Source organism: Mytilus edulis, chromosome 1, assembly GCF_963676685.1.
Source record: "Mytilus edulis chromosome 1, xbMytEdul2.2, whole genome shotgun sequence".
NCBI lineage: Eukaryota > Metazoa > Mollusca > Bivalvia > Mytilida > Mytilidae > Mytilus > Mytilus edulis.
The window spans coordinates 106543991-106604938 of NC_092344.1; the positions used below are offsets into that span (position 1 = coordinate 106543991).

Consider the following 60948-nt stretch of genomic DNA (forward strand, 5'->3'; position numbering starts at 1 on the left):
GGAGAAAATCACATGTTAATACACAAGAACATATTGAAACGTTACATAGCGAAGCAAATAATATGTTATTACACAAGAACATATGACAACACCACATATTTGAGCAAATGATATGTTACTACTCAAAAATATACTGGAGTTAATTAGATATTACTACTGAAGAAGATGACATGTTACTACACAAGTGCATATGAAAACACTACACACCTAGGGAAATCTAACGTTACCCCTCAAGAACATAATAAAAATGATATATACTAGAGCAAAATATATTTTAAATCAAAGAACACATACAAAAACTACATTCTGGAGCAAATGATATGTTTCTAATGAAAAACAAAATATACTGAAGTTCTTTGTATGAACATATGAAAACGAAAAGAACACAAGAAAATATGAAAACGCTACAAACGGGGGCAAATCATATGTAACTACTCTAGAACATATGAAAACGCTAAACACTTGAGCAAATCAGGAACATAATAAAAATGCTTTATACTAGCGCAAAAGATATTTTACAACTTAAGAACACATTAAAAAGATACACACTGGTGCAAATTAAATGATACTACTCATTGATATGATTATATGAAAGCGTTTCGTTCCAGAGCAAATCATTTATACCTACTCATACAAGAACATTTTAAAACGCTAAATATTGGAACAAATGATAATCATATACATTTCTTTGTTCTGCTGTCGTATTATAACTTTAAGTTTACTAAGTATATGAGATGTAGTGCTACTGAATTAAGAATTATTACACGAAATGACACTTTCTTGATTTCTCAATCGAAATAAATGTTGAGTATCTTTCCTGTAAAGGTATTTGCCATCGTCATCAAGCAAAAAGTTTAATTTCCTTTTACAAGAAATATGTTTATCACTCAAACTTGCACATTTTTTACAGTAATTTGATATAACAGCAGGTGAATACATGGAATCAAAACCAATTACAAACTACTTTGAAATTGACAACTACAATCTGTAGACACATTGATGTTATAAATTACGGGATCAGCTGGACAACTACGAGTACGAATATTATTATTAAATGGGAATCGATTTCAAACGAGAATCTATTTCTATCTAGATAAACCAAATGTAGTACGCTGTACTGAGTTCGGTTCACAAACATAGAATTTAAAAGATTTTGTGATGGTTGCTTTCTATTTTATAGTGATTTTATAATTTCCATCATGAATATATGAGAAATGTAATAAATGGGTTGTTTCTGGCTTTGAAATACTCCATATATAGCGATATAAAATTATAATACTATCCATACGTTTAAAATATCTTGACAATAGATTTTTCGGTAGAATCATAGTATAAATTTCATTGTTTCGGTGGCGTAAGCCATTAGGGTCAGTCTGTGGTTTAATTTATTTTTACACATCAGAAACTTTGTCAAACCTTCATGGAGTTTTATTTAATTTAGACACAATAAAGGCAACAGTAGTATACCGCTGTTCAAACTCATAAATCAATGGACAAAAACAAAATCGGGGTAACAAACTAAAACTGAGGGAAGCGCATTAAATATAACAACGACACAACACTACAATGTAACACACACAGAAACGGCCCAAGCATCAGACAAAATCCCACGAGAATAACAAATATAACATCAAAACCAAACACAAGCTTTTTTTCATAAATAACATATAATGTTGTGTTTACACAAGTCTGATATTACATATTTTGTTATCTTTGTTGAATCATCATGGAACGTTTTGAAACTTGAAAATAAACTTCTTCGAGATCAAGATTCATAGATGATCATAGATGTTATTGATAGTTGGTTTAGTTTTGGGGCAATCAGCATTACATGTTTACACGAACAGAATTAATTGTATGGTGACAGCATAGAATCTCTTTACTTTTTTGGATTCGAGTGTCACTGATGAGTCGTTTGTAGACGAAACGCGCGTCTGGCGTATATACAAAATTAGGTCCTTGTATCTATGATGAGTTTATTCAACATTTTTTTTTATTTTCAAATTTTTTTTTTTTTAGGGAAGCCTATAATTAAGATTAATTAAACATTATCGCTTAAGTTGTTTGTCATGTGAGATGTTAAATATTTCAACTTATTCATTATATACCTTGCAAAAAAAAATCATAAAAAATCTGTAATTTATATAAAGTTTGACAAATTATCCGGTTTCATGTTTTCCGAGATTTTATGATTAAAATCTTTTTAAAGTGTTTTACTCAAAATAGAATTTCTGTTGACGAAATTTTGTCAGTTTCCGTGTACAATCGTGTTCGTTCGGTTTTAGAATAGATTTACAGGAAAGTTAAACATTTGATTTTGTCAGGTTTTAAGGACTTCCAATTTACCCTAGAGTTGGGTATTAGTGTTAAACTATTTTTAAGCTGTAAAGTGTAAACTTTGCAACACAAGTCAAATGCAATGAAGGCATGTTGGCTAATGATGCAGGGTCAAATGATCTAAATGGAAATAAATTATCCAAAACCATACAACTCCATACTAAATGTTATACAGGATAACTAAAAGTTAATTGACAAAAAATCACTTAAAGAAATTTTATGATTTGTTACTGATATTTTTAAGATATCTTTTCAGTTCTGATACATCTTTGTTACTTGTGTATTTGTAAAGAAGATATTTCGTCATATTGTTGAATGTTTTGTTGACATGTTTTGGTGTATAATGTTATCACTCAGAAACCAAAAAAATCATGCATTTTGTTGACAACTTACAAAATGAATATCAGTCATCTTTATGTTGATGTGAATGCCCAACCTTCTATCATTTATGGGTAGACTTTACATAGATAAATTCAGCCGTATGTGACGTGAAACTGTACTTATGTGTCCCGTCATACTTTGAACCACACCATTATTTTATTTATTATTTTTACTGTAAGTCGGTTTTTTGTTATATCTACTTTACGTGAGTCTGCATTTATGTATGCCGTCATACGACAAAATTATTTTTATGTCTACCTGTGCGAATTTCAAACGCGCAATTTTACACCAGTAATGAAAACCTTCTTTCATTTATGGGTAGACTTTACATAGATAAATTCAGCCGTATAAGAAAAGCAAAATGAGAATGTTAAATTTGATGTATGCCTTTTTGTGCTACTTTGTTACATTTGTTGTTTATGTAGTGATATTAAGATGATAACACAATATTGACTGTTGTACCCCTATTTTTGACATTTTTACTCTTTGAGTATGTTTGTTTTGTTCATGCATCGTTGACAATGTAATGGAATTTGATGCGACTGTCATACAAGTGAGAGGTTTAGCTAGCTATAAAACCAGGTTCAATCCACCATTTTCTACATTAGAAAATGCCTGTACCAAGTCAGGAATATGACAGTTGTTATCCATTCGTTTGATGTGTTTGGACTTTTGATTTTGCCTTTTGATTTTTGATTTTCCTTTTTGAATTTTCCTCGGAGTTCAGTATTTTTGTGTTTTTACTTTTCACAGTACATTTTGAGGGGATTGCACAAAACAGAAAATGTAGATCAAATGCTTTTGAATTATACATAATTTTATATATGCTTATATTTGTGTTATTCAACTGCATGAAAATAAAGAATTACCCGTCCCTCGCCTACGGCTTTATTTTCAAAAGATTTTCGGGAGATTCGTAGTGCCCTAAAAGAGGGATTAAAGATACCAGAAGACAGTCAAACTCATAAATCGAAAATAAACTGACAACGCCTGGCTAAAAATGAAAGAAGACACACAGACAAACAATAGAACACATGAAACAACATAGAAAACTAAAGAATAACTTTAGTTTTTGCGTTGTCTTTTGTGGACTGTTGTTTGTCTACCTGTCTTTTTTTTCATTTTGGTAGATGGGTACCATATTTCCTTTCAATTTTTTTTTTGTTTGAACATGTTTATATTGTTGATTTATCTAGAGTACTGGTCATGATGCAGGATGAGTTGTCACGTTTTAACATATCTCTTAAATTGTATCTAATAAAATTGAGAATGGAAATGGGGAAAGTGTCAAAGAGACAACAACCCGACCAAATAAAAAACAACAGCAGAGGGTCACCAACAGGTCTTCAATGTAGCGAGAAATTCCCGCACCCGGAGGCGTCCTTCAGCTGGCCCCTAAACAAATATATACTTAGAAGCTTATATTGTGTTATTTTTCTTTATTTGATTTAGTTATGAGTTTTAAAAGTTGTCTTTAAATTTTGTTCAAAGATGGACAGATAGATGTGCGTGTAAACTTCATATTAGGTTCTTTTTAATTGATTTTTACACAGGTATAGGTACATCATCAGAAGTCTGAGATAAGTTCATATAAAACAAAATTGTTGGATCTTCAGTATAAGATTTACAAAGAAAAATAGATCAAATATGGTGCACAATTTTAGATATCCCACTACGTGGTCTATTCAGTGTGCACCACATTTTGTAGTTATTTCTTCTTGTACAGAAAAAATTATTACATTCATTTCTTTGATACAATTTACTCGATAGAAGTGTGACAAAATGATGTTATATAATTAATGGACCAGGTGGAACAATCACGTTTGGAATATGAATATACGTATGATGTTATTTCTGAATGGAATCGTTTTCAAACGTAGTTCTATTATTACTCGACAAGGAAGCTACATATTTCAAATAAGTGTTGTTTTCACAAAAGTTATCAAATACGTAAATTCTAAGTATTTTGTCTTTGAAGTATGTAATACTTTTTTTCTGCCGTAATATATCATTAAATTTCCTCATTTCATCTTTTATCTCAACTTCTTACACTTACTTTTACAATAGCATTCGATGAATCAAGATACAACAATGCGAACTGATTTATGACACGACCATATCATTTTTGAATTTGCCCCCTTCTCTTCCTCTTGTTTTAAGATGCGTTGTTTTGTAAATCGCCAGAAAAATATCTCCAAATGGAGAGCAAAATGGATGATTTATATCTTACTTGTAGTCACGTGCTGGTAGTAGACAGTAACACATCTATGATGAATTATTCTAGTCTCTTTGAATCTGGTTCCGATATAGGCTTTATTCATCAAATATGTTCTTTCTGTAGAAAGGGTTTACTTTTGAAATTTGTAATGAATTGAGACAATATACCAACCAAAGCGATGACACAAAAAAAAAAAGAGAAAATATATCGCAGTGAAATCAAATGATATGTTTATTACCTGGTTTTATAACAATTCAAGCAAGACACGATCCTTTTATTTTATGTGTTTCTACAGAATTTCAAAAGTTGCTGTTTCCTGCAGAAGTATAGTTGTATTTGTGTTTTTGTGATGTCTTTGATTTTTAACTCTGTAAGACATTGTACTTCAATAAGCTGATGCTTAAGTAATTTGTTGAAAATTGAAGAAAAAAGTAAACTAACAAAAATACCCAACTCCAAGAAAAATTCAAATCTGAAAGTGCCTCATCAAGTTGCAAAATCAAAAACTCAAACGAATTGAAGACGACTGACATTAAGAAGTTTTTAAAAGAGACATTAGATTAAAACTCGACCTTAGATGAGTATTGCCAATATTTGTCGGTCCCTTATGGTCATCAGTATAGCCATTAACGATTCTACGTATGTATACATCCCTTCAACTACAGAGCTTTCAAACGTTTATGTGTGGGGGTTCCTAGTGAAGGTAACTGAATCCAGATAAGCACTGCTGATGCCCGAAATTTATAAATTGTTATTTTCATTGAATCACTTCTAAAAACTCTACGAAAACTCATTATCAACTTCACAAGCAAACCTTTCTCTAGTTCTTCGCCAATTTATACAATGCAAGACCAATTCAATATTCAAGTTTTTTCATCCTCACCAATCACTGTTTTTCTTATTTTGACATCCTTTTTATTTAGCCGTCTGGTTTCTGTCCTAATATACCATACAATTTATCAATATGTCCAATTAATGGCCGAAGCGAGAAATCTATTCAACTAAAATGCTAAGTTTCTTTTCAATGGCAATGATATTGAAGGTGTCATTAATAACATCATATAACAGGAATACAAATGACTGTACCTTAGAACTGAGACTACTATAATACGTTTTAGTCACCTCAGCGTAAAAACAGCGCTTAGTTTGTTTTTATAGATTAGATTGTTGGTTTTCCTTTTTGTGTGATTTTACACTAATAATTTTTGGTTCTTTATAGCTTGCTGATCAGTGTGAGCCAAGACTCCGTGTTGAATTCAAAGGCCGTACTTTGACCTATAATTGATCACTGTTTATACACGGTGACTTGGATGGAAGGTTGTCGCATTTAGCACTCGTACCACTATCTTCTTGTTTATATTGACAATGAAAACAAATATATATATATATATAACGCTTACTTTGAGCCCTGAAAATGAGGTCAAGGTCAGACAAATCGACCCAACACTCAAACATACATTACAGTTGACCTAATGCTAATAGTGACTAATGAATGACGAAAATGAGGTCGAGGTCAGATGAAGTCTACCAGACAAACTCTTACAACTTACGATCATTCCATACACCAAAGTAAGTTGATGTATTGATTATAGTACCCGAGAAGCGAACTCAAAACACAAAAAGTTTTTTGGCCAAAGAACCTTGAAAAAATATCAGCAGAACCCTACCAGAGAGACATGTACGCCTTACAATCATTTCATACCCCAAATATATAATCGATCTTCTGCATATAGCATCTAAGATATAGGCTTTAACATCAATAAAAGCTGAACATTGTTGACTGCGACATGAATATGAGGTTGAGGTCAACCTTGTCTGACAAACATGCAGACCTAGCAAGGATTTTATATACCACATATAGTTAGCCTTTTTCTAACAATAAGTGAGAAATTCACATGAGAAAATAAACTGTTGACACAGATACATGTCTTTCCTCTAGACAAAAAGTTCAGAAAGACAATCAGATTGACAACAACATTGCAAACATTGAAAAATCGTAATTAATTGAAAGTCACTGGACCATGAATAAGGAGATAGGCCTCAAAATAGTTGTCAAACTGGTATATACTGCAAGTAATGCATATAGAAAATATCATTCATCTATCCCAAGTAGTCCATACCAACATAACTTAAGATAAACTTGAAAATTGCTTATTAATTCAAAGTCACTTGACCATGACCTAGGGGCAGGGCGTCAAAACAACTTTAAATTGATATATACTCATAGAAATGCAATTTCATAAAAAAAAAAAATATATCACTTGCATTCGGCGACTTTCTATGAAGGCGATACAAAAATGCTGATTTTTTCAGGCAGTAGCTGAACTATGAAAATGAGGTCATGAATAATGGACATATAATAATCTGAAATTAAGTAATCTTAATACATCTATATGCAAACCTACTACTGTATGCATGAAGGAAATAAATATATAGTTTTTTTTTTGTTTGCCAATCATACCACATCTCCTTATTTTCATATAAAAGATAATAACTTATGGTTTGATTTATTCATTATTTTTTATCAAATAAAAAATTATAATTTCACTTGAAAGCCATTTTGATTATGGGTCTGGAAATCTAAATTATATTTACGACAGGTTCTTGTAATTAACATATTACACAAAGAGGATAGTGGGGTATCCTTATAGAGATGAATTGTAATCAGTAACACCAATGGTCAGGAAAAGGTCACATTTGTCATTTTTTACTGATTTCAAATCCTTATGACTGATTGAAATTCTAAACTTTTGTCAAATTGAATTTTAAAATTTATCATCATTTGAAATTTTCTTGACCTTTTTGTCAGAAATTGATTTTTTTTTGTAATCAGTAGCTAATATTAGCTTTAAGATCATTTTTTATCGATTTTTAAACTGTCAGTGGCGGATCTAGGGGTAGGGTTCCGGGGGTTTGAACTTGGTCACCCCTGTTTTGGGGACGATTATTGCTTTTGAATGGGGAATAATTTGGAACCCCCCTTTTGAAAATGACAGGATCCACCCCTGAACTGTTGCATTACTAAATTCACAATGAAACTTTTTATTTAAAGAGAGGTAAAAATTCATGTATTATTTCCTGCTGGAAAACCAAGGATACATACAAGTTCTTATATTTCCAGATCCTGGCCTTGATAGTAATCTCTTCATTTCTTTGACAATTACATCTGGTCTGATCAGGTGAAATCAACTGAGTAATATTTCAGGAAATGAATTATCATAAAAGTCAGTGAAGGGTCAAATATAAGATTAGAATAGAAACCTAAATTTGCTAGATTACTGACCTACTAACATTCCTATATTAGTTTTACTGATCAGTGAGCAATACAGATAGGTTATATGATATGGTGCATAAATAGTTTGTAAATATCAAAATGTCAAAGGTAATTGGTTTTTGTTATCAATCCCTAAAATTATTGAAACATAAACTTAGGTCTCCATTATCAGGCCCATGTCTTATTAAATTATAATCTTTATGAAAGTATCATTATGAATATATTAACTTTGTTCTTTTAAGACAAATTACTGAGAAAAATACTTTAAGGCCACATTCCAAAGAATCATCATGGATATTATTTCATTCCCTGTATTTTGAAAAATCAATCAAATAATGAACTTGAAGAAATAAATGAGTGGAGAGAAATGGAAAGGGGAAAAGTAATAAAAAATACTCGCAATTCAATCTTGAGACGAAGATTTCACAAGACAACAAACACAAAATTAATCATTTATTCATTATTTAAAAATCTAAATCGACGTTAATAACAATAACAATTATTCTGTTCTGTCAGAAAAAAATCACATACCTGACTAAAATTTTAACAATACACCATCTTAATAGTGCTTAAGTCATGATTAAATGTAAAACCACATATATAATACCCAACTAACCCAAGACTAGACAAAAGCATGTTATAAAAATCTTTTTTTTTGGCACTCAACTTTAATATAATATGCGGGATAACCATGTAAACGTTTTCAAGAGTGGAGCTAATCAAATTACTATTATTACTGTTGAAAAAATTATGTACATTAAACCTTTTGCAAAATCTTAAATACACACATATATTAAAAAGCTTAATACCTTTTGCTAAACAATCTGTATATCATTGATTTAACATTATTGGTCCAATCCTAATCCCAAACTTTAACAAATTGTCGATAGCCAAGCTGCCACAGAAAACAGCATGCTTAAGTCTTGCCTCTGAGATTTGTTTGAGGCAGGACAAAACAAAAATTGAACAAAAGCGGTTGTCATCAAAATATAATCTGTAAAACTGCTGAACACCACTACCCTTTAAACAACCTATCATTCTAAGTAACTTCTTTCCAAAAGCATAATTAATCCCTTAAGTAGAAAAAAAAGAAGATGATCCTATTTGGTAAATCTAATAAGCTTCCAACTATAAAGTTAGTTTTTCTTTAAATGCTCCAATATTGATTTACTAGTTGATTTTTTAATATTGCACAAATAAATATATATTAAAGAGCAACTATAAAATTACTGCAGTGAATGGAAATAACGATGGAAAGCTGCATAAATTCTGCATTTTTCATTGTTTTCATGAAAATAATTACCAACTAGATATTCATCAAAAAGTGTAACTTTTTTAATAAATGTTTTGACTACCGGGTTAACATGAATTATTTTGAGCAAAAGCAGACGACTTTATTGGTCATTGCAAGTAGCAAATTTCTGAAATTCTTGATTTCTAGCTAACAATTATGGCACAAAAATTGATAAACAAGAAGTAACTATAGAAAAAAAAACATATATACAGGATTAAGCAATACCCATTTGTGAAAGTTTATCTAAAATGCTGCCTTTTTGTTTAAGTGCATTTGTACTTGTTCAACAAATACAATAACAAACTCCTCCAAAACCAGGATAAGAGATTTATTTGCTTTTCATCTGCTCAATCATAAATAAATAGTATGTGATTGACTTCACTAGAAATACTTTTCAATGGATAAAGCAATTAAAATGCTTTCTTGGAAACACAGTTTTGTTTCCAGGGCAGGAAAATTAATATTATATGGAATGTTTTCATCTACTCAATTCTGTGACTAGCATCTATATATAAATTTTCAAAATATATAAAATATAAATATATAAAATATTACATCTACATGAATAGATTAATTTGTAAAAATAAAATATATACTGCACAAATATCTTAAATCACCATAAATAACAATTTTCAATATGATTATCAAAACATTTTTCGATTACAAAAATAAGATATGTTTGATTGTAAACAGATTTCCTACTGCATAGATTTAGTTAAAACTCTAGTCCAACTATTAAACATCACAATACTGAGGTTTTCCTGAGTGTTCCCACTGGAATTTCCATAATCCATGGAACTCATGCTCTGTTACATATACCGTGCTGGTTCCTGGTTGGAAATGAACATTACTTGGCTTAGAGAAAGGACATTTGATTCTTGTATGAGGGCTTCCACCATCTGGACCAAATACTTCTAGATGACTTGAACCCCAGTGGGCTACAATTAAGTTACCTGCTGCATCAAAGTCCATGCCATCAGGGCCACCTTCTAAATCTCCTTCAAAAAGACAGAACATTTATACTATATTTAAATTTTGATCAAATTACACATTTTTTAGTAATACAGTAATTAATTTTTGTCATTACAATTAACAATAAACTATATATTCAAAATCAGCCTCAGGAATGGAAAGAGCGAAAATAATGAAAAAAGTAAATTTGATTATATCTCTGCGTTGACAATGGTTGAAGACCCATTGGTGGCCTGCTTTTTTTTTTTTTGCTTCTTTGGTCAGGTTGTTCTCTTTAACACATTCTCTATATCAAATGTATTGCTTTTGAAAAGATGCTACCTTAAACAGTAACATATGTTAATTGTCTTCTTTGGGTTTTTTTTCTTGAAATAATCATACCTAATGTTAGCTACCATGTAAATAAGCCTTTTGTCAGCTGAGTAATAAAATAAATTTGTACCAATTTACCCCGAATAACAAATAACCAATATCACAGAAAACCTTATAAATCTTTATGTTTCACTACCTGGTAGCTTTCCCCATAATGTCTTCTGTCCTACTTGACCAGGACCCAGGATATCATATGCCCACAGTGATTTGGTAAATGTCTCCGCTACTATCACCTTCCATGGTTTTCCATCAGGTTTGTGTTGTACAGCTATACCATTAGAGAACTTGTACCCTGTATCTACCTTTATCACTTCTTTCTTGTTAGTCACACAATAGACTGATCCAAACCGCTCCTATAGATAACGATAAAGATACATACAGCTATACCATAAGAGAACTTGTACCCTGTATCTACCTTTATCACTTCTTTCTTGTTAGTCACACAATAGAGTGATCCAAACCGCTCCTATAGATAACAATATCACAAATACATTTAACAATTTGTGAACTATAAATTAATAATACTGATCTATATACCATTGCATCAAGTGTCATACAATATTTCTTCTCTAGAGAAAGATAAATTTCAATTTTTGAAACACAATGCTTACTTAGCAGTTTCACTATTTAAAACTGCTGATACTATTTATAGATAAGTCAAATACAGATAAGAAGCTTTTCAGCAAATATAAGTCCAGCCTTTGTGTAAAATGATCATATGAAATGATTAGATGAGTTGTTTATGTTTATAAATCAGTGCCCTTCTGTTGTTTTCTGGTCTTTGTTGGGTTAATGTCTCTATGAAACATTCCCTGTTACCATTGTCAATTCTATTTCTCTATCTATTTTTTAAAATAAATAAGACTATCTAGCTCTATACTTTATCATTGTGCTCTCTGCATGGATTTGTAATAAAATATATTATAATGTTGTGCTCTAGTTTTGGGAAATAGTGATATTTCAAATCCAAAATTGTGTTATTTGAAATTTTTTTAGTTGTTGCCTTTGGATAGATACTAAATGTGTAATGTGGGTGACAATGGAACTAATGTTGATAAATCAGAAATTAATGTTAGGATTATGAGGTGATTCTGTTATTAATATGGTACTTAAGTGATGTCTTACAACTGTATTAAAGGTTTTTTCCTTTGTCCCCTTTTTTATATGATAAACATGATAAAAATGCAAGTAAATGTAGATAATTTGTATTGTTAAAAAAAAATCTGATGATGATATTGTACTTTTAATCTACTGAATTCAAGTGTATTCAAACTGTAAATCTTGTTTATTTGAAAAATGCAAGTAAATCATTATCTTACCTCAGTGGACCTTTTAAAAGGGTGCGGAGATATCTCCCCTGCTGGTGCTGTGACCCATAAATTACCATCATAATCAAAACTACAGTCATTACAACCCTGCATAATGTTTCCATCTTTGTCTGTTGTACAAAACTAAAAGACAGAAAATATCAGCTCTTTTATTTAATCATGTATTGTAATGCCTTTAAGTTTTAGGAAAATATTGGGGCAAACATATTTTACATTCAATTTGTCACAAAGTTCATGACAATTTAAGATTCAATATCCCAAAAGATGAATATGCATTGTATAATCTCATGTGGAAGATTCAAAATGAAAATGGACTGTGTACCTGTTTAAACTGACCAGATTGGTCCATGGTTAGAATCCCCAACCTCATGTCAGCAATCCATATAACATTATCTTTGTCACACTGACAACCAGCTGGTATTCCACCATTACCATCAATTACGGGTTCACAGATAACTGTTGCCTGAAAAAAATTATTTTGATTTAAAAATACATTGGGCTAATAATGACAGGTATGTTTACATGGTACGATTTTCCATCAGATTTCATGACGTCACCCAGGTCAATTGTACTATGTTCAGTCAAGGGTAGTTCTTGTACAAGTTATTTTTATTTACTTGAAGAAGTTAAAAAAAAATATATGCTTATATAAGTAAATTATAATGTTTAAATAATCTCTCCTTAATTTTCTCAAAAATTTACTTATACAAGTAAATTTATTTTACAATCACATCAAAATTCTCAAGTTTTGAGATGAAAATTCCTGCCTTTAGTGATCTTTCCAAGGTGACATGTAGCTCATAACTTTTGATTAGAGACTCATTAATTAATTCAACAAAGAACTTGATTGGGCAAAGATCTTTTATAAGTATTTGCGCAAAGCCTTCAAAACTTGCTCCTTTCCGTCTTGTACATGTTGTAAATGACCAGTGTACTGAAGATAACAGACAAATGGGATTTTCATTGTCCATGAAATTACACTTAAATGATTAGTAAAGACATCTGCAATGGACAGACAAATTAAAATTCTAGTAGAAAAAGAAATCCTAAAAATTTAAGATGGCATCATTAATGGGTTTTTTTTGTGTTTACTTTTCTATTTTAAGGCTTAAAGAAGTACATGTAGAAACATGGCAGGTGTCACTAGTGGAGCAGGAAAGCACTCCCAGTGGACCTTTGTTCAACTTTAGTTTTATTGTAAATGGGTTGGTGATGTATGCTTTAATTAGCTTTAGTTTTCTGCATTGTATTTTAACTCATTTTCTTGTATTTTATTTTTCATAGTCAGCTTTGATCCTACTGGTACAGTTGATTCCAGTTATTTACACAGCCTATTTGTCAGACAAAATTATGCAATAAAGCGGAGTATGCTTATATCTGAAATGCCAAATAAGGGAGTCAAACAGAACTGTTCAGTAAAGGAAATCTCTGAAGAAATATGAAGGTCTTTAATCAATTTACAACAAATTGAATGTTGATTTATTCTAATAAAAGTTAAATGACTAGTGTCATACATGTTTTTTTTTATTTTGTATTCTGTCAATAAACATGATAAAGATTATAAACACATTTTGTTTTAGTTTATTTGTGTAATTTTTTTATACTGAGGTTTCCTTTACCTGGGATATGAAAAAACTCAAATTGTTTTGAAAATAGATTTGTTTCCATGACGTCACCTGTATGTACAATGTACATCTACATTGTTACGCTTTGATTAAAATAAACTGTTTAACAATACTACACAGTTTATAATCATTTTAACAATAGATGTGTAATGAACTGCCTTTGATATGCAGTATTTATAGCTTGCTCAGTGAAGTAACACCATTTATTAAACCTCGTTAGTTTTGTATATGAAAAGCAGTAATGGGGCCATGTACAGGTAATTTGCTAGACATGAGTGTTGAAAGTGAGAAAATATAATAATAAGAAGTGAATGCTCTTTTCATAAAATATTATATACAAATGATTAGTTCATTTCCATTTTCCAACGGTTATAGGAATAGATTTAATGTACCTTCATTTGTCACACTATCAGAGTATCAGACTAGTCCAAATAATTTTGACGTCTTGGAAGGCTATTTTAAATTTTTGCTTTGATGCTTCTAAGAAAAAAATGTAATGGAAGTACACCACTAATTAATGGCCCCATTGCTTTCTATGTTAAATTCCTCAATTTCGAGTGGTCACAGCTCTTTTATCTTAAGTTCAAATAAAGTGACAATCAGTGCATGTCAAAGCAACACCTTCTGGTGTCCTGTACTGAAAAAATCAACATACCTTACATGGCATATAAGAAAGAACTGGTTCCCGGAACTTCGGATGTACCAAAACAGGTACTTCCGATCTGACAAAAAGGCAAAATGTACCCTCCTTTTTAAATTTCATGCCATTTTTTTATTATTCAAATTTATCAGTCAAAAATTGTTCTACAATGAAGCTTTCATTTGATACCAAAATTAATAAAATATTCTAAATATTTTGAAAGTTATGTCCATGCGTAGGAACTATTTTGTGTTAAATATGTACTACTTTCTGGTATGTGCTTTCTGGCCGGGCCCGAATTAGTGGTGTTACACCTAATAGCCTTTCAAGATGTTATAATTATTTGGACTAGGTACATGAGACTAATGCACCTTATTGCTATTCCAGGCTGACCCAGAATCTTTCCCACTTGAACTTCTGACGTCATACAACAATCACTTTGGCGTCAGATATTTTGTATCATGATGTCAAAATTTTACTGGAACCTGTGTGATGTCCAGTAATGGCGGACAAATAGCGATCAGTGTATACTGCCTTCTCCTCATTCCGGTGTATCCCTGATTCCGGTGTAATGTTAAATTGCGGGTATTTGTTGAACTAAAAGCGCGTGCAAGGGTCAGGGGTTACAGGTTACAGACAACTGGTGCATCGCTGTCATCAAGAAATGTAAATACGTCAAACAGTCTTCATTACAGGTAAATATATATATATTAGCGCACGATAGTATGATTTCCATAATTCCCAAATTCATGCATATGCCATAAAATATCAAGCCATCTAAAAATATTGAATAATCATCCCAAATCGATTTATTGTTATTGATTTCTCGTCTGCCATTTGCAAGGCGTCCCAAACAACAGTCACGTGATGATACAGCCTCGATATGACTCTGAAAAATCTATGGAAAGCCTGATTAACAAAAATGAACACTTTTACAGTTTATTTTAGAAAAAAGTTATTAATCTCGTTTTTATGTTTATGAAACTATTTATGTTGATTGAATTTAATAAAAATTAATAAATATGAATATGAAGAACATATTACTGTGATTAAAGGACAAAATGCTTGCACAATAATTATTAAAAGAAATGTGCTTTATAATTAATTGAAGGTATAAAGGGGGGGGGGGGGGATGAAAATATTTTTTTCAAACTGAATTTAAGATTTTACTGATCTTTTGTAAATGTTTATGTCTATTCATTTTTATTACAGATATTTTTACAATGAAGAAAAAGCAGTATGATCCAAATGCGTTAAAATTTGCCTATGATGCTGTACAAAATGGAATGTCTGTTTACAAAGCTGCAAAAAACTATGGTATTCCAGAAAGCACGCTTAGAGATAGGACACTTGGTTTGGTTTCTGTGGATGGGAGATGCTCCAATTACCTTTTTGATGAGTCTACAGAGAAAAAAATGGTGGACCACATTGCACATATGGCCAGCATTGGTTATGGTTATTCAAGAATAGATGTCATTTATCTAGCAACTGATTTAGCTGTGTTTATGGGCAAGAGAAAACCTCAAGAGGATATATTGAGCAACAAATGGTATTACTCTTTTATGAAAAGATGGCCAAATCTAACTATTAGTAAACCACAGAAATTATCCATGCAGAGAGCTAGATGTGCATCAAAGGAGACACTATCTAACTATTACAAAGAGTTGGGCACTATTATGACCAAAAACAATCTGCATGAACAGCCACACAAAATATTTAATATGGATGAGAGTGCTCTACAAACTGAACATAGCCCAGGTAAAATTGTTCATGACATTGTTGTTAAGCCCCAGTCTGTCACATCGCCAAGATCTGCAAATGTCACTATAATTGGTGCTGGCAATGCAATTGGAAATGCTGTTCCACCTTATTATGTATTTCCGGGTGTTAAATTTGACAGGGCTCTACTTCTTGATGGGACTCCACCTGGTTCTGATGGCCAATGCAGTAAATCTGGATGGTCTAACAGTGAAATATTCAAAATGTACCTGGAAAAGCATTTTCTCAAGTATGTATCACATGATGTCTCTGGCACTCCTCTTCTTATATTGTTTGATGGCCACCGCTCACATGTGAGCTTAACTTTGCAAGATTGGGCTGAATCAAAGAACATCATTCTTTTCATACTTCCACCACACTGTAGCCACATTTTACAGCCATTAGATATAGGGTGTTTTGGACCATTAAAGGCTTGTTACAACCGGGAGGCACAGTTGTTTATGAGAAAAAATCCAGGATGTAAAATTACAAGGTATAACATAGGACAAATGTCTTGTTCTCCCTACCAGAAAGGTCTATCTGCACAGAACTTGATATCATCTTTTAGGAAAAGTGGGATATATCCTTTTAACCCAAAAGCTGTTGACACCAGCGAACTTGCTCCAGCTACAATTTACCCCACAGCTACATCAGATGAAGCAAGTACAATGAATAATACACAAATTTCACAAGAAGATGACAACACTTCCTCTCAGCAATTCAACAAAGCTGCCACTCTGACGATACAACAATTTGAAGCTTCATCATCAGCCCAAAAGGAACAAGATATCTCATCAGATCAAGATGAATCAAATAGTCAACCGTTGCTTACTCTAGTTCCTCCTGAAAGCAGGTACTCTGATGACATTCAAATATATACCGCAGAACCAATAATTGAATTGAACACATCAAACAACTCTTCGAATATAACCACATGTACAGTAAACAGTTCTCCATCCGGATTCCTGCTAAAAAGAAATGTTGTTTCAGTTGAAAAGACAGAAAAGAAAAGGAAACACTTCACAATCACAGGAAATTTAGGAAAAAAGAAAAATATGGATCATCTGAATCAGTCAAAAAAGAAAGGAACTTTTAAACCACCCTATAAAAAAGCAGAGCCTAAGACAGTTGAAAAGGAAACTAGAAATCAAAACAAAGCAGGAAAAGATACCAAAAAGAAGGCACCTGTAAAAAGAAAAAGTTCAACTGTGATGGAAAAAATTGAAAAAAAAATTAGATTATCAGAGGATGATGTTAATGCAGGTCTTGGTACATCTGGTTTAAACAAGGATAAAGGAGGACCAATATGTCTTGAGAATTCATTTAGTGACAGTGATGAAACCGATGATGACGACGGTGAAACTTGCTGTGTTTGTAATAAGAAATCTCCCTCAGAGATCAGACAACTAGCAGGAATTGTGTTTGTCAAATGGGCACAATGTGACAATGATAACTGCCGTCACTGGACACATCTCCAATTCTGTAGTGATGTTAGAGTCTTGCGGAGAGGGGATACTTTCTTTTGTCCACACTGTAAAGAACAGTAAACTGTCCAATATACAGAACACTATTCCAAAAACTGTTATTCTGATTTAAAAAAAAACAACAAACAATAGATTTAAAAGAACTGTTTAATATTAATGTAATTTTTCTATTTATTCAGTTAAAGTAGATTTTCAAAAAGTGAAACTTTGTGAAATATTTTTTTCCCACTATTGACATCAAAATAGAATTATTAAAATAATTTCCACAAAAGAGTGAAAGTAAAACAAAAATTTGAATGAGAATTTTTTTTTTTTATATAAATTTAGAAAAAAAATCTTGCATATATTGGACTTTTCAACATTTTTCATCTTGTCAAAAATAATTTGTGTATTTGTCCTAAATAAAATCGTGTTTTGCTGATCTGTACTTCTTACTAGAATATTAGCGTTATTTGATGCACAAAATAAGGTGCATTAGTGTTCCAAGTTGTCCTCCATACTATATTTTACCTTTGCACCGGAAAGAGGTTAATAGCAAAAACAATGATGGGTGGTGATCACCGATTTTCAATCATTTATTAAACTGATAAAACTTGACAAATGGGTAACATATTATGCATCATTGAAGAGCTAAATAACTGAATTTTATTTATTTCAATCATATTTGTTCCGTTTAGTTCGAAAAATGCGTTTGGAATAATGATTAACATTTTGACCACCGGAATGGGGTTAACCCAGTATATAGGGTGTCGGAGCTAAGGGGTGACAGACCAATTGGGCGTCAGACTAGTAGAGTTACCATGTTGGCGTATCAGGTCGACCCAAAAAAAATCATCACACCTTATATCTGGGGGGTTTTCAGGTACATGTTTAAATGAAAACGCTTCAAAAACATACTTTACAAGTTGAAAGATCAACTTTTAAAATCTGTCCTGCAAATGCACCATCTTTTTCAACCTCAGGAGCAACCATGTAAAAGTTTCCATCCTTATCAAACACTGGACCTTCCGACCCTAATAATTTGTCAGCAATCTTTGTAAATTCGTGTTGTGAAATTTTAGGGGCACCTGTGTCGGCCATGGTCAAAGTAGCTTTTGCTTGTCGTAAATTAGACAAGATGTAAACAAAGTAGTTTTGATTTACTTCAATAAATAAATTATTTTCAAATTGGTATTAAAATCTGAAGAGAACAAAGATTATTTTACAATTTAGTTGCCTTGTATCTTGCTATCGAATAATTTTACGACTAGCCGTAAAAATAGGAAGTAAAAATATGGCGGCCGTTGGGGCTCGCCAGGGCATACGGTCACACAAAACAGGGCGTTTTAAATGTATGTAAATCTTTCATGAAATCCTATTTACATTACATATCTCAATTATATCCTTAACTTTGTAACTATGTACTTTTTTCTTTCATTTCAGCTCGAAATGACAGTGGCGATGAAGTTTTTCGATTGGACTTTACCAAAGGTTTGTTATTTATGAAATGTCAACTTTATAATTACAACAAAAACAACTTGCTATGGGGAAACAAATATTCTCACAGTTGAAAAACATTGCACAACTACTGTCATTTTATAAGATTTGATTTACTGTGAATTTGAATTGTGCAGATCTGCCTGTCAGACCTGTCTACAGACAGGACATAACAGGCCTATTACAGTATCCATCATCTAAATGTACCATTTGGTGCATATTTCCCCTGGAAAAATTGACATATGAAGCAAATATCTTTACACCACATGTCATATGCCGAGTTTCCCCAAAATGACCTCAGGTAAACTTTGGCAGTGCATTCATAAATGAAAATTTCGGAAGCTTGTGTAGAGTTTGTGTATACACCTTATCGCTAATAGGGCTCTTCACGGTTAGTTCAACCATATTTGATAGGGGGCAGATTTTCATAATGGAGGTAAAAATGGTGTGAAAAATACAAGAAAACATCATATAAACAGAGCAGTTGCTTGAGGGGGGATAGGACCTTTATCGGGACTACGGAATCAGGTCTTTTAAGCTTGGGATTTCAGGATTGACCCTTATGTGAACCGGGAATTCTTTTTTGTGGATTTTTGGGACGTCAGGATTTAAAGTCTGGGATTTCAGGATCAGGACCTCTCCTATCCCCACATGCACTCTTGCTTGGAAACACACATAGGATTTCCCATACTTTCATACTATTTTCACATCTTTCTAAAAAAATCTGCCCCCTATCCAATATGGCCGAACTAACCTTGAAGAGCCCTATCCCGGCTGACCCGAGAATCTGTCCCGCTTGAACTATTGTCACTAGATATATGTTAAATATTGAAGTAAACAAATTCAGAAAATAAAATCATTTTAGTCATTTTGTCAATTTGATGTACAGTTCAGAATATATTTCAATTGGTTGGTTTTCTTTTTTATGCATACTGTGGATTCATTTATTTTCATTGGTATCAATTTTGGTGGATTGCTGAAAACTTTCATTTTCGTGGATATATAATTTCATGGTTTTGCCAATCTCTGTATATAAAGCCTATTGAAAATATGTTATTCGCTGAACATATGAATTTGTGGTTCATCTGTACCCACGAAACCCACGAAAATTGGTATCCAACGAATAAAAATGAATCCACAGTATCCAAGGGAGTTTCCCTAGGTAATTTGCGTCAACCAATTTGTTTGTATTAAGGGACTTTGATGTTAGTTTGAATGAAAATCAGAAATATAAATTAAAATGCTTGTTGAACACATTTATCTGATTAAAAATTGAATAAACTGGCCTTTCTACCTGCCACTAGTGAAAGCTGTGATGAATGCAAATCTTTCTTTAATTAATTGGTTTTCAAGTGCTTAGATATATGAGAACCCCCCCCAATTATTTTGTTTTTGTTTTAAATTGAAATTTTAATTATTCGAAGTAAATAGTATGACCCCCCTAAAAATAAGAAAAATCCCCCCCCCCCCCCCCCCATTTTTTTTAAATTTAAAATTTCAAAATATATATATCAATTCACCAAACAAATTTGACAAGACAGATTTTTTGCAGTGGTCTAAAACATTACAGAGAAAATGATTTCGGTATTTGTTTGATGATTGATGAAACAGACTATACTTAATAGACATTGAATTATTCCTCTTAGTACAAGAAAATGTTAAAGAAAAACTCTGGTTGTTCCCCTTGTATTCATTTGTTGTTTAATATAAACAAAAAAAATGAAATACTATTTTCTCAGGCGTGCAAGAACATACAATCAAATGTTTGGTTTTATATTGCTCTAATTGTAGATGACTGTTTAAAAAACCAAATTTCATTGGGTTATTTTGATATTTACAAAATTAAGTTGAAAGGCTACAAACTGACTTTCACCATCATGTCAGACCATACAGATAACAGCTATGATTTCTACTGTGACTCACAGGATCTGTTTTATTCTGCAAGAAAGTCTTTAAATATATACATGATATAAGATCATAAACATCGACGAACTGTTCTTTTGAATAATTTTTTCTATCAAATAGATTAAATATTTCTGGATATTATCAATAATTGGAAAATATATATATATACAGGTACACATGTTTATCATGTAAAAAAATATGTTTCCTTATTACATACATGTACCAGGTTGACAATACAATTTGAACTATTGACACTAGAAAACATCACTTACTAGATATCTAAACTCAAATAGATAACACATTTATTTTTACTGTTTAACAATGTTTAATGCAACTTACAGCATTATTGGCAAGTTATTACTGTCGGTTTAAGCCAATTGAGATGAAGCTAGCAATCCTGGTGAAGAAAGATTGGAGTTGAAGTCACAACCTCAGTGTTGAAATGCTATTGATACAGAAGATGAACTACTTATAAAAAAGAAGATGTGGTATGATTGCCAATGTGACTACTCTCCACAAGAGACCAAAAGACACCAAAATTAACAACTATAGGTCACCTTACAGCCTTCAACAATGAGCAAAGCCCATACTGCATAGTCAGCTATAAAGGCCCTGAAATGACAATGTAAAACAATTCTAACGAGAAAACTAACAGCCTTATTTATGTACAAAAAATAAACAAAAAACAAATATGTAACACATAAACAAACGACAACCACTGAATTACAGGCTCTAGACTTAGGACAGGCACATACATTCAGAATGTGGCGGGGTTAAACATGTAAGACCACATGGCCTCCAAGGCTATTAGCAGATAATTGATCATTCAGATTAAGTCTGTAAATTAAAACACTGAACGATTGTATACTTCCAAGGAAAAATTTATTCTGTTTTCAAATTTACCCTAGCTATGATTCTGCATCTAATATACCCAAGAATTACAAATGTACAAATGTAGTGTTTTTTTGTACATATATATAGGTAGACTGAGGCCATTACTAATCAACAGTCTTGTCATACTTGTGATTGTGATTCAAAGTCCTGCAAATAACTTGAAGAAAGCATTTGTTTATTTTATTAATGGGTATTGGTAGTTGTATAAATCTTATTTTATTTTAGGCCCAACAGATAATTTGAAGGAAATACTGGTGAATACTATTGCACAAATACAGACTTCTAAATCAAGAAAACTGGGCTACTTAAATGCCTTTGTTAAGTTCCTACAGAAATATAAGCAGGAGAAAATTACTGGATTTTCAAAAAGAGATATTTTAAGCTGGTAAGTATTTAGCTGTACATGGTAATCATATGGTATCATCATTTAACCAAACTTTAGAAAGCAGTTTTCTTTAGTTTTTATCAACCATGTATGATAATAAATTGATATTTGATCAAATATTTTCAATGAAAAAAATATTTTCCATTAATAATACAGAGTTCATTTTTATACGACCGCAAACATTAAACAAATTTTAGTCGTATATTGGTATCACTTTGTCAAAGTCGTCTGCATCGTCCGAAGATGAATTGTTTCCGGATAATAGCTTTTGAATAAGTAAAAAGAAATCAATAAAATTTTAACACAATGGTTATAACCATAAAAGGAAGCTTTGGATTGATTTTTGGGGATTTGGTCCCAAAGGTTTAGGAATTAGGGGCCCAAAAAGGCCAAAAACAGCATTTATCTAGTTTCAGGACAAAAAGTTGTATATGAGTATTTCAATTGTTATTTAATTGTACTACAATGTATAATTCCATAAGTAGAAGGTTGGGATTTATTTTAAGGGGTTATTGGGCAAAAAGTTTAGGAATTTAGGGCCAAAACAGGGCCAAAACAAACATTTTTCTAGTTTCAAGACAATAACTTGTGTGTAACTGTATGGATCTCTCTGACATTGTACCACAAGTTTCCATATAACACAGAGAAGGCTGGGATTCAGTTTGGGGTTAATTTTCTTGAATATGTAGGAATAAGGGGCCAAAAAGAAGCATTTTTCTAGTTTACAGACAATAACTTATGTTTAAGTGCATGGATCTCTATAAATTTTTATAAGAAGGTTCAATACTACTAAAGGAAGGTTGGGATTGATTTTGGGGGTTATTGTCCCAATAGTTTAGGAATTAGGGGCCAAAAAGGGGTCCCAAAATAATCATTTTTGTAGTTTTCAAACAATAACTTATGTTTAAGTGTATGAATCTCTCTGAAATTAAACCACAAGTTTCCATACCATGAAGGGATGGTTAGGATTGACTCTGAGGGGTTATGGCTCAAAATGTTTCAGAATTAGGGGCAAAAAAGGGGATAAGCTAGGTATTTCTGGTCAATGGACAATTAAGACAATTTGAAAGCAGGGTAAGGGAGGTAATTCTAAAACATTTAACATACAATGTTGGGTATGTTTGGATTTACCTCCCTTACACTACTTTTATATTATGTATAAAGACATGTCAGGTTTTGGACTAATTGCAAAAAAAGGGGGGGTAGTTGTTTTCAATTATTTTTTTTCAAATTTCTCAAATTCCAAATTTTTGAAAAGTTCAAAGAAGAAATCTTTAATTGCACAACATTGTGCAATAGATTTGTAAGATCTTGACCCTTGTTTAGTGTCAGAAACTCATATTATGTCCAAAAAAATTTCGCAATCCAAATTTAGAGCTGTATCAAGCTTGAATGTTGTGTCCATACTGGCCCCAACTGTTCAGGGTTCGACTTCTGCGGTCGTATAAAGCTGCACCATGCGGAGCACCTGGTTTCACATTTATATTGCATTGCCTAACTCCTGATTTTAAAAGAATTGATCGATTGGTGCAAACAAATGCAGTGGGTTTAAACATTTTTAAAACAGACACCAAACTTCACTGTAACCTGAAACAATAGTGAAACATCACAACATAGAAAAACACACTATAAAATATCAATTGAAATGGCTGAACTCTATCAAATGACATATGAACAAAAACAAGCAAACATACAAAAAACAAATAAATATGATCTATTACAAAATGTAAATTTATAAAAATTTATGAACTTCTAAGAGTTTAAACTTATATTAAAATTCTGTACTACCCCTACCTTTATTTTTGGTCTGCCTCAGAATTAATTTTTCATGGGTATCTTGTGTTTTTATGCTGATAACATTCCCAAGTTATGTCTCGATGATATGAAACAGAGATCTATAGTACTGAGACTACAGTTATTTTGTTTAAACTGAATGGACAAAGTAAACTTACTATTGGTTAGTTTCTGATTAAGGATTTTTTGTCTTGAGGTTGCAGTCTTGTAATTGACTGCTCCATAGGCTTACATGCAAAACAGCTGATCTTTGAAAATAAAAAAATAAAAAATGCTACATAGAAAAAAAAAATCATGTTCATATCATGTATGTACTAATGTGAAATTGTGATTTAATCGGGAAAAAAAAGGGGTCTTGCCACGAAGAATAAAAAGTTACGCAATCCTGAAGTCAAAACATTGTTTTTCTACTTTCTGTTTGCTATTTTTACTAGGCCACACCACTTCCAGTAAACATGATATCCTTCCACTTTCCTGGATTGATATCCCCAAAAGATGCAAGATTTTTTTTAAAGTCTATATATATGTTTCAATTCAGCATAAACCTATAATCAAACAGAAAAAATTGAGTTCAGAAAAAAAATCAGAAAAAAATGCACTATTTTGTTTCCCTCCATGTTTTGACATGCACCGGAAACTGGAGTTGTAATACAAGACTGGTACCTTGAATCCATGGATTTTGATTGATAATTCTTTATGATGATATTTCAGTTTGAGAATAAGTTTGTTTCATGAAGCAAAAGAAGTAAGAGCAGCTACCTTAAGAGTTTTACGGTACTTTATACAAGATGGTGAAGCTGTAGACTTGGTATATGCATTACAGATAGATTATTTGATTGTAAGGTATGTAAATCAGTTAATGAACAAAGAGATGTAGGGTATACATTGATGCCACATTAACCAAACAGCACAATAAAAAATGAGACATCTAAAGATTAATTTTTCAATTTAACATGAAGATTTCAACAATTGTAAAACTCTAAATCATTTAGGGAAGTTGTGAATGACATGTACAAAGATTAGCTAAAGTCAGCAATCAATGCCAAACTCACTAAACAACTGGAACTTGGATGTATGACCATGCAGCAGGGTCAAACAACTTTTGTAAGCACTGATTCCACCTCTTTCTCCTGAATGTATGAACTTATAATTCCTTTGTAATATATGCAGACAAGGTGGACTAGTTTATTCTGGTATATATATATATTAAAATTATTAAAACAAGGTAAATTTTTTGTAATTGATTGGAGGGGGTGAAAAATGAACACATTTTGGCTTCATTTATAATTTCTTAGATATAACATGTTTTACATAAGTAGTTTAAGATGTTAGATATAACATGTTTTACATAAGTAGTTTAAGATGTTAGATATAACATGTTTTACATAAGTAGTTTAAGATGTTAGATATAACATGTTTTACATAAGTAGTTTAAGATGTTAGATATAACATGTTTTACATAAGTTGTTTAAGATGTTAGATATAACATGTTTTACATAAGTTGTTTAAGATGTTAGATATAACATGTTTTACATAAGTTGTTTAAGATGTTAGATATAACATGTTTTACATAAGTTGTTTAAGATGTTAGATATAACATGTTTTACATAAGTTGTTTAAGATGTTAGATATAACATGTTTTACATAAGTAGTTTAAGATGTTAGATATAACATGTTTTACATAAGTTGTTTAAGATGTTAGATATAACATGTTTTACATAAGTTGTTTAAGATGTTAGATATAACATGTTTTACATAAGTTGTTTAAGATGTTAGATATAACATGTTTTACATAAGTTGTTTAAGATGTTAGATATAACATGTTTTACATAAGTAGTTTAAGATGTTAGATATAACATGTTTTACATAAGTAGTTTAAGATGTTAGATATAACATGTTTTACATAAGTTGTTTAAGATGTTAGCTATAACATGTTTTACATAAGTTGTTTAAGATGTTAGCTATAACATGTTTTACATAAGTTGTTTAAGATGTTAGCTATAACATGTTTTACATAAGTAGTTTAAGATGTTAGATATAACATGTTTTACATAAGTTGTTTAAGATGTTAGATATAACATGTTTTACATAAGTTGTTTAAGATGTTAGATATAACATGTTTTACATAAGTTGTTTAAGATGTTAGATATAACATGTTTTACATAAGTTGTTTAAGATGTTAGATATAACATGTTTTACATAAGTAGTTTAAGATGTTAGATATAACATGTTTTACATAAGTTGTTTAAGATGTTAGATATAACATGTTTTACATAAGTTGTTTAAGATGTTAGCTATAACATGTTTTACATAAGTTGTTTAAGATGTTAGCTATAACATGTTTTACATAAGTTGTTTAAGATGTTAGCTATAGCATGTTTTACATAAGTTGTTTAAGATGTTAGCTATAGCATGTTTTACATAAGTTGTTTAAGATGTTAGCTATAGCATGTTTTACATAAGTTGTTTAAGATGTTAGATATAACATGTTTTACATAAGTTGTTTAAGATGTTAGATATAACATGTTTTACATAAGTTGTTTAAGATGTTAGATATAACATGTTTTACATAAGTAGTTTAAGATGTTAGATATAACATGTTTTACATAAGTTGTTTAAGATGTTAGATATAACATGTTTTACATAAGTTGTTTAAGATGTTAGATATAACATGTTTTACATAAGTTGTTTAAGATGTTAGATATAACATGTTTTACATAAGTTGTTTAAGATGTTAGATATAACATGTTTTACATAAGTAGTTTAAGATGTTAGATATAACATGTTTTACATAAGTTGTTTAAGATGTTAGATATAACATGTTTTACATAAGTTGTTTAAGATGTTAGCTATAACATGTTTTACATAAGTTGTTTAAGATGTTAGCTATAACATGTTTTACATAAGTTGTTTAAGATGTTAGCTATAGCATGTTTTACATAAGTTGTTTAAGATGTTAGCTATAGCATGTTTTACATAAGTTGTTTAAGATGTTAGCTATAGCATGTTTTACATAAGTTGTTTAAGATGTTAGCTATAACATGTTTTACATAAGTTGTTTAAGATGTTAGCTATAACATGTTTTACATAAGTTGTTTAAGATGTTAGCTATAACATGTTTTACATAAGTTGTTTAAGATGTTAGCTATAACATGTTTTACATAAGTTGTTTAAGATGTTAGATATAACATGTTTTACATAAGTTGTTTAAGATGTTCTTATATTTGATTGTGATTCACTTTATTCAACTTGATTATCACAAAGACAAAAATTGTTGCGCACTTGCAGTTTATATGTCTAAGACAGTCTTATCTTTCCATCTGGGGATACCACTGCTTTTAGACTTAGTATTGAGGATACATTATCCAAGAAAGGGTGTTACAAAGATAGACAATTAAGAAGATTCATTTTAGTTAAACTATAAAGTTTTAATTTCATCATTGTCTAACATGCATGACTTTTTTCAAATTTATGAAATTTTAATGCTTCACATACAAGTTAATTATGCTATAACTCATTACTGTTTATCTGATTTTCAGATCAGTGGATGTTTGTCTTGACAATGAGGTAGAAAGAATACATGCCATTAAATTGATACGAAAGATAGCACATGTAGCGCCTAACAAACTTTCTTCATCTCTAGTGTATCCATTGGTTGCTATTGGTAATGATGGCAACCACGAAAGAGACAGAATGGTCAGAATATCATTAGCTACGATATGTGAAATAGGTAAATACAATATGTATATAATATAGTAATTGTTCCGTATATTTTGTGCTTTGACAGCTGGCATGGACACAATAGAAATCTGATACATTTGAGGGCTACTGAAAAAGACTGTAATAAAAAAGTTATTTCTTATTAAAACTGTATTGTGATTCACACTAATGTTATAAAGATCTAAATCTTGCACTTGATGATGAAAGATAGCAAAATTACAATTTTTACAGAATTTCAGAGAAAAAATGCATATTATATAATGTCTGTCAGTCCCATTTTCTTTTCTGCACTCGAACTTTAGTTTCCGTCATCCAAATTTTAGGACACTCATTCATCATGCTTAAAGCCAATACTAGCTTACATAGTTCAAATTGCTTATAGTTTGTAAGTTATGTCTCTTTTAACTTTCCTTTGACACATACTTCTTTTTCTAGGCTCTAATAAGAAATAAAAAAAATCATATTTAGCTCAAGATGAGTTGACAAAAATCACATTGTCAAACTTTTACCAGTATTAATTATTACACCACATGTTTAAATCTCATAAAGTTGTAAGTATTCTTTCTATGTGGATATAATATAATATTTATCATTGTTATTTCAGCTTTTCTGAACCCTGAGTTATTATCATTATGTGGAGGTATATCGACAATCATACGAGCAGCATTAGACTGTCATCAGTATCCCAGGATCAACGAGTCACTTGTATCAACCATTTTATATTTGTTAAACCATCCTAGGACAAGACATCTGATTAAATTCAACACAGATTTAGAGGTAAAATGATAGGAAAATTATTTCGCGTAATGGGATTATCTTTTTAAAAGATACCACATACCGATGAAACAATATTATGGGCACTTTTGGAGATGCTAATATTTTTTTCTTTTCTTTGGCAAATGATATGATAGCGTTTATGCTAGTCCTGAGGGTTTCAAATTAACTTCTTAAGCTGCTGTTGTTGTTTGTACCTGATTATTTCATTTATGTTTTATTTATTATGTCATGTCTACAAATGCCATTGTTTTTAAGGTTGTTTTATTTATCTTTTCAGCAATTGTTAGCCCCATTCACTGACTGCCATTATAGATTTAGTGCAGACTCAAGTGATGGATCTACTGGGTAAGTTAATATTACATTTTTATTAATTTTTCTCAGTAGGCATATTTTGTCTTAAAATACAGCAGTATTTAAAGAAAATATAACAAATTGACAGGAAATTAAATTATTTCAATATAGGATTTAGCATATCAGGGCTCACGCTACCAGGCGACTTGGGCGAAGAAGTCGCCTTCCCGACCGTCACTTCGCTTTCGCCGCCCCCCAAAAGCGAAAACAAGTCGCCCTGTTCTTGACGACAGTCGCTTTCAGTCGCTTCCGTCATCGGACATTATCAATTTTTACCAAGTTGATGAAACATCAAATTTTTATTGATAATTAAAGAAATTCAGACATAAACGATTCATTATCTTTTGAAAAGAGGTTGAAGCATTGTCTTCGCAGTGTGTAGCAGGTTATTTGATAAAAATACAACTTGTTATCACTTCGTGCATTTCCGCAAGTACCGGTGCTTGTTACTCGAAAACGTACATCAACCTCAATTTCGGCGGCAAAATAAGTTTGTTACTTCATTTAAACTTGATAAAAGTTGCCTCCAGTAAATTTTAATCCATTTATTGCATTAAAAACGTCATGTTCCTTTCCAAATAACTTGTCAAACATCGTTTATTTTTGTAAATTTTCTTGCATTCGTCCGCCATTGACCGATTTCTAATCTCCGGATCTGAACCGGACAAGCTATGACCGAAATCCGTACTTTTACAATAATTACTACGGACGCACGGATGGAACAGCTGACAGAAGAATATTGATCCCTAAGGGAAAAATTACGCATTCCACACGCATTAAGAGACTTTTGGTTACATCTAATTGATTGGTGTATATAATTCCTTATATTTTTTATAGATTGTTTCAAACTATTGATTAAAGTTGCTTAACTCTGAGACTATTATACTAATATCAATATATTATGGCCCAGCTTAATAACTTTTATATTTTTTTATGAGAAACACTGAATGTCATACACAAGATAATTTTTAATTAAATTGTAATTGATATATTATAATTTCTTTATATTTTTTTAATTATTTTTTATTTTTTTAGTGCTACATATTTAGTTGGTAGTTTCTCACAAGCTTAAACAACTTTTAATTCAAATGTTACTTTAATTGTAATTTTTTTACTCAGATATGAATTGAACAGTATAAAAAGAACATTATTTACATATGGCCCTTTATACTATTGTAAAATCCAAACATTGTATCGCACCGCGCGAATGAGCACTTCTCTTTCAAATCTCACCACTTCTCCCTATCAGTTTCAAAAAGAGAAGTCACTTCTCCCTTTAATTCTGAAGTAGTGTGAGCCCTGCATATATGATGTCATTATGAAACTGTTATTATGTTTTTCTGAATCAGATAAACTGTACCAACAGTTTATTTAGTACTTAAGTAATTCTTTGAAACCCCTATCCCCCTTAGCTCTGCCTCATCTCATGTTTTTTTGTTATTTGCAGAGAAGATAAAGAACATAGATTTGCCTCAAGTAAGATGGCTGTAATAGCTATAATGAAATCATGGCCAGGTTAGTAATGATCTTTTAAGACATAAGAGTGCACATTATGTTTATGACTTTATTTCAGAAAATTACTTATACAGCATTTGTAATTAAAACTGTAAAACAAAATATACAATGGTCTGAGCATTGAAAAAAAGACAATAGGAGGTTGATATATACATATGACCAGGGTTTCCCCTGGGTCAATTATTTTTTTCGCCACCTCTTTCGCCAAAACAATATATTTTTCGCCACTTTATTATTTTTTTCGCCAAGTAACATAACTATATTTTTCGTTTAAAATTTACCTTTTTTCTAACCCTCCCTTAAATCAGATGATTTTGCCCCATTGTGTCTATGATTATTCTGTCAAACTTATTTTAGAGTCTACATTTTAATGAATAAACACTAAACATTTACTTTAAAACAACAGACTTTTTTAAAAGGGAAAAATATTCATTGTATTTTAAACAACTTTTCTAAATGAGGGGGCTACTTAATTAGTCCAAATAATTATGACGCCTGGCAAGGAAGGCGTTCCAGAAAAAAATTAAAATAGCCTTACCAGACGTTTTCTATTCTATTCTATTCTACCATATAGTGACCGCCTTCAACAAATTGAAGAATTTATGTCACAGGAGGAAACTAACAACAAGACATAGATTGAAAAAAAGTACGATTTTTAAAAATACGAAAAAATTAAAAAATATAAATTGTTTTGTACTGAGACTACTATAATGTGTTATAGTAGTCTCAGTTTTGTATAATAAAGTAGGATATTGTAATTGAGTTAATATTGATGCTTTGAAATTGAAGATTTGAAAGAGTCTACTGAGGTGCAATTTACAATGTTATCTGGTAGTTTGTTCCAGTCGGTAATAGTTCTTGGAAAATATGATTCTTTTCTGTACTGTGTTTTGCAGGATGGAAAAACTATGCTTGAAACACGTGTGTCACTCAAACGACTTTAAAGTAGTCTCCCCAATCAATTACCTATATCATAGTCAAAGGATAATTAAAGTTTTAAATCGGAGATTTTTCTTGCTTTTGAACATTTTTCGTCACAACAACAGCTTTCTTTTCTAAACTATCTTTAAACATGTTAAAAGGAAAGGAGACGTCAAAAGTTTGCTTCAAACACGTGCGTCGCAAAGTGGTAAATAAATTCTGTCATGTCTGTATGTGACATTTAGCGGAAGCCATTTAACCATATCATTTTGTCAAACAATTCAATCAACACCTTTATTAATTAGTCCTTTGTTGTCGATAGCTATAAAATGCAATCAGCTGATTATTGATTTTTTGTCCAAATCTTAATGAGGTCAAGGTGAATTCCGAGTATTGTCTGATCGGGTAAAGTCCGAGAAAATCGAAAAAAAGTAAATAAACAAGATGGAGGAAAATAAATCGTTATATATATTTCTTTCGCAAATGACGAATTTTTATCGCCACAATTATTATTTTTTCGCAAATTGCGAAAATGGCGACCGCCAGCGGAAACCCTGCATATGACAACATCACAATTATGAAATATAATTTACATATCATATACCAAACAAATAGTCCTTCAATTGATGTGCTTATTCCTCCTTGTTTTGAAATGTTTTCTGAACAATTTAAAACCAAAGCTAGGTTAACCATCTGCAGCTATATACTTGCATTATTATACAAATATTTTTAAAAGCAACAAATACCTTCCCATTGGTGAAACAGTTGAAAACTTAGCATTTGTCTGTTTGTACCAGAAATAACATTAAATACTGAAAACCACAGTTTAATACAAAAACAATGAAAGTTCAGAAGAGTATGAAAAGATGCAAAGATGTATGTTAGCCTTATTGCTTCAATGGGTGAAAATTAGTCAATTTGGAGTAAATTTTTTCCATTTAGGCCATGCATGTAAAACAATATGTTCAGCAGAGGCAATAGTATCAAATAACAATTATTATTCCATATTGATAAAATTTTAGTAGGTTTTTCTATATAAATTGGATTTTGAATAAATAAGCATATTCACTTGCCGAAAAAGTATATTCACCGCGCAAAATTGTCGCATGCTTTTACATGCATAGTTTGGGTAAAAACGTTTCATGTACAATTGGTTTTGGCAAATAGTTGCCATTATATACATTTCTCTCGGAATATGGAATAAAACAATTCCTGTCTTGTCAAATTTTATGGTGTTAGTAATGTCCCTGTTATTAATGTGAATTCATATTCAGATTTTCCATGATTTAACACTAGATTATATTGTAGGTATACTGAGATTTTGTCGACCTGATGGTAGTGGTTTACAGTCTATTGTTGGAATTCTATATCTTCCCTTTCCTGAAATTAGGGTTAGTATTTGCTAATCCATATATTACAAATGATGATTTGTCACTATTTTTACAGGTTACTAGTAACTATATAACTGTTTCCTCACTGCTTGCTCTCTGTTACTGAAAAGATTTTTTCATATGGCATTATTAGTAATTGTTTTACTTGTACCTGTATGTTTTATATGTCTATAATATAAGCATCACAAATCTATGAGATGTTCATTCATTCATTCATTCATGTCTTTATTTCCTCATTATTGAGATACAATGAATACATACAATTAACTAAATATCAGACAACAACAAAATAAACGAAATAGGTACAGAACAGTTTTTCACATATACAGACAAATATATACACTTTAGTCTCTAAGCATTAAGGCCTTATATAATCTCGATTGATGACATATCATGTATTGCTTAACCTGACACAACGTCCATATAATGCTAAGCACTGAACCACATGTGCGTGACAAAGCCTCTCAAACTCAGAATGTTCTTCACTTAAATTCAATGGAATTCTTCCAAGCAAAATTTGATATATATCCTCATCATCATATTCACTTAGTTCAAAATAAAGTTGTAGCGAAAAATTCTCGATGATAATATCCCACCACAAATCGTGCAGTTCTATAGTGCAAGTGCAGGAACAACATGCATGTACATAGACATCATTAAAGTCATTTTCGCATTCGACGCATTTATCTCCTGATGAATTTGGTATATCAGCTAACAGTTTTGAAATAAAATATGAATTTCGTATTTCTGCAAACGATTGTGCTTTTTTCCAGAAGTTTCTCATAGAAACTGTTTTATGAATATTTCTAAAACGTATAAAATTGTCATCTAACGCAATACGGTTCAACCAGTTGACTGACTGTTGTTCGTTAACTGTTTTGTGAACAATCGATTTCCATTGACTTTTTGATGGGAAACTACCAGTATCGATATATTCGGTAAGATATTGAATAAGTCCATATGTTCTTAGAATGTCAATAATATCAGGAATGTATCCATAGTGACGGCGGTGAGGGTCTATAAGGAATGAAAATAGTCAAACCAAAAATATTCTTTTTGAAAGATAATTGTTATCTAACATACACAGTTTTTGAAAAAAGAACAGTTTTCTTTTGTGAATAAAACTCATAATCGGATGAATTCCAATAATGCTCTCGCACATATCAGATCTGGTAGAAGTTTTTAAAGCTAAAATGTGTCTGACAATGAAGTGCTGAAAACAATTAAGCGTCGTTATATCACAGGATTTGAGGTTACTCCATGTTTCGCAGCTATAAAGAACGCTTGGTAAGACAACAGTTTTGTATAATTTAACTAATACAGACGGATTAGTTGCTCTTGACATTACTCCTTTCAATGCGAAGTATGTGTTTTTACCTTTTCTACAAGCATTTATAGTTCTGTTCTTAGTATTGAATCGAGAATTAAGTTCAATACCTATATGTATTGATACTAACAGTTTTGGTTTTTCATTATATATCATTAAAAAATGTGATAACATTCTTGAATTAAGGCATTACTTTCATATGTATTAATTCTTTTACAGCAAGGAATATTGGATATTTTGTATGATTTATTTCGACTACAAGTACCAGAATTTACAGAAGATTTCTCAGAGGCACTTCTTAGTGTGGGTAGGTTACTTTGATATGAATAATTGTTTTTTAATTACCAGTTTGATATCTAGATATTCATTGTGATAGACAATGCTTGAAATCCATTAAACTGTCACAACTTTCTGTTTATAAGAAATAATTCAGACTATTGTTGAAATCCATATGGTGACTTATATTTGCTAATTTCTGTGTTATTTGGTCTTTTGTGGACAGTTGTCTCATTTGAAATCATACCATATCTTCTAATTTTTATATGACATGCTCACCGATTTTAAAGTGCTGTTAGAATTTGCCTTTATTTGAAACAACTCAGAGCAACAGTCCAGAAAATCAGGAAAATATTTATGTTTTTTTTGAAATATGTGAGTTTTTAATGCTATTTTGTAAAAGAATATAACTAAAACATCTAAATATTGTTTTGATAGATCCATCAGTGATGAAGGATACATGGAGGCTTACAGAAGGATTTGTTACAGAGGAAGGAAAGTCTACACTGCCTCATATGGCTAAAATTAGGTAATGGTCATGAAATGGATTCTCTTAGAATAGCCTCAATTCATAAATCAGAATCTTAAATAAAATGGTCAATGATGACATGTTTAAGGCAATACTATTTTTAACTGTCGATGAAATTAAGTAACAAGAAAATATAGGGAAACAGATAACAGTCTTGTAGCAAAAGTTGGATAATTTGTACAGCGCCATATGATTTTTTTTACTACAACTAATAACTTAAATATTGAATCGTGTATGTTACACCATATTTCAATATCATTATAAGTGTTTAACATCTTTTTATTTTGCAGGCCTAATTTGGTAGAAAATCATATAGCATTGATATTATTTGCCTGGATAGGAGCTGGAATTCTAGAGGTTAGTTTGTTTAAATCTTACTAAAAAAAAATCTTAGAAATAAGAAAACCTGTACACATTTTTATGATGAATTATGCAGGAAGTTCATGGAAATATTGGGAAAAAAATAGTTAAGAATAATACACAAGTTATCAACCAGGACAACCAGGACATGCTTGGAAAAATTAGAAAAAATTGTTGAAATGTTTCCATATCCCTTTCTGAAACACTCATATGATTTCATAATACTTTATTTTTATTTGTGGAGTAACCAGAGTGCCCAAGGTAAAAACTTGAGATTTGGCAAGTATTTACCAAACTTAATGAGAGATTATTGTAAATTGTTTGAAAAAATAGAAGTAAATGATTGATATGAATTGATATAAATAAATTATCTCTTGTAGGCTTTAGTTGAAGTTATCATCAGCAGCAGTACAAAGTTATCTATAAGGGCAACAATATTGTTAGGAGAGCTGTTACATTTGGTAAGTAATCATACATGATGATTCAATACAGAGTTATCTATAGGGGCAACAATATTGTTAGGAGAGCTGTTACATTTGGTAAGTACTCATACATGATGATTCAATACAAAGTTATCTATAAGGGCAACAATATTGTTAGGGGAGTTGTTACATTTGGTAAGTAATCATACATGATGATTCAATACAAAGTTATCTATAGGGGCAACAATATTGTTAGGAGAGCTGTTACATTTGGTAAGTACTCATACATGATGATTCAATACAGAGTTATCTATAAGGGCAACAATATTGTTAGGGGAGTTGTTACATTTGGTAAGTAATCATACATGATGATTCAATACAAAGTTATCTATAAGGGCAACAATATTGTTAGGAGAGCTGTTACATTTGGTAAGTACTCATACATGATGATTCAATACAGAGTTATCTATAAGGGCAACAATATTGTTAGGGGAGTTGTTACATTTGGTAAGTAATCATACATGATGATTCAATACAAAGTTATCTATAAGGGCAACAATATTGTTAGGAGAGCTGTTACATTTGGTAAGTACTCATACATGATGATTCAATACAAAGTTATCTATAAGGGCAACAATATTGTTAGGAGAGCTGTTACATTTGGTAAGTACTCATACATGATGATTCAATACAAAGTTATCTATAAGGGCAACAATATTGTTAGGAGAGCTGTTACATTTGGTAAGTACTCATACGTGATGATTCAATACAAAGTTATCTATAAGGGCAACAATATTGTTAGGAGAGCTGTTACATTTGGTAAGTACTCATACATGATGATTCAATACAGAGTTATCTATAAGGGCAACAATATTGTTAGGAGAGTTGTTACATTTGGTAAGTACTCATACATGATGATTCAATACAAAGTTATCTATAAGGGCAACAATATTGTTAGGAGAGCTGTTACATTTGGTAAGTACTCATACGTGATGATTCAATACAAAGTTATCTATAAGGGCAACAATATTGTTAGGAGAGCTGTTACATTTGGTAAGTACTCATACGTGATGATTCAATACAAAGTTATCTATAAGGGCAACAATATTGTTAGGAGAGCTGTTACATTTGGTAAGTACTCATACGTGATGATTCAATACAGAGTTATCTATAAGGGCAACAATATTGTTAGGAGAGCTGTTACATTTGGTAAGTACTCATACGTGATGATTCAATACAAAGTTATCTATAAGGGCAACAATATTGTTAGGAGAGCTGTTACATTTGGTAAGTACTCATACGTGATGATTCAATACAAAGTTATCTATAAGGGCAACAATATTGTTAGGAGAGCTGTTACATTTGGTAAGTACTCATACGTGATGATTCAATACAAAGTTATCTATAAGGGCAACAATATTGTTAGGAGAGCTGTTACATTTGGTAAGTACTCATACGTGATGATTCAATACAAAGTTATCTATAAGGGCAACAATATTGTTAGGAGAGCTGTTACATTTGGTAAGTACTCATACATGATGATTCAATACAAAGTTATCTATAAGGGCAACAATATTGTTAGGAGAGCTGTTACATTTGGTAAGTACTCATTCATGATGATTCAATACAAAGTTATCTATAAGGGCAACAATATTGTTAGGAGAGCTGTTACATTTGGTAAGTACTCATACATGATGATTCAATACAAAGTTATCTATAAGGCAACAATATTGTTAGGAGAGCTGTTACATTTGGTAAGTACTCATACATGATGATTCAATACAAAGTTATCTATAAGGGCAACACTATTGTTAGGAGAGCTGTTACATTTGGTAAGTACTCATTCGTGATGATTCAATACAAAGTTATCTATAAGGGCAACACTATTGTTAGGAGAGCTGTTACATTTGGTAAGTACTCATACATGATGATTCAATACAAAGTTATCTATAAGGGCAACAATATTGTTAGGAGAGCTGTTACATTTGGTAAGTACTCATTCGTGATGATTCAATACAAAGTTATCTATAAGGCAACAATATTGTTAGGAGAGCTGTTACATTTGGTAAGTACTCATACATGATGATTCAATACAAAGTTATCTATAAGGGCAACAATATTGTTAGGAGAGCTGTTACATTTGGTAAGTACTCATACGTGATGATTCAATACAAAGTTATCTATAAGGGCAACAATATTGTTAGGAGAGCTGTTACATTTGGTAAGTACTCATACATGATGATTCAATACAAAGTTATCTATAAGGGCAACAATATTGTTAGGAGAGCTGTTACATTTGGTAAGTACTCATACGTGATGATTCAATACAAAGTTATCTATAAGGGCAACAATATTGTTAGGAGAGCTGTTACATTTGGTAAGTACTCATACGTGATGATTCAATACAAAGTTATCTATAAGGGCAACAATATTGTTAGGAGAGCTGTTACATTTGGTAAGTACTCATACGTGATGATTCAATACAAAGTTATCTATAAGGGCAACAATATTGTTAGGAGAGCTGTTACATTTGGTAAGTACTCATACGTGATGATTCAATACAGAGTTATCTATAAGGGCAACAATATTGTTAGGAGAGCTGTTACATTTGGTAAGTACTCATACATGATGATTCAATACAGAGTTATCTATAAGGGCAACAATATTGTTAGGAGAGCTGTTACATTTGGTAAGTACTCATTCATGATGATTCAATACAAAGTTATCTATAAGGGCAACAATATTGTTAGGAGAGCTGTTACATTTGGTAAGTACTCATACATGATGATTCAATACAAAGTTATCTATAAGGGCAACAATATTGTTAGGAGAGCTGTTACATTTGGTAAGTACTCATACGTGATGATTCAATACAAAGTTATCTATAAGGGCAACAATATTGTTAGGAGAGCTGTTACATTTGGTAAGTACTCATACATGATGATTCAATACAGAGTTATCTATAAGGGCAACAATATTGTTAGGAGAGCTGTTACATTTGGTAAGTACTCATTCATGATGATTCAATACAAAGTTATCTATAAGGGCAACAATATTGTTAGGAGAGCTGTTACATTTGGTAAGTACTCATTCATGATGATCTTCAGATGCACATTTTGTTATACCAAGAATATGGCCCGCATGTTCTTGCATTGTGTCAAATGAGTTAAAATTCAGTAAGTAAATATTTGTAAAATGAATAGTTAAATGCAACATTTTTCAGCTGAATACATGAATTAAGTATGAGCCATTCTGCATGGTTGTGCTTTGAAGACACCAGCCATCATCTGACACCAAAGGAACATAAGATATGAATTAAGTATGAGCCATTCTGCATGGCTTTGCTTTGAAGACACCAGCCATCATCTGACACCAAAGGAACATAAGATATGAATTAAGTATGAGCCATTCTGCATGGCTTTGCTTTGAAGACACCAGCCATCATCTGACACCAAAGGAACATAAGATATGAATTAAGTATGAGCCATTCTGCATGGCTTTGCTTTGAAGACACCAGCCATCATCTGACACCAACAGAACATAACATATGAATTAAGCAACTAAGCAGAAGAATTTATTAAAATATTAGTAAGAGAAGATTCAATACCTTACGTTACCATCTCTTTTCAAATAACAAAACCATTGTAGAATAGGCATGTTATATTCCTGAAAAGAACTGATCAAATTATTACATTTACTTGTTTTGTATGTTTTTATAAAATTTTGTAACTTTTTTTCAGGCGAGTACATTATTACCCCATGAATGTAGCTACCATAACCATTGTCTACCCTCTCTGTTATCAATAGCTTCATCAATGGATGTACAGGCTGACCAAAAAAAGTAAGTCTATAAGCAGCATTCACTCAATTCTTAACTTAAGGTGAGAAAAGTGAACCAACACCATCTAACAAGATAGGAAGGTTGAGTAACCAAGATCGATACCAAAATAGGCTGTGGTTATCATAAAACCTCATGAATATTCACTATACAAAGACGACAACATCCAGGTTATTGCAAGCTAAAGGTTTGTATGGATGTTATGACTAAATAAACCTTTACCTTGTGGTAACCTGGATGTTGTTGTCTTTGTAGAGTTTAAATTCTTAACTTGATTTAAGCAGTGGTTTTATAGGCCAGTCAATACATTTACTCTAATACACCCCCTTGCAACATGCTGTGACTGGACATAGAAATACTGTCTGTCAGTCTGGATGTCTTGGTGATGATCAGTTATTTTAAAAACAGTAATGTCCCTGGGAAACCTTAATTATCGAGAAAATGTCAACAGTATTTTAAAAGTCATAACAATAAGTAAACACTAGTTATGGAACATCAGATAGGTTTAAGAAATTATGTTTCATATTTTTTTTTTATGTAGACAGTTGTCAAGAAAAAGGAAGTATATAAATGTGTTATATTATCATTCCTGAGTAGTTTTCAAAGCTTCTGTCCTGCCACTAGTCTTTAGTGATATTTGATATCTTTCAGCCAAGCTCAAAAAGCAGTATATTACCTAGATAGATTTCATTCTCTGAAGAAGAAAGGTGTGGTTCCATGTAGTTTATACCTTGACCAGCTAATTCAGTACAGCAGTGGGAAAAATGCTGGACATAAAAAACAGTTCCATTTACAAAAAGACAAGCTGTATGACTTATATTTGTCAAAGGTAATAAAAGTCCCATTTCTGTTCGCTAGTGAAGGTACATCATAGATATTCACATATTCAAAATCATTCTTCTTATATATTTGACTTGAATTAACCTCCATTTCATGTTTGAGTATAGTAGCATTTGTGTATGTTCATTTTTCAGGACCCAATCATAATGTATCAGTTAAAATTCATATTATTCATAGTAAAAGTACAATGCAGTCCCTACAACCTGAATTTCACAATTACATGACATATTATCATTATGGTTATTTTAAAAATCTGACAGAAAATTTTAATGATAATCAATAGTAATATTTTACAATTGCAACCCTGTTTCATTGTTCATAACAAATTATAAACATTTGTATTAATGCGACCTGCATTTTGTGCGTGCATAACATGATTACAACTTCACATGTAAATTCTTCTACCTTTGGGTCACCATGAACTCCATCTTATTCTTGTTCGCCATTATCGTTATGGTACACTTTGATATCCATTTTTAGTTTCTTTAATCTGTCTCCTGCCTTTTTAGAACACAAACAAATTTTATATCATAGATACCCTTTGTAATGGAGATTGAACTAATAGTTTTTGAAAATAGAAATGTGAAATGTCGTATAATTAATACTAAGAACAAATGAAACAACTTATTTACATTTTTATGTTCTATATGTGAACTTCATCACATTTTTAGACAACAATGTTATATTTAAATATATTTTTGTATTTACTATAGTTTCCATCAGATGATATAATCACTCAGGCGATGAGAGATTCTATGGTAATTGGCACTAAAAATAATCACATGTGGAACTGGGATCTTATATCATCTATATTAAAGGTGAGTTCCTTAATGCTGGTCAATTGTGTATTGGTGATGAATATCATTTCTCATTATAATGTCAAATAAACGTATAGAAAGTCTTTATGTTAATTCATATATGATACTTAAAAAAGGAATTAAAAAATTTTAAATTCAAGAAAACAAAGTTATTAAGTACAAAAATAGCCTATAAAGTTGAAAGTTACAAACTGAGAAAAGAAAGCCACTATTTGATGGATTTGATTTTTTGTTGCAATAAAGGTGTCATACCACCAATTAAAAGTCCCTATCTGTTCAACCAAATTTTACAATTTTCACAGCTTTCTAAATATTTTACCTTAAGTTTAACTTCATAGAAACCAGGTATATCCCGAATCGTACATGTATCAGCTTTCTACATGCCAATTTTCAACAGATGTTCAAAATCATATAAAAAAGAAAAGGTCTTCTGAATAGAGGTACCACTAAAAATAACCCCTGGTTTTCTGGAAATCTTAAATTAGTATACTATGGAGTGCATTAATCCTCAATTTTGAATGCAAACTCATAAACAAGTAAATTTTAGCTCAAAATGGTCTTAATATATTTCTTATTCACCAAAAGTTTCCTTTCTGCCAATTTGTTGGTTAGTGTAAGTAAACAATGACATCAAATGCACTATTTTTTGTCCGAGTAGGCCTACTTTCACATACGTTCTAAATTTGAGGGAGTAATTGGTGGTATGACACCTATAATGCCCTCAACATAATACTTGCATGGAGAATATGCTTTGTGGCTGCAGTGTTTCATTACAGATGTATAGTAATTTTTTATATATTTTTTTTTTAGTGGCCAGAAGATAAGATGAAGAGAGTGGATGATCAGATTCAGTCAAGGTAATTTATAACAACTGTGTTAATTTTGCCAAGAACTTTATGATATATGATTGTTTCTTTTTAAATTAGATTGGCTTAATACTTTCTGCTTAAACATATTATTGACAACGTCATTCTTACTTTAGTGATACAATGTAAAACAGAATAAAAAACATAACCCCATTTATATTTTAGGTTTATCAAACGTCTTGTGTACTTCTTCAAACCAACAAATCATGTATTTTCACGACAAGAACTGAAGAATGGGAAAGCTAAAAAGATAGCACATGTAGGATGTCTATTAATAGATTTCCTTATATCTTGTGATCAGGTGAGTAGACTTCTGATGTTTTGTCGAAATTCATTAAAATTTATAATGTCCTGGCGTGAGGCTGTAATAGTCGAATTACTTTGTTAGAAGTCAGGGCTTTATCTTTTAAAAAAAAGACATACATGGTACCCAGGGAAGGTGGTTTGAAAATAAAAACATCATATGATGAGGCCCTTTTTGTTGAGTTTTAATTTTATTTTACATCCATCCAATGAAGAGAATGTGTTTTTTTTAATGGACCATTTCTCAGTTAATTATTGTTGATTTATTACAACAGACATTGTACTAGCTAGATAAATACATAAGCCATTTGGAACAATAATAAAATCAAATTTAAATGTTTCAATACACTGTTGTTTATTTTTTTCATTAGCTTAAGCATTTAAAAGTATAAACAGATGCCAACATTAGAATGAAATAAATGTATGAACATTATAATTATATCAACTTTAATTCACTATTAAAGATTGGTTATTATGTTATTATAGGATGAGGCTCAGAAGCAAGTTATAGACTTTCTAAATGACATAGGACAGTGTCTCTCAGAGGTATGACCTTATCTTAGCAAATACGTCTTTTATATATTTCCAAACAAATAAATCTTTTCATTGACAGGAGCAGTAGAATATACTATATATATCAAACACATAGATGTAACAGATTAAATTGAGTTACTATAAACCAACTAAGTTTCCCCAGCAAGTAGAAAAATAATTTATTTTTGATGTTGCAATGCTTATGTATTCTTAAGAGTTTCTAGGTAAAAAGAAAACCTGTAGATTTTATATTTCTACTAACAGATATCAAGTCAGTATCTAGCTCCAGAATCTGTACTCAGTCCATCAAACATACAGAAGACCTGTAGTCAGTATTATTTTATATTTCTACTAACAGATATCAAGTCAGTATCTAGCTCCAGAATCTGTACTCAGTCCATCAAACATACAGAAGACCTGTAGTCAGTATTATTTTATATTTCTACTAACAGATATCAAGTCAGTATCTAGCTCCAGAATCTGTACTCAGTCCATCAAACATACAGAAGACCTGTAGTCAGTATTATTTTATATTTCTACTAACAGATATCAAGTCAGTATCTAGCTCCAGAATCTGTACTCAGTCCATCAAACATACAGAAGACCTGTAGTCAGTATTATTTTCTATTTCTACTAACAGATATCAAGTCAGTATCTAGCTCCAGAATCTGTACTCAGTCCATCAAACATACAGAAGACCTGTAGTCAGTATTATTTTCTATTTCTACTAACAGATATCAAGTCAGTATCTAGCTCCAGAATCTGTACTCAGTCCATCAAACATACAGAAGACCTGTAGTCAGTATTATTTTATATTTCTACTAACAGATATCAAGTCAGTATCTAGCTCCAGAATCTGTACTCAGTCCACCAAACATACAGAAGACCTGTAGTCAGTATTATTTTATATTTCTACTAACAGATATCAAGTCAGTATCTAGCTCCAGAATCTGTACTCAGTCCATCAAACATACAGAAGACCTGTAGTCAGTATTATTTTATATTTCTACTAACAGATATCAAGTCAGTATCTAGCTCCAGAATCTGTACTCAGTCCATCAAACATACAGAAGACCTGTAGTCAGTATTATTTTATATTTCTACTAACAGATATCAAGTCAGTATCTAGCTCCAGAATCTGTACTCAGTCCATCAAACATACAGAAGACCTGTAGTCAGTATTATTTTTTAATGGTTGGCAGATTTAGCTGCTCTGTAAAAGGAGATAGATTTCTAGAAAAGACTGGCATTTATCAGTAGTAAGTACTTAGTTTATTATACTGATTCTGGGTTAAGTGTTAACATCTTTCATGTTAATTGGTAATTAAGCAACGACTGTTTTGGTACAAAATTTCAGGTCTTGCTTTTTAAATTTATGTGGCTATCATTAAATATTCTGTACTCAGTGCATTGTGTAACAACAACAGCACTTGACAACCTTTTTTTCTATTGTTTACTTTTTCACATTCTATGATTATTTTGATTGTATTGAATCTATGTATCTTTCAGTTTAATGGACATTGTCTCCTCTGTGAATCAGGACAGTTATGTAAAGTTGACAGTATCAAGCCTTAATTACAGCAGGGATAACAATACAAGACATGTGTTAGCCAAGGCTCTTAGTTCTTCTATTGAGGTAATAATATCTTAAGCAAACCTCAAGGTTCACCCACAGTAGTAAAACTATAAAAATATGTGGCTTATAGATTATTCAGTGAGTTATTATGAATCAGGCTCTTACTATCATTTAGTGAGGTATTGATATCTTAACCAAACCTCTTAGATTGTCTATTGTGTGTAAAGAATGAAAAATGGTAAGCATGTAGTTTTGACTTGGTAATCACCAGGAAAAATGGTAAAATATATATGTTTAATACAAAGTTTAAATGGAAGTTGAATGTGGGAGAACTGTTATGAGACTGCCAGACATGTGTTTGATATATATGTAAAGAAGATACTATCATTTTGTTGTCGAGCCTGCAACTTTTGTTGCAGAAAGCTCGACATAGGGATAGTGATCCGGCGGCGGCGGTGTTAGCTAACTTCTTAAAAGCTTTATATTTTAGAAGGTGGAAGACCTGGATGCTTCATACTTTGTATATAGATGCTTCATGTTACGAAGTTTCCGTCAGTCACATGTCCAATGTCCTTGACCTCATTTTCATGGTTCAGTGACCACTTGAAAAAAAATTTCAGATTTTTTGTAATGTTGAATTCTCTCTTATTATAAGAAATAGGATAACTATATTTGATATGTGCGTACCTTGCAAGGTGCTCATGTCTGTCAGACAGTTGTCACTTGACCTCAACCTCATTTCATGGATCAGTGAACAAGGTTAAGTTTTGGTGGTCAAGTCCGTATCTCAGATACTATAAGCAATAGGGCTTGTATATTCGGTGTATGGAAGGTGTAAGGTGTACATGTCCAACTGGCAGGTGTCATCTGACCTTGACCTCATTTTCATGGTTCAGTGGTTACAGTTAAATTTTTGTGTTTTGGTCTGTTTTTTTCATACTATATGCAATAGGTCTACTGTATTTGTTGTATGGAATGATTGTAAGGTGTACATGTCTAGCGGGCAGATGTCATGTGACCTTGACCTCATTTTCATGGTTCAGTGGTTATAGTTAAATTTTTGTGTTTTGGTCTGTTTTTTTCATACTATATGCCATAGGTCTACTGTATTTGTTGTATGGAAATATTTTATGATCTTTATGTCAGTAGCGCAGGTTTCTTTTGACCATGACCTCATTTTCACGGTTCATTGCACAGTGTTGATTTTTTGTGTTTTGGTCTATTTTTCTTAAACTATAAGTAATAGGTCAACTATATATGTTGTATAGAAGCATTGTTAGCTGTACATGTCTGCCTGGCATGGTTCATCTGACCTTGACCTCATTTTCATGGTTCATTGGTCTTTGTTTAGTTATCTTGGTTAATGTTAAGTTTATGAGACAGTTGTAATAAAGCTTTATACTTAGGACTATCAACATAATATCAATGATTAGTATAGAAGGCGAGACATTTCAGCGTGTGCACTCTTGTTAAAACAGCTGATATATATTGGATAAAAAATGTTTATTTCAGACATCAAGACTATACACTACAAACTTTTTACGAGTATTACTTAGATCTCGTGTCCCAGGATTCAGTACTTGGGGAATGGAGTTAATAGTCACTCAGCTATATGACAAGTCAACAAGTACAGCAATGGCTGCTATAACTCTGTTGGAAGAAGCATGTGAAGTTGATGTAAGTTAATATTAGTTAGATAGAATAAGCAATGTGTTTTGAATAAATCTTTTTAAAAGTGTACTGTTTTACCTCTTGTCTGTATTCCATCCATCCGTCTCTCTGTTCGTCCCATCAATATTTTTTGTCTCATCTTTATGAAATTTGGTTTCAGTGTTTAAATCAGTCAGCTATACCATGTGATGAGTTTTCAGATTCATCACTCAACAACTTCTGTTTACTGAACACTATCCCTCTGGTATCTTACATCCCTCTTTTACATAATTTTTACAAAGACATCCAAATTGAAAATTTGTCACATTTTTCTCTGAAACTAAATTGTCTGAAATTTGGCTTCAGGGTTTATATAAGTCAGCTTTATTGTGTGATGCGTTTGCAGATTCATCACTCAACAACTTACTGTTTACCAAACACTTACATCATTTTACACATGACATCCAAGTTGAAAATTATTGTCATAATTTTCTCAAGCTAACTACATTAAATGGAGATCTGAAATTTGGTTTCATGGTTTATATAAGTCAGCTGTACTGTGTGGTGCATTTTCAGATTCTTCACTTAACAACTTCCTGTTTTCAGTCAAGTATTTGGGTGGGGTATCATCACTGAGCAATAGCTCGCAGTTTCACTTGCTTGTTTATTCAAGTGAGAGAGAAAAAATCTTTTCCAAAGTTTTGATTCAATTTGATTTTTGGTGTTTTAAAGCCATGTTTAAGCACCACATTTAGGCTATTTCGTGGTGGAGGAAGCCAGAGTGCACGGAGAAAACCATGGCCTTTGATAGGAAAACTGACAATCCTAGTCAATAAAGATTGGAGTCGAATGCACCCGCATGAGCAGGATTCGAACTCACAACCCCAGTGTTGACTGGCTAGTGGTTACAGTAGTAACTACTTAGACCTTTCCGCCACTGAGGCCCCTTCAAAGTTCTGAAATCATCCAGTGAATTTCTATACTTATTTTTTATTTGGATTGTGTTCCTATTAAAGTTTATGTAGGTAAGATAATGTGTCCTTTTTTTTCTAAATGCATAAAACCCAGTTTCTTGTCATAAATGTATTGCATTGTACTAAGTTTCTAGTCATAAATGTATTGCATTGTATTAAGTTGTGCTCAAATGAAGTTTTTTTGAAATATGTGAAAATGTAAATGACTAGAAATACTATCTTTTTCAGACATGTCTTAATTCACTTCTAAAGCTTCGTCCATCGTGTTTACATCTTGGTGATAAGGGAGTGTTATTACTATGTCGACTGTTATCTACACCAAAAGGCTTTAAGACGTTACTAGCTGCTAACTATGTAACCAGTGAACTACTGAAATGGAGAAAGGTATGTTATAGTAGAATTTACAAAAACTGAAAGCAACTATTTCTATAAACTGTAGATTAAACACAAAAAACAACAAGTCTATAAACTGTAGATTAAACACAAAAAACAACAAGTCTATAAACTGTAGATTAAACACAAAAAACAACAAGTCTATAAACTATAGAATTTAAAATAACCATTTCTATAAACTAAAATAAATGCTATAAACATAAATTGTGAAATGAACACTGAAAACTACAATGTCTATAAACTGTACACACCAAAAAATATTAAACATTTAGTTTATCCAAACACAGAAACAACCAATTGAATATGAAGAGTATAAATACATTTCTCTTATGGTTGGGGCCTGTTATCTAGCTCTCACGTGAATAGATATTTTTGGTATCACACCGTACGGAGTGTGATATGAAAAAGTGATATCAAAATTACGTTAATTTGATTGGCTTATCTCGTAAATTTCCAATATTTTCATTGGCCGTTGATCAGGTCATTATTCACTGGAAGAGGTCATGCCGGGACTACTTTTTTTCTTGACAACTGATTGTTTACTTCCGGTTTTCGCGATTTTCGTCTGCTTTATCGTCTGCATAATCTAATATAAATCTTATCATGGACGAAGAAGTAAAGAAAGGAACCCGTGTACGGTTATGTAACGGAGCAAAGGGCATTATAACTGGCACAACTTCCAATTTCAATTTCCCTCTGTATGCGACAGTAAAACTACCGATGGACGTCCACAAAGCTTCAAATACAATACAGTTATCTCTATTCTAATGCAAAACAAATTCATAATTAAATTTCAATCACAATTTCAGTGTAAAATCTTCATTAAAGAAAATTCCGCGAAAAGATGTTATCTTCTTTGGTCCCTACACTACGTGACGTCATATGTATGCTTCCGGTGTCATACATAAACACCGGGCGTTTTCTGGCTTCTGTGCCGCTTCAGAATGTAATAAATTTGATAAAAAGAAGATTTTAAGGCGCAACAAGTGAGTTATTTGTTAATTATTGTAGAAAAACGTGTCAATACACTTGTTACAAATTAGATAACAGGCCCCAACCTCTTCTCATGGTGATTTTTGTTGTATTCTTTTCCAGACGTATAATGCCAAATATGTAAACATAGTAGAAGAACGTTTAAACGAAGCCTTAACAACGTATGAGAAAACGTATGAAGGTTCTTTTACCAGGAGATCTAGTCAATCGTAAGCAGTTATTTAGAAAATAGATATAATCATTTAAATTGTAAAATAAAACATTCTTTTTCAAGACAACAGTATTGTTAGAATTATTTTATTTCCATTGCTATATACCATTGAGTCTATTGACAATAAGTCAGTTCAATTTCTTGTATGTATCAGTATTAGAACTTGCATTGAACTGACAGAAAATGAAAAAAACGGTAATAGTCAAATAAATTATTCTTAAATTAGTTCTATTACATGTCATGTAAAAGAGTATTATCCTAATTTCCTATTTGTTTTTAATTGACAGAAGACCAAAGAAGGATGCTTTCCTCCCTGTACATTTGTATGGAGAGTTAGTGCAACATAAAGACGGATTTGAACTTCTGAAACAACAGGTAAATCTGGTATTTAGTTGCAGCAATATAGAATAATAAAAAGCTGAGATTTTACCAAATGTTATAAATCAGGCTTCACCAAATTATTAAAAATATTGATCTGATGATCTGATAAATTTTTGCAAATTAGCTATTATATCTCTTAGAGTTAATGTCACAGGTTGCACATTAACTTATGTACATCGTGAATAATTTAATTTTGAAATTTTGCCACATTGTTGATAATGGCTAACTTAGTGTTTGGCTGTAATCTGCTCTTTGGTGGGGTAGTTGTCTCTTTTACATAGTCGCAATTTCCATTTTCACTTTAATGTCTAAACACTATTTGATTATTTTCATTTTGTTGTTCCACAGTTTTTCTTCTAACTCTCTCCTTTTCTTTCCCCTGTGTGAGGTGTTGCTTGGACATAGAAATACTGATGCTTGTCAGATTTATATAAAAACTTATTTCATAGGTTTGTATCTGCATTATCTGGGTCAAATTAAAAACTCAATGCTGATGAATTGTTTTTAGAAAAGTTACCCCCCTTGAAAATATGATTATTTTGGAAAATTGCATAGTAAGTGCTCTTATGTGTATAATTCTTGACAAATAGTTATGAAATTTATATGGAAGGTTTATACACAGTCTTCGATCTAAGCCTAAGAATTTGCATCAAAATGATGTTGAATAAAAAGTGAACTTATTTCCTGTACCACTTAGAAAACACCATATTTTCAAATTATACTGTCAAATCAATAATATTATGCTAGATCACAGATACCACATGTGTTCTCTCTTAATTTTTAGGTGATAATTGTTGCAAGAAAGGGAAAAATTAAATACACATTGTATCTATTTTCTTCATTATATGTGATTTTGATATTTTTACAAAAAAATAAATTGCAAGATTAGAATATTTTAAAAACCGTATATAAAAATAATTAGTTTTCAAATAAATCTTGAAAGTCAGGATCAACAACTTCAAAGAATATTTCCAAAATAAAGATATAACACAAAAAAATAAAAAATAAAATAAAAGGGGGAGGTCAACCCCACATGTGCCTGTGCATTTTCCTAAAACTTTAAAATTTTAACAATTTTGTGTTTAAAAACATTTGTTTGTTAAGTAATATTACTGGTCGCCTTATCAGTATGAAAAAACAGATTTATAGCCCTTCTTAACCATTTTATAATTGAATGAAGATATGAAATTTTCACTTTATTGTGCATGGATGTGGGACTGTACAGGTCATTGCCAATTTCACAAATCAGTGCCCATCAACAGATTTTAAAAGAATTATGTCCCTTGGAAATATTATTTCTATGGAAAAAATCAAATTTACAATCAGGCACCTGATTAGTGTCAGGCAAATAAAGAATTTTGCAGGATATAACATGATTGTGAGTGCTTCTTATCTTTTCTTCAGTCAATTTTATGTTTTGAATATACACACATAGATTTTTTTCTTCTGGGTTGGTGTGCACAGTTTTCCTGTTCGATATTATTAGTCATACTAGTTATCCTATTTATGTATCTTTTGTCACTTTCAAGGCTATCATAATTCTTTGATATGGGACTAGTAAGTAAAATACTTTTTTGTCTATTTTTAGGAGTACATTGAAGAGTACTTTGAGTGTGTAAAATGTCAGTATTTAATAACAGATGAAGATGAAACCAAACTAAAGACTGCCTTATGGGTTGTGGTTAGTATAGAGGTTTTTTCCTTAGAGTGGTATTTTTGTTATTTTACATTTTGGATTAGGCTGTTGCTCTTGAAAAAATAATTGAAAGATTTCAAGTTAAGTTGCCTATCATAACTTCACTTTTTTTGTAATAAATAGATTTATAAAAACTAGATACCAGTAAAGCATGATAGTTTTTAAAATATTCTTCCCTTTACTTGAATGTTGAAAATGATTTGAGAGTCAAGATGGATTTTATTTTCAGGGTCACATTGGAACATCTACCTGGGGTATACAGTGGTTAGAGGAGGAATGTTTACTACCTGAGATTATAAAGCTGACAGAAGAATGTGGAGTCTTCTCTTTAAGAGGGTAAATTATACAAAATATACAATATATGAGTCTATTCAAAAGGTATTAGATATTGAATTGTTTTGAATTTTGACTTCTAAGTGTGCTGCTGATGCAAAAGAATGGAAGAACGCCAAAAACAATTGAAAAGCTGAAGAAAAAAGAACATGTGACAGCTGAATACAAACATCTTGATGAAAAACACCGATCAAGTTTTGTTCCTTGATATTTTTAGTTTTTTAGCTCACTTGGCCTTTTCTCATCACTTTGCGTCCGTCGTCGTTAACTTTTACAATAATCTTTTCCTCTGAAACTACTGGGCCAAATTGAACCAAACTTGGCCACAATCATCATTGGGGTATCTAGTTTAAAAAATGTCCGCTGACTCGACCAACCAACCAAAGATGGCTGCCATGGCTAAAAATAGAACATAGGGGTAAAATGTAGATTTTGGCTTATATCTCAGACAAAGCATTTAGAGCAAATCTGACATGGGGTAAAATTGTTTATCAGGTCAATATCTATCTGCCCTGAAATTTTTTGAAAAATGAATCGGAGAACCTGTTGTTGGGTTTCTGCCCCTAAATTGGTAATTTTAAGGAAATTTTGCCGTTTTTTGGTTATTATCTTGAATATTATTATAGATAGTGATAAACTGTAAACAGCAATAATGTTCAGTAAAGTGAGATCTACAAATAAGTTAACATGACTAAAATGGTCAGTTGACCCCTGAAGGAATAATTGCCCTTTATAGTTGATTTTTAACAATATTTTGTAAATTTTTGTAATCTTTTACAAAAATTTTCTCCTCTGAAGCTCCTAAGACAAATTTAACCAAACTTGTCTACAATCATCATTAGGGTATCTAGTATTAAAAAAATGTGTCCGATAACCCACTCGGGGAACCAAGATGGCCGACATTGCTAAAAATAGTACATAGGGTAAAATGTAGTTTTTGGCTCATATCTCTGAACCCAAAGCATTTAAAGAAAGTCTGCTGTAGATAAAATTGTTCATTAGATCAAGATCTATCTGCCCTGAAATTTCGGACCAATCGGGCAACTTGTTTTTGGGCTGCTACCCTAAATTGATAACTTTAAGAACATTTTTCAGCTTTTGGTTATTATCTTGAATATTATTATAGATAGAGATAAACTGTTAATATTAATAATGTACATCAAAGTAAGACCTACAAATAAGTCAACTTGACCAAAGTGGTCAATTGACCCTTAAGGAGTTATTGTCCTTTATAGTCAATTTTTAACAATTTTCATAAATTTTGTAAATATTTGTACAAAATATTTACCCCAGTCACTTCTGGGCCAAGTTCATCATAGATTGAGATAATTGTAAGCAGCAAGAATGTTCAGTAAAGTAAGATCTACAAACACATCACCAAAACACAATTTTGTCATGAATCCATCTGTGTCCTTTGTGTTTGATATGCACATAGACCAAGGTGAACAACACAGGCTCTTTAGAGCCTCTAGTTTCATGTTACTAACGGTTTGTTCAAAGCCATCTACCAAAATTCCTTTTATGAAATGCATGACAAAAAAATTGACAATAAAGGTTACATATAAGGATAATGCTGATACAATAGTAATGTCTTGAATAGTTTTCACATTGTCTTATCAATTTATAATAGTATATTAACATACAACAATATTTACATTACAGAACAGCATTTTATGTGCTTGGTTTATTAGCCAGTACAAGAGAGGGTGCTGAACTGTTGAGTCAGTTAGGGTATGAATCGTGTTGGAGAACGAGAGAGGAAATGTGGCCTGTTGTGGAGGATAAGACAGAATTATTAGACTTCAATCAGTTACATGACATGCAGGATGTAAAAAGTGAAAGTAATTATAGCATGGCAGGTAGCATACGAGATTTGGATATTAATAAGATTCATTCCCCAAGTGCTTTATCATCGAATCTGTTTTTTATTGAAGAGGAAGGTAAGAATGGTTGTGATTCAAAACAAAGCTGTGATAAAAACTCAAACTTTGACTCATCTGCCTACATTCCTCATAAGATACACAATCGTGTCAGAACACTGCCACATGATTCTAGACGAGCTAATACATTACCTTTACGTCCACAATCAATTAGAAGTGTTGCTGTCCGAACAGATAGGCTACGAAGTTCAAGTGATGATACAGATAAAAGATTTATGGAGAAAAAACATACGACGGAGCATGCTCAGGAAGATTCAATGGAAAAAGTTCAATCAGAGCAAAAAACAAAACTTGTTACTGAAAAACTGACAATTGAACCAGATAAAGTTATCACAGAAAGTAAGGAAAAATCAAATTTAGAACTTATTGGGATTTTAAAAGGGTCAAAACTTGATTCTGTAATGAGGGGTCGTAGTGCTACTGTCGGCTCAGTGCCTCCAAGTGAGAGTACTAATCAAAGCAATGTAAACAATAGTAGTAGTAAAAGTGCTGAAAATATTCATCGCCATAGTGGATCATTTAACGTGAATGTATCAGTCATACCTGTGATTAAACTACCTAGTATTGACTTAGAACATCAGGACAGTGTGGTTATAAATCGTTCCCCACCAACAACCTTTCATGTATCTGTAGAACCAGAAAAACCTGTTGTTTCAGTGAAAAAATGCAATTTCAGAATTGGTTCAGATGAAGAGGAGGATGATGACCACAAGGTCCCAGAAAGGAAAAAGGACATTATTAAAGAAGCAAGTTTTAACTTGCCAACTTATTTAAAGGAATCAAAAGGCAACAGCAGTGATAGTTCAAAGACAAGTAAAAGTAGAACAGACAGTTTTAATACTGACTCTACAACCAGTGGAATAGGCTCTTTAGAATCAGGAGCTCATTGTGGTGCATCTAGTGAAATAGCTTCCTTAAGTCCTATAGCAAGTTCTTCGTCATTAGAAAACATAATGAGACAAAGCTCTCAAGAAAAGTCAAGTATTCATCCGTCCATCAACAGAAGGAGATCATTGAACTTGAACCGTATTCCTAGTCTCAGAAAATCACAAGCTAGTCCTGCATATGGCATCTTACCTTCATCTCGAATGTCGGAAAATTTATCTGCTGAAAATGCAGTTATGTATACAACTACCCAGGATGCATTAGGTTATTCAACATGGAGGTCATTACGACGTCAAAGAACATACAGTTCCGATATGGAATCAGAATTAGGTATTGGTATGTTATATGGAGAGGATGTGCCTTCCAGTACACTCAGCAGGCAATCTAGCATAGAATCAAAGATGTCTTTTGATCATTTAGCTCTCAAGGGATTAAGGTAATTATAAAATAAAAAGACTGTGGAAACAGCCATTGTATAACAGTCCTAAAAATTAATGAGAAATAAGCACTTGTACTCAATTTGTCAATAGAACAGAAAAGTAAAAGTATGAAAGTCTTGCTGATCAGTTTTTCTGACTATTAAGTTGTCTATAGCAATGAGAAATTTTCTAAAAAGCAATTTATATATCTATGAAATGAATAAATGTCATACAAATAAGCAATGTTAGATATAGGAAGATGTGGTATGAGTGTCAATCTTCAATAGCAAGCTTTGTTACATGATAATTATATATAATAAAAAAATGCAAATAAGAAAACAAACTATATTGTTCATTTCTCTTTATTTATGAATAACAGATGATCCATTTATGCTCTATTAGAACTACGACGTAGCAGTAAACATGGTAAATATAATGTTTCCAACAAATTGCATAATATACTTAGTTATATGTGAATTCTTTTTTTTACAGTGCAACTATACCAAGAAATTCTAGTACTGTATCACTACAAGATCAGGATCGACCATCTAGTCCTTATTCTGTTTCACCTAAGGCTATATTATTACAACGTAAACCCCACACAGGAAAGGCAGAGTTCCTAGGTCTCACATTACCTGTTGATATCAATATGATATTTGAGGTAAGATCATTATACTTATTGTATTTCCTATCGATTTTGTCTGCTGCACTCACATAATTCAATGCCATGTGATATGAAAAGATTTTATTTGAACTATAATAAATTCAGACTGATGTTATCTGTTCATTTTAAAGTATTTTTAATTAGAATAACTCCCAACTTGAAAATTTATAATATTAAACAGATTATGAATATTCATGTATGTTTACAGTGTAAATTATTAGTATACAATTACTTAGAACAGTATTAGTCATTTTATGACTTTGTTTTTAGTGACTTTGGATTCTTTATTATGTAGGTACATGAAGGAGAAGATAAAAGATCACATTCTGGAGTAGAAAGCAGAAAATCTTCAGGTTAGTTAACAAACTGAATCATTTATTGACATTTTCATTGATTTTTGTTGTATTTTTTGAATGAATTTATTTTAAAGACACTTCACTCATTTTTCAGATAGGATCATTTAAGAAGACATTTGTGTGCAAGTACTTTTATTATACAATGATATTCTATATAGCAAATGAAAAATCAGTTACTTGTTATTCATAACCACCAGGTAAACAGCTTTCTGAAAGTAAATTTAGGCGAAAGGGGTTTGAGAATGTTCTAATCTCATAAATCGACAATCATGGTATCCAAAAATTACAAGCAAGTACTTAGAAAATTACATAACTCCATAAGTAATGAGACTGATTGATTTTAGCCATTTTGTGTAACAGGATCTATATTCATATTTACTTTGTAGGTTTTGGTAGTGCATCACGTCACTCTTCAGTGACAACATATGACACAGATGAACACGAGACAGCTATATGTATTGTTTGTCATCAGTTACGACACGATTATAATGTTCTCAAAGAACACGATGATGGTAGGTTATACATTTTTAATTGCAGTTTATAAATAGTTAAAACATTCCAAATTGAAAGGTTTGGGCCTTTTTATGGTTTTTGAAACAGTTTTTCATTTTTAAAACAGCATTACTAAAAATGTTAACTTTCAATATCAATGTTTCTTAAAAAATACCTTTTTGTAGTAAATGTATTAAATACACAGTAAATTTATGTCTTTTATTTTTTATGGATTAAAAATTTATTCTGTTTACTTTGAAATTCTGTGAGATTACTCACACAAAGTGAGATTATTGTCAATTGTTTTTTTATTTAAATCTAACAGTAGGTGAAGAGATAGAAGCAGCCAGGGGTGAACTTGAAGAAACAAAATCTTTATCCTCCATCTACAAACAAACGAGAACGAGGCTGGACAGTTGCAATGAGCCGTCATCAGCAACACCTGGTAGTGTTACTAGTATGACAAGTAATGAATCTTGTGAGTAAAACTCCTCTGTACACCATGTTTGTTAGATATAAGGATAATCATGGTCATTTGATCAAGCTTAGAAGACATAAGGACAATTCTTGTCATTTGACCGTGTTTTAGTAGATATTAGGAAAATACTGGTCAAAGATTTGAATTAATTAAGGTTGTAAACAATAATATTGTGGTCAAATTTCTTGAAAATCAGTGCACAAGTTCATTTTGATGTGCATTTTTTTTTAAATGTATGCTTAATTGGGGTTTGTACAAGATGTCTTCACTAAACTGAAATGTGAAAGATTTAGCTTTGTTCCATGGAAATATTTTTATTGAATGTAACATAAACATTTTAACCTGGTTCCACCAGCTAATTTTACTCTTAAGCTTGAAGCCTTATAGAATAAATTTATAATTTTAGCTACCAAGAAGATAGACTTTGAAAGTGTTATTGGGAGAACAATGTTACGTAAGGAAGTGAAGAAGTTTGTTGTCAGTCTGAGTAGTTTTATCAACGTCAAGTCATCAGAACAGGGTTTGTTAACGTGAGTATAATAATCTAACTGAATGCAATGATTTTAATTTTTTGCCAGGAGTACATTGGCAGTGAAATAAAAATAATTGATGATAGCAATGGTGGTTCTCATGGGCACTCCGGTTTCCTCCACCAATAAAAACTAACTGCCACAAAATAGGACAATAGTGTTGACAGTGGCTTTAAACATCAATAAAAAAATTGATCATAAAACTCATGATTTAGGATAAAGAAGAGTGACATATATGTCTGAGTATTCTGAATTCTATCAAAGTGCCATGATCATACTTGTTTACCTTTATATGTCATATTGTTATTTAACCTTGTATTATTTTAATCATGTAATTTTGTATTTCAGGTTAAAGCAGAAAGTGCCGAAGGCTTTTCAAGACTTATGTTTCTTCTCTGAGGTTATATACATTTTAGGAACATGTTCATTTAGATTGACGGCCAGAAGATTTATACAGGAGTTGTTTGATGAATTTGATATGGATCAGGTATGTACCTCACCACATTTGTGTGCCTGTCCCAAGTCAGGGGCCTCTAGCTTTGTTAGTCCTGTATGTCTTTTTAATTTTAGTTAATTTATATGTTTTTGAATTCAGTGTGATGTCCATTTCACTGAATTCGTACATATTTTGTTCAGGGGCCAGCTGAAAATGGCCTCCGGGTGCCGAATTTTTGTGTTGAATTGGAAGACCCATTGATGGCCATCTGCTGTTTTCTGTCCTTTGGTCAGGTTGTCTCTTTGATACATTCCCTATTTCCATTCTCAATTTTATCTGGTATTAAAAGATGAGTGTTGTTAGCTCTTCCATTCCAGGGAGTTACCATTTTAATATTAATATCTGAACTCTGAATTACTTTACAAACTTTTTGAATCCAATTGTGTGTTCACTGTATCTATGTATTGTTTTATTACAATGACAGAAGTTTGTTGGTGAAAGACAATTGGACATCTCAAATTTACATATTGATTTACCTTTTTTTGGACATCTCTCATCTTTTTTTTCTATATTTAGGTTATTTTATAGGTTTTGTCTCTCTGAACCATAACATTCCCAATATACTGATATTTGAAACATTTTCTACTTATTAAATTTTAAAGGATATATACTTTATGACATGTATTTAAAATTATTCTTTCAGATATTGCAAGAGGCAAAATCAATACTTGGTGTAAATGCAGAAATACATGACCCAAGGAGAGTTGGGAGACAAGAAAACTTGGATAGTGTTTGGGAAAAAGATTTCTAATTAAAACATTTACATAAAACAAGAAGGAATGGTGAAAAGAAAACAGTTACTGAGAAAATGTTCAGAAATACAGGATAGAACTAACCAATGAAATTACCACAGTCACTGATAAAAATATGTTAAAACTACAAATCAATTGATATGAATGAGCACAGTCTCTGATAAAAATATGTTAAAACTACAAATCAATTGATATGAATGAGCACAGTCTCTGATAAAAATATGTTAAAACTACAAATCAATTGATATGAATGATCTACTGATTTAGGTCCTGATATTTCAGAATGAAATGTTTAATTTTGAAATCAGAAATAATTCTGTGCTTATATTTTTGCGTTTGTTGATAAGTTGAGAAAAATGCAAGATTGATAAATGCCATGAACTGCTGCCTACAAATGATACTATCAAATAAAGAATGTGAGTTCTATCATAATACTCAATCTGTGGCATTTCTCAACATAGAAAAACCTGCACAAAATTCTCAACTCATAGTATAATTAAAATTACCTGGACAGATATTCATTACAGAGTTGCAGAATTAAAGATAAATTTCACTGCAAAATGAATTCAATCAGAAATAATTGAAGCCTATCATCAGAAAATCTGTCTTTTATACATTAAAGTGTTAACTTGATGTTGAAAGACCAGTTATGTAACTTGGAGAGTTAAAGTTTGTATATATCTTTAAGCTGGTATGACATGGAAATCTTTAGAATGGTTTCTATGAGAAGGCCAGTGTGTTATATCTTTGTGATATTTTCAGGAGATTGATATAAAGAGACAAAATCATTATTGTGATATTTTGTACAGTCTATATTTATTGTAATAAATGCCAAAAAGTTTTTATTGAATGAAATTTGTAAATATTTATTTAGCAATGAGATGAACTTTGTTATAAAAAGTGTTTTTTTCCAGATTTTATACAATATTTTGATTTATTTATAAAGTTAATCAATTTTAATATGTAAAGGGTTAAATATGGAGCCAAGCTTCAATTCAGTTACATTTTAAGCAATAATGAGTATAAATACGATTGTATGTCTTGTAATTTGTGTGTATAATCATTCCACGATAAGTTCTGGTTTTTTTTTTAATGCTATTTAGTATAAGACTAGAAGTGATGCTTTACAAATATTAAACATTTATTATGGATGCAGCTTCTATTTTAGCTAAATATTGATAGCTTATAAACTTTACACATATTTTTCTTATGATCAAATCATCGTTCTTTTCATCAACCTATCAAAATCATAGTTAAATTAATGTTAACAATTGGCAGGTTTTTTAAAGCTACTGTATCAAATTACCGATTTGAATGGTTGGAAATAAACAAAATTTATATGATATAGCAATTTTAAATGATATGATTCATTCTCAAATCTTAAAGTATATCACAGTCACAAATGTTAAAATCAAACATCAATAGATACTCATTGCCTACTGTTTAAGGTCTTAAATCACACATTTTTTACAAGGTTAAATATCTAGTCAAATAGAACATGTATTTTCTTGGTATATATGTGCAGAAATGAATATATATTTATGGTAAAAAGGCTTAAGGGCAGTATGTGCAGATATATCAAATACATTTACTTCAAAAACTGAATTAAAAAAGACTATTTGTTTTATTCTCACTAGCTTGCTTCATTTGAAGGAAATGAAGCCATTTTACCTTAATTAGACTTGATGTCAAGTATTTTTTTGACTGAGAATGTTATTTTCTTTATTCTTTATGATCTTCCAGTCTTGTGAGAATAATGTAAATTTCTATTTAAGGTAGATGGGGTGTCTAAATTATAATCCATAGAATCTTTTAATAATTTGCCAAAATGTAGTTCATATCCTGCTTGTTTAAAAACATTAATAAAAAGAATGGGTCACCGGACTTATTTTCACTCTACAGGTTGTTCAAAATTGTCAAGATTTTGTATAGATTATGCATGGAAAACCCATTTTTCCGCCATAAAACGCAAACCACACCATAGAATTTTGAGATAAAATATGAGAAGATAGCTTCAATATTATGCTTTCAAATAAGAAAAAGAAAAAATGGGGTCACCGGACTCGTTTTCTTGATACATGTAAAAATGGGTAAATTCCTAACACATTCTATTGTAAAAGTAACACTATCTGGATTATCTGAACTTGTATTTGAGTTGCCTCCCCTTATTTGACAAAGTTGGAAAAAAATGAATCAAACAAAAGAATTTTTATTTTTGTAAAATACAATCATAAATATGATCAAACATGGCATTTTCTATATTATAATGAAAATTTTTACACATGAATTACCTACTACTATAAAAATTTGCACATTTCATCAAAGATCTAGACCTTGTTTTCTAGTATTTCAAAATCCAAGATGGAGGAAGACACCCTATCTACCTTAAACATGAAAAAAGAACTATTTGGTAATTTTCCTTATTTCAAAACTGCATAAAGTGATAGTGTTCAGAACTAAGGGCATTAAATAAGAAAGGTTAGTGAACTTGACAGATTCATAAAAATTCAAAATATTTAAACAATTAAGAGCCAAAGAATAATCATCAAGCATAAAGTCATTTTGTATGATGCCGTTTTCATACTTTCTCAGGTAACATGTTAAGGTATCAGAAAAATTATTTATACTTTGAAAATTAGACATAACTATATCACAATGAAATTTCAACTTATTTCTATTCTTCTTGGTGATGAATCTGATGTGTTGGTGGTCAATACATTGTAATCTAATATTTATGAATGAATTTAACGACCATCATTTTCATAGTTTGATTTCTTCTCCTGGGTCAATATAAATAGTTGAAG

General features: G+C 31.4%; 2 protein-coding genes across 3 annotated transcripts; one reads left to right on the plus strand and one right to left on the minus strand.

Annotated features, from left to right (window-relative positions):
* Positions 1-8650: 8650 nt before the first annotated feature.
* On the minus strand, positions 8651-18788 carry LOC139499119 (diisopropyl-fluorophosphatase-like). The gene is made up of 5 exons (XM_071287806.1): positions 18581-18788; positions 12499-12639; positions 12168-12299; positions 10985-11201; positions 8651-10502 (listed from the first exon to the last, which is right to left on the minus strand). Exons 1-5 carry the CDS (start codon positions 18761-18763, stop codon positions 10240-10242), a joined length of 936 nt encoding a protein of 311 aa, XP_071143907.1. The 5' UTR covers positions 18764-18788; the 3' UTR covers positions 8651-10239.
* Positions 18789-18937: 149 nt separating this feature from the next.
* LOC139517147 (rapamycin-insensitive companion of mTOR-like) lies at positions 18938-59744 on the plus strand. Of its 2 annotated transcripts, none has more exons than XM_071307856.1 (35): positions 18938-19014; positions 19106-19153; positions 22184-22343; positions 24849-24980; positions 27677-27867; positions 28462-28634; positions 28912-28979; positions 30433-30500; positions 32730-32812; positions 34359-34446; positions 34854-34944; positions 35235-35301; positions 35685-35765; positions 39467-39567; positions 40216-40393; positions 41118-41222; positions 42033-42079; positions 42254-42389; positions 42878-42937; positions 44036-44184; positions 44435-44561; positions 46014-46178; positions 47354-47509; positions 48614-48720; positions 49010-49097; positions 50692-50784; positions 51029-51135; positions 52795-54393; positions 54869-55037; positions 55336-55393; positions 55783-55908; positions 56211-56366; positions 56773-56896; positions 57245-57383; positions 58036-59744. In XM_071307856.1, the coding sequence occupies exons 1-35, from the start codon at positions 18957-18959 to the stop codon at positions 58141-58143; spliced, it is 5406 nt and encodes a 1801-aa protein (XP_071163957.1). In that variant the 5' UTR covers positions 18938-18956; the 3' UTR covers positions 58144-59744. The 2 variants fall into 2 exon arrangements, with proteins under 2 accessions (XP_071163957.1, XP_071163963.1); XM_071307862.1 differs by having other exon boundaries at positions 56214-56366.
* Positions 59745-60948: the final 1204 nt, after the last annotated feature.

What these genes read in the sequence shown, in the direction of transcription:
- LOC139499119 (XM_071287806.1), bottom strand. Translation starts at nt 18,763, where the DNA reads ATGGCCGACACAGGTGCCCCTAAAATTTCACAACACGAATTTACAAAG. An exon ending in TTGATCTTTCAACTTGTAAA is followed by an intron (nt 12,640 to 18,580) that starts GTATGTTTTTGA and finishes AATTTTTTTCAG; the next exon opens with GCAACAGTTATCTGTGAACC. An exon ending in CTTTTAAAAGGTCCACTGAG is followed by an intron (nt 11,202 to 12,167) that starts GTAAGATAATGA and finishes CGTTATCTATAG; the next exon opens with GAGCGGTTTGGATCAGTCTA.
- LOC139517147 (XM_071307856.1), top strand. Translation starts at nt 18,957, where the DNA reads ATGGCGGCCGTTGGGGCTCGCCAGGGCATACGGTCACACAAAACAGGG. An exon ending in AACTACTGAAATGGAGAAAG is followed by an intron (nt 47,510 to 48,613) that starts GTATGTTATAGT and finishes ATTCTTTTCCAG; the next exon opens with ACGTATAATGCCAAATATGT. An exon ending in AGAAAGCAGAAAATCTTCAG is followed by an intron (nt 55,394 to 55,782) that starts GTTAGTTAACAA and finishes TTTACTTTGTAG; the next exon opens with GTTTTGGTAGTGCATCACGT.